Raw genomic sequence first — 72,089 nt, forward strand, 5'->3', positions numbered from 1 at the left:
TGTCAATTGTCTATATGAAACATATTTCAATTAATCAAGTCTTAACAAGTTTGATTTCTTAACATGTTGGAAACATTTAATCATGTAAATATCAATCTCAATTAATATATATAAACATGGAAAAGTTCGGGTCACTACATATAATATATCAATACCTTTTCTTTTTAAACAAACGTCACATATATATACTTATAATACTTTTAATACTTTTAATAATTCCTTAGTCCGTAGTTAGCAGTCCGATGTTAGTAATTCAATTTTAATGGTTCATTTTTAGGTGTTTAATAAACCCCCAATGAAATAAATAAAACCCCCCATCGTATACGTATTGGTCGAGATTAATCTTGACCCACGGTACCGGTGTTGTCAAATGACGTGTTGCGTACATAAAGTACCGGTGTTGTCAAATGACGTGTTGCGTACAATCATGGGATCTTATGATTAATCTTCTCGTATTGTTTACGGGTGATCCTGAACCATATAAAATTAAATTATGAGTACATATATATAAAATATCATGTTATTTTAAAAAGATGTGATTTATTTAATTTTCTCCAATTATTTTCGTAGCTAAACTAGTCTTAGATATCCGATCTCGTTTTGGTCATAGTTTCTTCGTTACAACTCCGTTTTCGTTGATTCAACTTGCCACTTCCTTGGATCGAGTCCCTCTTTAAGACTATGAACTGTAAATACCTTAGTTTGTATTCGAAATCACAGGTCATAGGTCAAACTTTAGTGAAACTTATGAAGTTAATCATTTTCCATCATGTAAACAACCTTAAATGATTATTTTTCTAAAAATACTTATACTTTGAGTTAAATCATGAAATTTTTATGTGTTATCATATTCATAGTAAAAATCATTTTTCCAGAAAATAAACCTCCAATTCAAAGTTTAAGATGGTTTTTAATTATCCAACCCAAAACAGCCCCCGGTTGCACTCCGACGTCGTAAATTCAGTTTTTAAGGTGTTCTTTGAAAAACCAAGTTATACCTTGTTAAATTAGCATATATTTATGATATATTACAGGTCTTGAAGTATTTTAAAAGTTAAGTGAGAAGGATCTATTTAGTTTGCAAACAAGTTTGAAAACATTCAAACTATGTTCTTGTTGTTAAAATTTTATACCACAAAATAAGATAGCTATATATATATATGAATCGAATAAGGTTATGAACAAAGTTACTACCTCAAGTTACTTGGACAAGATTGCTGTAAAAGAGAAGTAAAAATCTAGAACCAAAAGAGTGATGGAGTTGGATGAAAGATTGGAAGTAAACTTGTGTTCTTGAAAGGATTCTTGAAGTGTTTTTGTAAGGTTTTTCTTATGGTGTTTAAGTGATGTTTTTTATGGCTAGATCTTCATGGATACTAGCTGAATGGTTATGGAGTTTCTTAAGAGTGTGTTTTTGGTTAAAGAAATGAGGTAATAAAATTTGAAAATGGAAGATGTATTTAAGGCCATAAAAACATGATTAATGGAAAAACATGGACAAAATTTCATGTTGTATTTTTATGTAATTAGTCATACTAAACATCAAAAGTAGTTACCTTATACATAAGGCATGAACAAGAGAGTTACCTTATACATAAGGCATGAACAAGGGCTGGTTGGTGGTGATTTGATGTGTATATACCAATAGTAAATACGTATAGAAGCTAGGTATGATACGAGTACATATACTCTAGATATACGTATAGAAAATCTTGTGAAAAATGGAATGAGAATTCAAATATAGCTATCTTTTGTGAATATACTTATATTGTTTTATGTATTTAAGTCTTTAAAAGTGATTAAATACATTACATATACGATATATGTATAAACATTATATGTTATAAGTATTTATGTCAAATAACGTTACGTATGGTTATCGTTTTGAAAACTTAAGTTAGTAGTTTCAAAATATACTTATAACTTATTGTGATTAATACAAAATGAGATATTAAAACATCCTTAGATCATGTTAAATATGTATATATACATATATATACACAAACGTATAATTATCATATGTTATATAGTTCGTGATATCATCGGTCAAACTAGACGGTCAAACGTTGTGTAAAACTCATTTCAAAAACATAAGTCTCAACAATTTGGATTGCTTATCATGTTGGTAAGGTTTAATTTATGTAAATATTAATCTTATAAGTATAGAACGATCGAAAAAGTGCGGGTCATTACATTTCTTGTTCGTCCGGAATATCTTGTTGAGTTGATTGAGTTTACCTCGAACTTTGTGGTTCATCTTGTGCTGATTTTTTCATGTGTTGGTTCCTTTTGTGATGAAGTTGCTTGGTCTGTTTCTATTGATGACTTGATATTATGATTCACTTCTTCTGACGAAGGAATATCTTCCAACCAACTCACAGTGTCATTAAAATCGATACTCCCATCACTTTTGTGTTGGGGGCTATAATAATAATCAGTTTCAAGAAAGGTACAATTCATTGTAGTGAACATGTGACGTCTTTTCGGGCTGTAGCATCGTTACCCTTTTTGGTTAACCCCATATCCAACAAAACACATTTTTCAGCACATTGATCTAATTTGGTTCGTTCTTGTTTAGGTATGCGAACAAAGGCAGTACATCCAAATATCTTAGGTTTGAGGGTAAGATTAGACGGGAGTTCATGAAATTGAGAAAGTATTTGAAGCGGGTTTTGAAGATCAAGAACTCGGGTTGAAAGTCGGTTTATAAGATAAGTTGCTGTGGCAATGCTTCCGGCCAAAAACTCCTCGGGACATTTGATTCTATTAGTAAAGACCGAGTTATTTCTAAAAGGATACGATTTTTTCGCTCAGCTACCCCATTTTGTTCAAGGGTATGAGCACACGAAGTTTGGTGAATTATCCATTTCTCTTGACAAAATTGTTTCATGGATGAGTTAACAAATTCTCCTCCGTTATCGAATCGTAAAATTTGAATATGTTTGTTAAATTGAGTTTGAATCATATTATAAAATAATGTAAATTTATCAAAAACTTAAGATTTGTTTGTCAAAAAATAGGTCCATGTCATAATAATAAAAAATATTGAAAGTTTTATCCCCCATTAATTGGAGCAGATCCCCACACATCTGAGTGAATTAAAGAAAATGGAGCATTTTTCTTGGTATTATTAGGTTTAAAAGTGTTTTTGTGGCCAATGCGGGTATTGGGGTGAACCACTCTTCCGCGAATGCGAGTTCGAGGATCGAGATAACTATATGTGAAGGGAATCAATAAAACTCTTTGGTGAGTTCTCTAGACTTGTTGAGTCTGTTAGCATGGTGAATATTATTAGACATATTAGGTTCGTTTATTGTGGGCTTAGGTCAATGGTTAAATTAGGGTTTTGGAGTTCTTTGTAATTTACAAATAGTTGATCAATAATACCGCCTTTTTTAAGAGATTTCATTCTTTGGCAAATATGTAGCAATTTTCAGATTCTCTCTTCTACATGTCCTGCATCCCTCACCCTTCACCCGGGCCCCTGGCTCTATATTTGACATGTTACTGTATTTGGTTATGTTCTCACTTTCTTCTAGAATATTAATAAATAAACAGATTTTAAGTGAAATATGATATTGCTCTCGTCATGCATGAATCATATTCAAATACGGAGTATACTACAGCCTATATATAAACTATAAATTAACTACAACTACTATATTAACTTTTTTTTTTTTTAATAAAAACTTACACATCCATCTAATACTAACACAAATATGTACATCACGAAATTTTCTAAGCAGGACTTGAACCCTTACAACCTTGATCTCGATATCGCCAAGCCATTGACTCTTTGATACTATATTAAAATAATTAATTGATTACTTAAACAAGTTGATAATTACGGAGTATATTTTAAGTCGGCAAAGAATGCAAAATATATATTTTATATTATCGCTAATTTAAAATGATTAATATTGTTTGAATATTTATAAATTGGTCTACACACGTTAATAAATTACGGAGCAAGTGTTAGTCCAAATAAACAGAACAAAGATCAGCGTATGAACGTTAAAAACGTCACCATCGCAACCACCGTCTATGCTGCTACATACGTCACCAATTCACCGCCATTGTCACCTACATTATCACCGCCTTCTTTATTGTTATATTTCAAACCACTCCATTTTAATATAATACTCGTAAAATTCACAACAAGTTTCACAAGGAAGATTTGTTAATATTATTATACGGAGCACAAGTTTTTACTAACTTTTTATAACTATAGATTCAACTTTTTGTAGCCGTTAAAAAAAAAAAAAAAAAAAAAAAGTTTCAACTTTTTGTAGGGTCGTTTAAACAGAATTAGACGATCTATCTTCAATATCGAGTGCGAAATAACTCGATATTAGATTTTATATCAAAACGATTAAACAAAACAACGATCTTAGCAAGATATTAGACTTTAGGATGATTAAGATCAACCCACATCAGTGCTAGACGATTACGTAAGTGGATACAAGGCTTAGAAGGGTTTAGAGTTCGTAACCCTAACAATCAACCAAAATAGAAAATTAAATACTACCAGCACATGCAACCGTGCGGTTACCCTTTGAATCCGTACGGATGCATTCTGCATCCGTGCAAAATGCATTATGCAGCCGTGCAGTTACACAACCAGTGTGTAAATTAAACATTAAACGTAGGTCAACTCGTACAAGTACACACCGCATATAAACCATGATATAACTCCTACAATGAACTTGGGACCAACGTTATGCACCTAACACTTTTTAATTCAAAATTTTATATTATCAACCTTTTTAGTCATATTCCGACAAACTTTTTTTTTTCGTCTAAAAAAGAATCATCGATAAATATGTAAACATAAACAATATTTACAATAAATAACAAAGATCGTCAAAGACTAACAGACTAGTCAAAAGTAAACACCACCATCAAATTTGCACAACAAACCACATACAAGCAACCCAACTAGATTAAATTAACAACTTAGGGGATCTTGTAACACCGACCTTTTTTTCTTACAAACATAACGAAAGCCATTAATATTTAGATCACAACAATAGTCACATTATTACATAAATCCACGTCATATCATTATGGTTTACAAACAATTTTACGTTATTACAAAATACATGTCACAAATGTCACATTAGAGTCCGTTCGTCAAACATGTCTTCATATATACACCAATACCCAACTCAACTAGCAGTACTACTGATGTGTTCTAGGGGTATATAAAAGTGATTATTATTTTTTGAGTTTTTCTATCATTAGCCTTAAGGGCTATCCTTAAGAAATTAGAACATGAATTAAATTGTTGTACATTTTGGTAACTATCAATTGACTTTTCAAAACCACCTCATTCAGTAACTTGATGTACAAATATTTATGCATTGAAAAATTCTTAAGTATAGCCCTAAGGGTTATGATAAGACAAATAATTTTTTTTTTATTATATACGGATAAGAAATACCTAATTATTACAACACAAATAGGCAAACATTCCTAATTGTATAGTAATATAGTTAGAGTAAATCCGAGATATCGTTCCAACATTATATTTAATTATAAGTTAATAATTAGTTTTTGGGAGTTTTATTAAAAAAATTTTTTACCATTTAATGACCGGTTCATAAATTTGATTTTCGAATATGAAACTAGCAAATAAACACAAAAATAAAATAGTAGGTAACAGTTACAGATAGTGAAAAGTAAATAACAATTGACTAAACGGATAGAAATATATTAAACGGGACTATGTGTTGGTGCATAAAAAGGTCCAAGTTCTAATCAACTAACATAAAAAGCCCGATTAGTATATATAGAGGCTATGATGCACATTTGTACCTAATGCTCATTCCTCTCAACCCTAATCGCCTCACTAGTTTTTCAGACATTTTCTCTCAACCCTAGAATATCTCAAAACCCACAAGTCGAATAAACAACTCTAGGCATCGATCTAATTCGATTTTTACAATCCGTTCGTCAAAAATGTCTTCATACACCAATCCGAAAAGCTCCAACAATTTTTGCTATTAAAATTGAAATTGTGAGAAATATTAGACTAGCAAAAATGTATAAATGATAATTCGAAATGTGCGTATTTAACAAATAATAATTGTAGTTGATCCACTTACTTGTCGGCTTTTTGTAAATTTGATGTCTCTAAGTATACCAGTATATTCCTAGAACTAGGAGGCCAAGAAATGCCTGGCAAACGCAAAACGACGAATATTGAGAACTAAAAAAATTGCGAAGTTTATAATCGCCCCCTATAGTAATGATACTTTACCATATGTCTCTTGATTTTTCATTTTTGTTTAAAGAATGAATCACTCTTCCATATGTATTAAATTATTCATTTCTAAATTTAAAAATCTCAATTTTAACCAATCAAAACTCATCTCTATCCACTTAAACCTATTATGTTTGGTTTATTGGTTAACGAAAGTGAATACTTGTTATAATGAGACAACATAAAATGACATTTCAACATTCATACTTAATTACCTTACTGAATGATCACATCTCATTAATAATTTGAACAAAATAATATTTTCGACCAACATAATCTTCAATGCTAATATATATGCATTCAATTTTTACTACTCCTTTAACAAGTTTACAGATGAAAATATCATTTATTTTTCAAGTTTTACATTGTTGTTCCCTTTTACAGAAAAAAAAAAAATCGAAGAAATTGAACAATTGAAAATTCAAAATGATAAATTCTTTGAGTAATTTGCAACTGCTCGTCAGTCGTCACCTTACAATAACATAAGGCTGGTTTCAACCCAGCGTTACTTTTTCTCCGTCATCCCACATGGCAACTTGTTTGACGCACTTGACGCCCCTAACGCGACGTCAAAATTTGACGCCCAGGGCGTCTGTCGAAAATGTGACGGATCCAAAAGTTGTGTCAAATTTTTTTCATCCAATCAGATTTTGCCACAAATTTTTATACATTATTAACTAATACTACCTTCGTCCCACTACAAGTGTCCACATTTCTATTTTGGGATGTCTCATTTCAAGTGTCCACTTTGTGTTTCAACTAATGAGAAGAGGTTATTCTGGAGAGAGAAGATTTCTGATTGGTGGAGAATGAAGTTAGTGGAATTTCCTAAAACTGTGTGCAAAAAGTAAGTGGACACTTGTAATGAGACCGAGAGAGTAGTAAATTTTATACCCAACTACTAATAATATTTTACCACATCACCCACCACAAATTTAACCCTCAAATTTGACCTTCTCCTTTAAACAACTTCACTAATTGACCTTTTCACATCATCAAAAAGTACATCGCTTGCCTTTGACGTCACCATCAGGGTTAGGAATAGTCTAATGCATTTCTTTTAACATAGAACAATATTTCAAAATGAATTGATAATTGATATTGAAATAGAAATAACAAGAATAAACTTTCTTTAACTTCCATGAAGTTTCAGGGGCTAATGTTGATACCATAAATTTACAAAGGATCAAAATGAAAATTCTGGAAATAGCAATAACGCTACAATTATGGCGGGCAATTCTTCAAGGCGTTGACCAATCAGCATATCAGACAATGTTGGTAGGCGCGTACAGTAACGCTAAATTCAAACACAAACTCACTCTCAAAACCCTAATTCATCTCCACCATATTTGTTCATATTAAAATAATTCGGAATAATAAATAAACCGTTTCAATTATTTTTCAATAATTCCATTCATTACTCCATCTTCTTCGCTAATTCCCGTAATTGGCTTCTTTGATCCGCTAATTAATCAGATTATCACCTTATATCTATCAATTACCATGTGCTGAGTACAGATCAAGCTGATTAACATCAGAATTAGAAGCAGAATCCTTCTCATCTAAGTTTCGTTTTCAATTGATTCCATCTCCTTTTCCTTGCGAATTCATAAATTGAGGTAATTCACTTGATGAATTGTGTAATTATGTTATGAACTATATCTTATACTTTTGTTTAATTTTGATTTTGTAGATGGAAAATAGCCAAATGAATTCGAGTGTTTTTGGCAAGTTAATGGGTTTTGATGAGACGCCACGTGGCAAACAGACTGTTTTGGGGCAGCAAAAGGTATTATCTGAAAATTATATACAGAAATCAGATTCTATTGGGAAGAGATTGAGAAGAGATTCACAAAATAATCAGCTAAGATCAAAGAAAAGAGCAAGTATTAGAACAAATGATTTGATTAAAGATACTAAATCGAGTGATTTCGATGAAAAAAGTATGCGGTTTGATGGTATACAGAGTATGACGTCACCTGTTGTTAACAATTTTATAAAAAATGGAAATGAATATGCATCTAGGCCTTCATTTTTGTTTGATTCTCAGACGGTTTTCGGTTGGGAAGTTAAGAAACAGTTATTGGAGATAATCAAAATGAACGACGGTTCTCCAGAACTTGTACCGGATTATGGAAGTTCGTTTGGTTATAAAAGTAACAGAGGTCGAAAATATGAATCTGCTACAAAGTTACCAATTTTGGAAGTTTTGAACTTTTTTTCTAAGTTGAACACAAGACCTGTGAAAATGACTAGAAGTAAGATGAAGCCGAGTGTTCGGAAGCTGGTGAATGGTGTGTCTATGAATGTTAAGAAGGATAATGCGGGACCCGAGGAAGGGGAATTGGTTCATGGTGGCACAGAAGATGATAACTTGTTGGATATTTCATCTGAAAAGGTAATATTCGGTATGTTTATAGCTTGAAATTATTCGTTTGCGGTGGTATTTAGAGATTGATGGTTGTTCCTTATACTTGCAGAATTTACTGACTAGATCATATGAAGATGGCTCAATATCTGCACATTCTACACAAACTGATGAGCATGTTGATGTTAAAGTTGAAATGTGTCAGCGTAGTCCAAGTTCTGTTTTGGAACTGCAACCCTGGGAAAACAATCTATCGGGCTTTGAATATTGTGAAAGTGCTAAAACTGATCTTGATGGTTAGTTTATGTAAATGAAATATATTCTGTATCATAACTTGTGGTGGCAATTTGTGCAGACTGGGTTACGGGTCAAAACGAGTGGGTTGAGCTGACCTGCAAATAGTTTTGTTTTGTCTTATATTTACAGTTTTTATGAATAATCAGTTTGTTAATATTCGATCATTAATTGATACTAATATATTATTCACTGAAGTTGTAAAACCTTTCTAATATAACAACTTAGAAATGTACCCATTTGATGATTTATGTCTGCAGCCAAATCTTTTATTTTTACCCATTTGACAAGTTACTACTTACAAATCACAACTTTGACAAATGAACCGTGTTGTATAAAAAAAGTTCTATATTGACACCTTTGGTTATATATAAAATAAGACCTTCTATAATATAATATAGATTTATAGTCTCATGAATGCTCGTTCGTTATTTGATAGGTCTGTGGATGCAACTTCAGCTACTCAAGTCAGAATTGGAAGAAAACGACTGCGACCCAGAAATGGTTACATCAAGTGACGACGAAAGATCTTGTTCTGGTCAAAGCATAAAGTCAATTCTACCCTTCGACCCTAACGAAAGCAGAGATTATTCATACCTGGTCGATGTACTAGACGAATCAGGCTTCAAAGATGGTGACTTGGAGATACACTTAGAAAGATGGCATTCTTCAGATATCATGGCGGGCCCCTCGGTTTTTGAAACTTTAGAAAAGAAATACGGGAAGCTCGATTTATGGCATAGGTCTGAAAGGAGGCTCCTGTTTGATCGTATAAATGCAGGGATGATTGAAATTCTACGACCACAAGTAGACATTCGTGTTTGCTCCAAGACTTTAAGGAAAAAGATGATAAATATGCTGAGGAGAGATGCAATTGAGGAAGAACTTTTGACTTTTTTACTTGGTCAAGAAAAAGGAGTCGGTGACGGGGTATCAGAGAAGGCCGTTGGAAGAGGACTGTGGTTTGACCCGGTTGAAGAACTAGATTCTCTTGTGAGAGAGATTGAAATATTTTTATTGGATCAGCTAGCAGCAGAGTTAGTTTCTGCTTGATAATTGCTGTGTTTCATATAAAGGTGGCCAAATGGACGGGTTGAGTATGGGTCAATCGGCTTTGGGTCGAAACATGTGTTTTTAAGTATTGGTCAAAATGGGTCTGTCCGAGTTGGCCGGACCCATTAAAATTTTATTATCTATTTGTTGAATTTTTTTAAACAGCAGAAACAAAATTATAAAAATTATATTGTAAAATAGTGAGCAAATTTTTTATTGTTTATAGGTGAGAGTTTGAAGCATTTGAAAACACTTTTGGTTTTTTGTCGACCTTGTCGACCCATTTTACCCGTTTCCATTTTACGTAAGTTTCATAAGTTTGCTGGTTTGAGTGGTTGAAAATATAAGGCCACCATATTGACCCGTTTAAAGGAAAAGTGGGTCAAGTTTATGGCCTCTACCGTGTTTGTATGTTCTATTTTTGTAGACAATGATTGATTGTTGATTTGTTGTATATAAAAAGAGAGATTTAATATTACAGATCCTTTATAGGTACTACTTTTGCATATGAAATCACTCCAATTCAACTAATAATCTTAAAATTACAAAAAACAGAAACCAAGTTGAGTACATAAAAAGTGTCACTTATGTTTTCAACACCATCAGTAGTAGTGTTTCATTTACCTGAGTCACACTTTCAATTGTTGCATACCCTTTTGCATCTTCATACTTTCCGGTCCCACCGTTACATCGGTATGAGAGACTTCTGAAGCAGTCATGTGAACCCAAATGGTGAGGATGACAGGATGTGTTTGTTGGTAGTCGTTTGTTCAATATGTATTGTAAAGCTGAGTTGGCTTAGGATCCACGTAAAGTGTTTGATGAAATGCGAGAAATTCGATCTCGTGGGCGACGATGATTTTTGGTTACTCTGAGTATGTTGACTCTTGTTTGCATATTCTACATTACTTGTGTTCATTGGAGTAATTATTTAATATTGCTCTTAGTATATAGTATCAGTATTTGAAATTCATTCTCAATAAAATCATATAATCCTAACATACTCGTAGTATAATCATAATAAACTGTATATGAAAACACAATATATGTTATAGATAACTGTTTGCTGATACAATTATAATGAGGTGACTTAAGCTCTGATCATCACGAATTAGACCCCGATCTTCATTCGAACTTGAAGAAAAACGGGGTTCGTACGAGATACTTACCGCATTCCCATGTCATATGTCCTTGGCCAAATTGGCCCTTCTCTTCATCATTCACATCTCGAATAAATGTTACATTATACGTTATCTTTTCGTACATTTCTTTAACTTCCAGCTCTTTAGTACCCGTCTCGATTTCTATACTTACACCGTGCGGTAAAGATTTATCCCTGATAGTGTAAATCGAATCCGGCTTACCAACATTGGTGACCGTCCTCGAGTAGGTTTTCCGCTCACCTTTTTTCAATGATACCGTGAACGAAGGTATATTAAGCTCTCCTTCTTGTATCGTTTTTGAACAACTAACCGGTTTTCTCACAATGGCTTCAACTTGTTTCGGGGTATACCCTAATCCACAAAGGTACGGAATGTAGTCATCGGGTTGGATGTCGAAAATTAGCCCCGGATCAGTAGCTTTCGGCGGGTTCACGTGACCTGAGCCAATGGCTAACACGTCTGCAGGGTGGTCTCTTTCGTCTACAATAGCTACTCCGTTTCGGTCTACTTGACTAGCCGTTGTCATGATCGCAGACTTTATAGCCGCCGGTGACCAATCGGGGTGGTCACTTTTGAGTAACGCTGAAACCCCCGCCAAATGAGGACACGACATCGATGTCCCACGTATCACCTCAAACATGCCTTTACCACCACTCGGCCCACTCGTATCGTTCGAATCAGCCCATGCTGCAATTATGTTAACACCGGGGCCCGTTACGTCCGGTTTTAGGATCCCGGGTGTAATTATGCTTGGCCCTCTTGAAGAGAACGATGCCATTTGTGGGTTCGTTTTTAAACCATCTACAGTTCCGAAGAACAGTAGAGTTGCGAATGGTGACGATGTCGAATTTAAGTACTTTTTAATCTCGACGCCTTCTTTGTACCCAACGTTCGAAGCCGGAATAACGTGTTTATACGCTGCTGTACTCTGACCTTGTATTTCGTCGTTCGCAATTATCACACCCGCTCCACCCGCTTCTTTCACAATTTGACCCTTTTTGATGTCCGAAATCTGACCCCAATCACAAAACACAATCTTGTCATTAACATCGATGTTTTTGAACGATCCCGGAACGCAATATTTCACTTTTTCGTCATCACTATGTTGTCCCGGATAGACCAACGGTCTAGGCTTCTGTTCAAAATCTTTCGGTTGGTACAACGATTCACCATTTACCAACACTTTGTTTCCAAGCCAAACCGACGTCCTTATTCTACGATCTTGTGTGCTAGCCCCCACGGTAAGGAGCCACGGGGCGTCGTTTGTTACCGACGATGGTATAGGACCTGAATTACCCGCTGAACAACTTATAAACACGCCTTTTTGAACGGCACTAAACCCAGCGATCGCGATGGGGTCTTTATAAAACGGAAAGGCAATAAACGAACCAAGCGAAACCGAAATCACATCAACACCGTCTTCAATGGCCGCATCCAAACCCGCAAGAATAGCACTACCCGCACAACCGAGCGGCATGCATACTTTATACATGGCTAAGTGTGCCAATGGTGCCATCCCACTTGCAGTACCGTTGGCCTGTTCGTAAACATTCGCATTGTCTACTGAACTCCCGGCCGCAGTACTCGAAGTGTGGGTCCCATGGCCTTCCACGTCTTTTGGACTACTTCCATTAACAAAGCTTCTCATTCCTATGAGTTTGTTGTTACACCCTTCAATTTCACATTTGCCTTTCCATTTTTGGGGAGGTGGCGGCATGCCGTCGTCATTAAACGACGGGTGTCCGGGTGTGATGCCAGTGTCAATAAGGCCGATTATGACGCCCTTACCTTTGTTGGAATGTGTCCATAAACCGTTTGGACTCGTGCGAAGACCCAAAAACTCGGGTGAGCGAGTTGTGTGCAAGTGATATATACTTTCCGGCCATACATTCAACACGCCACTTAAATTCGCCATAGCCGTCGCTTGAGCTTGCGACATTTTTGCAGCGAAACCGGTAACTGCGTGACGGTACGAAAAAACCATCGTCGGTTTATCGCTTGACGGAAACTTCAACGCGATTTTTAACAAGAACGAATCGTACCATTCGTTTAGCTTGGCATCAGAAACCAAGTATTGTTGGCCTTGAGGATGAGAATCTAAGTGAACAATGTAGGTTTTGAGTTCATCATTGGCGCCATTGGTTGTTAAAACATTGAAACTTGCATAAGTGATCATCATAAGCATAAAAAAACTAATAGTTTTCATCATTTTTTGATTAATTTTTTGTGTGTGTATCTTTAGTACTTAAGGATGAGTTTGTTTTGTGAGGATATATTTCAAGATTATGCATATTTATAGAGGAGCCAGAGCATGCATAATTAGGCCCCACACTCGAATATTACATTTTTACTAGCTAGAATAACAACTTAACATAAGTGATAAACGTATGGAATGAAGTTTATAGCTTAATTTACTCAACTACCAATAAATAGAATATAATTGTCTTCGTTGGTATGTTTATTACAGTAATTCCTTTCTACAAGTTTTCCCACATTTAACCTTAACATGGTTTTGCAAGTTTCACAATATCTTAATAAAGCAGAGATTATTGTCTGTATATTATTTTAAATCCTTGCTTCAAGGCTTAAAATCAGATTAATTAATCACTATAACCGTAAATCTTCTCTAACACATTTCGATCTTATTCTTTTTAGGATTTTCGATTGCTAGCAAGTGAGTTGTCATATACTCTCCATTTTGCTTATGGACAGAAAATGGTAACAATGTGCAATTACGTGCCCGATAAACACACACGAAAAGGGACAGTTTCGAGTATATTATATGCAGAATGTTAGCTGGACTGGCCAATACGACACGCGTGATGCTTATTGTTCATTGCCATTACTGAAGGTTTTCAAAAACTACAAGATAATTAATTAAGCACAAGACGAAATGGCCAAAAACATGCTATAGTTTGTTAAGTAATAGATGGAATGTGCTTGATTTAATTAAGAAAAGATTACTTTATATGCACAGCTACTTTTAACTTTTCTTCATTCTTAGATTCAAGTTAACAGAGGAGTTTACTGAAGTGTTTTGTATTGGGCCGAAAATGGTGTGCCAAAATGGGTTTGGCCAGAATAAGAGGCTTTTTAAGGGGCCCAATATGTATAATTAATTTAATTCGTTATTTTCTACTCCGTCCTAGATTTTATGAAATTATTATAATTTTTAAAATTAAAAATATTACTTTTTTTTTTGAAAGGCAAACAAACATTTTATTAATAAAAGGAGGTAGCGCTCATAGATAGCAAAACTACCAAAGTTCTCAACAAACATACATCACAACGGGTGCCAAGATGGCTATGACCATGTTTCCTTGAAAACACTACTTATATCACTAGTTACGCTATGTACAATCCTTTTTTTTTTCTTTCTGTATTTAAACTTAAATCAATTTTGTTTGGCAATATGATAATTTATTAGCTAGATATAGCTCATAAGGGTAGGGGGGGTAAACTAACCGTATCTAAATTAAAATTTATATTTATAAATAGAAACTACTAAGAATTAAAAAAAAAAGAGGTTTCAAGTTGATGTGAAGTGGAAATAATTTCCAATTAAGCTTAGTTGCCTTAGTTTCTAAATACTTAAAGTTTAAAACTCTATTATCCATATCTACTAAATATCACTAAAAATTTGACCGTATTACATAGTGATGGTTGTCGTATTTACTAGAGAAAATTAGTGTAAATGAGACTTACTTAGAAGGTAAAATTTGTAAGTATTTAGTTTAAACTAAGAACCATGAAAATACAAATAAGGTTCAATACATACAAACTTATGTTGTGTTGGTCTCTAATGTGTAAAATCTGAATTAGTTGCCATTAGTTACGAAACTAGTTTTCGAACCCATATCTACTAAATATCACTAAAAATTTGACCGTATTACATAGTGATAGTTGTCGTATTTGCTAGGGAAAATTAGTGTAAATGAGACTTACTTAAAAGGTAAAATTTGTAAGTATTTAGTTTAAACTAAGAACCATGAAAATACAAATAAGGTTCAATACATACAAACTTATGTTGTGTTGGTCTCTAATGTGTAAAATCTGAATTAGTTGCCATTAGTTACGAAACTAGTTTTCGAACCCTTGCTTCGCGCCGGGGGTTCGGTTTTCAATGTATTTTATTGCGTTTAGTTTGTAAAATTATTTCGTGGCTAACGATGATGTATTTGAAGCGCAACTCGAGTCGAACTAAAAGGTATAACCCGTCAAAGATTTAAATGTTATTTTAAATTAACAATATATGTGCATCTCCGCGTTTCGCTATGGAATTATTGACTTTTTAAAATTTAACGCAATTAAGTCGTTATCTTATATTAACACTTTGTATGATTTAAGAGTAAAAGATTTACTGAGATATATCCAAAAAATCACTAAATAATAATAAGACCAATATGTCTTTGTTGTTAATAGATGAAAATAGTTACGGAGCCTGCGAGTGAAAAATCGACATGTATGAAGAGTTCCACAAATATTTAGCGTTTTTTAAAAAACGTCCGTTTTGGGTATAATTAGTGACATTGTGTTCGTAAAGTTATTTCGAGCTTAACGATGGTGTCGGAAAAATTTAACTCGTTGAATATTTAGGTGGAGTTTATTTAAGATTTTTTATAAAAATGTTGATTTGACACTTTACCCTCATGTTTTGGGGGTCGATTTTGATTTCTGAACAAAGTTTGGGTTTTTTTATTTGGTGAAATGGAATTTAGTTAGAATTTAAAAAAAAGACAAAAACGCCCTCGGTACTATTCATAACTTTTTGCTAATAGATAATATAGTAATAGTAATAATAGTAATAGTAATAATAAGTTTCAATAGTTATATTGTGTTGATCTTTATGGGCCGGTTGATTAGTATAGAACTATAGACTTATAACTACAATAGTCGATAAACCATGATGGTGGTGGTGGCATGATAAGACCCTAGCCTTCCAATGTGGAGGTCAAGGGTTCGATTCCTGCCATTCACAAAGTTATTCTCCCTCATGGCTACGGAGGTTCGCCTGCAATGACTCCGGCTGCTCGCAAAGCGGGTAGTCGCCCTGAGATTAGTCAGTTCAAAAAAATGGTTGGATACTCAGGTTAATAATAAAAAAAAAACTACAATAGTCGATAAATGTTGGGCCAAGTTGACTGGGCCCTAGAACTCCGAGCAAACTATTAATCATTAATTTGGTGCTATTGAACAAAAACGCCTATTTCGGTAAGTTACTATAAAGATTCGCTCTAAAAAAACAAAATTTTCAAAATACCGTCGCAAGTCATATATGGCACCTTTCTACTCAGGTGTTCTCGGTCATTACTTTAGTCGCGAAATGGCATTTCCTGGTCATGTCCAATACTACACGAGTAGCAACGTCGCATGGTCGGCCTGTGACTTGCGACCGACCATGTTTGATCGTTAGTAGTGAGGCGCAAAGTTCACAGGGTCAAAGTCCCAAGGCTCGTAAGGTTACCTTGCGACTTGCGTGTAACTTATCCGAAAAAGATTTCTAGATAATATTTTCTGACACTTTTTGGAATTTCTAGAGAGTTAGAAAAATGAGCGTCTTGGTCAGTAGTCGTTAATATTTCTGAATTAGGTGAAGCTTTCCATCTCATTTCAAGATTGATGTGTTGTTTCTTGGTTCTTTATCTTATTCATATCATATTAGGCATTCTATCAATATCACAAATCATTGAGTGACTTATTAACATTACCTAATCTCTACTCAATCATAATGAGGTATATAGAACCCATTAGCTTGCATACTTTATCCAGTTCCAAAAAAAACAGAGGAATTATGATTTTTAATGAAATGGAACACAAAAACACAAAGCACTTGATACGCATTTTTACACAACTTGAAACCCTAGTTAATGTTTATTTTACTTTTTACGAAGCTCGTCGTTCACGTTCTTTTTTTCACTCTCCAATCTCGAGTTTCCTTGTGCAATTCGATCGTTGATCCAACTAACAATATCAGCAAACACAATATCAGTGTTCTTAGTAAACTCTCCATAAGTGAGTGCATGCCACATTTTCGGATACAGCTTCAAAGTCTTGTCAGTACTTGAAGCAATCTCGTACAAGAGTTTACTCGTAAATGGATCCGTTACTTTGTCATCCTCTCCATGCACAACTAAAAACGGCATCGTCACCTCTTTCAGCTTCTTTTCAAGGTCTACGGTGACATTAAACAATTCCAAAGCAGTTTGCAGGCGCAAACGACCTTTATAGCATAACGGGTTGTTACGAATCTGTCACAAGGAGGAAATTTGGATGCTTTATATAATAATTTATTTAAACCAAATATGATGACATAAGAAAAATTGCTAAGATGTTTATATTGTTTACTTCCTCTCTAATTTTAGGATCTCTAAAGGCAAGATCAATGATATCTTGACCAGGGACAATTCTCCATGTTGGTATGAATCTTGTAAGTTGTAATAAAACATTGAACACAAGTTGTGGCGGCTTCATATCATCTGCAATCTATGGATTGTAGCATAATTTGTTAGAAAATCCTAATAATTAACAGAAAAGTACGGTAATACAATGATCATCATATTCAATTATTATAGGTATAGTTATCTAAAAATCTAATATGCTAATTAGAAATTTATATAGTTAAAATTCTAAGTAGCAAGTAGACTACTAAATCGTTCGTAGATAGCCTAGTTGATAACAGGATAGAGGTCTCAGGTTCAGCTACTAACAACATATCTTAGGTGGCCAGGGAAAAATGTCTGAAATGATAACGTAACTCGATTAAACAGCGTACATCTAAGTAATAAATACTCTCATTATGATATTTTGAACAAAAAAACCTCATCTAAAAGATGGACTACTAGAAGTTAGATATGGAGGCAAGAGGGTGCACACAAACCTTGCACATGGGTGCAACCAAGACTCCACCATCCCAAAACTCCGGTTTCTTTCTATGTAACCGGAGAACCATTGCTCCTCCCATGGACTCACCGAGCAATATCCTCAATTTATTTTTATTTTCTTTCCTCTCTGAAAAGAAAAACGAAAAAGAAAATATATAAAAGTTATAAAACATGATTTCCTACTCAAGTTTAGCATGTCTATCATCTTATCGTATCCAATTATTTTAACTTGGAGATAATTAGGAAAAACTAGGATGATATCATTGCTCTTTTTGAAAATTTCCGAACAGTTGTTCAAAGTTTGAATTGAATTGGTCAGAACATAAATAGTAAATCTATTTTAGTTGAAGTTCTTCACTAAAAATAGAAAGGATAAGGTCAAGAGCAAACAAAGTTTTATAAATAAAAAATAATATACAAAGCTTACCACAAATGCTTGTAAAATGTTGAAAACAATCATCAACAAGATCATCAAAAGAAGCAATGAAACCTTGAATTCCATCTGATTTTCCATGACCTTGATTATCTATCCCATAAACTCCAAATCCTGCCTTTACCAGCCTCATTGCAGCTCCTGTTTATTTCAAATCAAATTTATTTATTCTATTATACTAAAACTTTTTTATGTTATTATCAACAAATAATTATAGAAAATGATTGCTATTTAGTTACATAATCACCTTTCATTGATACACTACACTCCATGGCATAACCATGATTAAGAAAAACTAAAGCTTTCGGTTCGACATCAACTGGCATCCATCGACACGTAAAAAGCTTAATTCCCTTTGAATTTGTAATGAAATCCTGAAAATGTTAACACAGTTCATGCATGTTTATTTGCTTTTTAAAGTGATGAAACAGTTGGTAAATGCTTAATTGTACCTCTTCATATATGACATTCGAAGATTCTGTCGCCTGAAGATTGTGAGATACAATAAAACATAATTTTGATCAATAAATAGCACATGTGAAAATTTGTAGAAAAAAATGATAGAAGAACATAATAAGCATACCATGAAAACAGAGTATATTTATGAAAATACAAGTTTATTAATTATGATGGATCCTGAAATATTGGAAGAGATGAATATATGAGAGTGGTGTATATGTTTGTTAAGAGAGGTATTTTAGAATCTGGGATTATGAAGTGCTTAGACTATGGAAGTTCATCCCTACATAGATGGAGGAAGAATAGACTTACATTTTATTTTATTAATTATTTATTCTTTATATTTATATTTTTATATTTTTTTTTAAATTATAAATGATAGTAAATGATATATTAGTTTATTATTTTCGCCAATAAGAATATCTTGTTATTGGCTTCTGTTAGGAATTCAGTTGTGGACCCTAACAAGAACATGTGATTTACAACAATCACATAATCCACATACAACAAACGAATAAGCGATACGATAAATAAAAACATAAACGACACGCATATTTAACGTGGTTATATCCCAACTCCAATACACAATGAGAATGGTTTAGTCCACGGGTGCAAACCAGAGATTTTTCACTATTAATTTTGTGCACACATGTTACGGTTACAATAGAGTGTTTATATAGGCAAATCTAAACAAGGAAACAACTTAAAGAGCAAGAAAACACGTTTTTCCTCGTCAGGCTCCCGGATAGGCTTAAGCCGCGCGGCGGCTGGAGGAGCCGTGCTGCGGCTTAAAGCATGATTTCGAAACTGACAGCATTGCAACCTTCAAACCTCAATCCAAGTGTTGAGCCATGGCGCGCCTTAATGAGCCACGGTGCGCCTTAACACTAAAACACACTTTTTCTTGTTGTTTTGATATCCTTCACACATACAACAATCTCCCACTTGAAGGATGATCTAAACACGACCCATTTTATCAATCCATGGTCTTGACTTCATTGAACCTACCCATCTATACCTCCAAGAAAGCTTCTTTGGCCACGCACATTCCTACTACTCGAGCTGGCAGCTTTCGATAAAGAGCACTTCAACTACACTCGCCAAAACGTAATCAACTTCACCCGTAAATTGTGTTAAACACCCATAACAACTCTAGATTACCCGATTATGGAACTCCATTTGAACACCACCGAATAAACACCCGGGACACGCCACACTTCCACGCCATGGGAAGGAAGACCTTCGACACTCAAACACCTGAGTAATAATCTAATCTTCGTTGCTAGTTTGGGTCATCTCTCGATTTCTGCGCCACCATTAAAGTGTGTGAGACTTCAAACACAGGATTTAAAAATAGGAGACAAAACCACCTCAACTCATCACTCTAGACACGCCCAACCCTGTCCTTGACATGTCAATGATCGCCCTCATACAGAATTTCCGTCTATCATTGATTTTCCTTCCCATCAATCAGAAAATCTAACAGACGCCCTTGTAGACTATTCATCAAGGCTTCAGTCACTTGAAATCTACACTTTCAACTTTTCGCTTTCACGCTGGTACACTGATCTTTCCTCATAGCGCTATCAATTTCACGAACTCATCTTCTCAACCTCAAGCACGCTCCCACTGTATGAGTAAGATAATAAACCGCGGCTACCCGAGAAGAATCTGTTTCGTATCACCCGATCAGTTGCAAATTACTTTGCCATTTTAGAGTAAAATAAGTACCCGAATATCTAGCCGGAATCGACACACTAACAATGTGAAAAAAAATCAGAGAAACATGTCACAAAACCATCTCTACAACTCCCACTAATCGTCCAACTCCCACTTACCCGATACTTCCGTCAGTTCCCAAACTCACTCCGAGTTCCCGAAACTCTCAAAAATATCGTGAAAGCTCAAGTTCCGGAACTTACAAGATTATCCACTTCATCAATCACCTAAGAACTCCTAATTGGTCACCTAAAGAAACCGCTCGTTTGTTGAGCATTACCAAAAACCCTGAGTACTGGTCGAACGCGTTCTATACGACACTCTTCGTCAACCAATTCTACTTAGTGAGAGAAGCTCTAACACGCTCTTATATTTCACATAACTTGGAATATCCAACCAATCACTTTGATTGACCCGTTTCAAAACCCGCAAGTGTCAAACTTCCCCAATAACTCCCACTGTCGATAATAACCCGGATGTAATCCATTCGTTACCCAAACATGCCCAAACCTGAGAGAATCGCCCTCGTGAGCTTCTGTAACAAACCAACATTCTATAATACCCAGCTCGTATCGCCCAAAGTTTCTGAGAAAAAACCATCTCGCACTCGCGTCATCAAACCCGAAAAACTTCATCCTAAAAAACTTCCTAGATTCGAAAAATAATATCTCAAGATCCAATGGTCAGATCCGCCTCAAATTTTTACCACGTGTAGATCAGTAAGTCTATTATCCACACACAAAACATCAAGTAGATCCAATGGTTAACGAACCCGCTACGAACTTTCTACTGCAGCAGCTCCTGGAATTCCATATTTGAAAGTTCAATCATTCTTTCGCACGGGATCACGAAGAACGAGAACTCAGATCCAACACCCGGATCTTCCGAAGATCGCGAAGAACGAGAACTCTTCTTGTGTTTTCTGCAAACAAACTCTATCAAACTGACCCCCTTGATTCTGTAACCTTCACGAATAAATCACCATTATAATACAACCATGAGCCCGATTACATTATAAGCTGCCAGAATCAGACAAACTCCGGTGTGATCAACGTATTGGGTACATAGACATACCCTATATTCACCGCGATCAACTAAATCTCTGGATCTTGATATATGTTGCAAAACACAAAACCCTAATCATCGTTTCTTCTCTTGATGATACCCGAATCATCAACCAATCGTATATCTGCTTTCAATCGCCATTGTGTTCGATCTTCAAACCTTTAGCTCTTGATACCACTTGTTAGGAATTCGATAGTGGACCCTAACAAGAACATGTGATTTAAAGCAATCACATAATGTTGAGTCCTAAAAATAATTAAGGATTTAATTATGACAAAACTGTAACTTATTTGCACTAAAATGTTATGTACAACCAGCACAAGTTTGTTTATTGACAGCAAATATTGCTGTGTCAAGTGTTCAGTATGCTGCCTAGTCTACCAGCACAAGGTAGAGTGTATTTCTTCGAATCAACACATGATGAGTAATCAGCAATTCAAGAATATCAAGTGACTCAGCATAAGAAGAACCAGTAAACCTGGTAAACAGCATACAACACAAGACAGCCATGCTCCATTACAAGCATGGTGGTTTCCTGAGTGGTCTACATCAATTGTACTATTCAACAGAAGTCAAAGACAAAGTTGAACAGGAAAGGATACGCGTCGGCGGCTGACAAGTGACCTTACAAGACCACGTGGGAATGCAGAAGTTTAACGCATGTGCAGACATGTGCTATACTTTGTCAATGCCTAGGGAACACAACATTCTATTTGTTTAAATAAATAATGGTGCCAAACCGAATTGGGGTGTTCCTACAAATAGCTACCAAAGAGGAAAGAGGAGAGCACGCTCTCTGATGCAGTTGTCCCCACAAGTACAGATATCCTATGTACCAGTGGATAATAGAACCATTACACGGTCAATAGGACTACTATAAATTGTTGTATCCACTATTGTAACAACTAGTGGTGTGAGTTTATTTATTTAGAGTCCAAAACGTGTAATAGCTTTAAGTTTATCCTCATAGCTATACTTACGTAAATCTGTATCAACCAACTATCATTCCGCCAAGGATAGTTGTAATTCTTTGTGATTTAATCAATAAAGAATAACAGTTGAAAAATTACCTTTGACTCTATTTAAATTACATGCTTGAATACTAAACTGTGTTTAATTGGTTTGTAAGTTAAAAGAAATTGTATTCACCTCCCTCTACAATACTCCTGTTGTTAATCAAGGGACCAACAACTGGTATCAGAGCTTCAGTCTTGATAATTTAATATCTTGGATCTGAATTGTCTCATGGCTACATAATCAAACATAGCTTACCTTGAAAATGACTCATCCAATAGACCACCCAAATTCGATGAAGATGAGTATGAAACTTGGAAGGAAAGGTTCATGCTTCACCTGGAGTCTATTGACCCACTTATGCCTGGTATTACCACAGATGGTCCATTTATCCCAACTAAAACTATTGATAGCATTCCAGCCACTGCTGACACTCCTGCCATTCCTGGCAGAGAGGTTGTTCTCACTCCAGCCAAATGGGATGCTGAGGACAAACGTCGTGTTGGACTTGACCCTAAGATTAGAACTCTGTTAGCTATAACTTTACCTAACCACCTGTTCAAACTGATTAAGGGAAAGCTGAATGCTAAGCTTATGTTAGACTATCTAGATGTTACTTATGAAGGCATGGATGAGGTTAGGCAGAACAAGATTATTGCTTTGAAAAGAGAGTATGAAATGTTCTTTGCCTATAAGAATGAGACCCTTAAGCAAACCTTCATTAGGTTTAATTCCTTAGTTGCTAACCTGCTTACTTTAAAAATCACATATACTGATTTTGAACAAGTAAACAAATTCATTGACTCCTGCCTACTAAATGGAAACCTGTCACTGACCCCTTAAGAACTACCCAGACCTTAAAGAAATTTAACATGTCCTCTCTTTATGGTACTCTTTGGAACCATGAGAAGGCAGAAGCTAAACTTGAACTGAATTTAAAAGAAAACTTTAAGTCTACCCCCACCACCTCAAAATCCTTAAAAACTGATGATACAACTCTTATTGCTGCTGCTAAAAAGAAAGCTCAAAAAGCTTTACTGGTTCAAAAGTTGATGGCAGAAGATGAGTCAGCTGAAGATGAGGTGGATAGTGGTACTGGGTCTGAAGAAAGCAGTGATGATGAAGATGATGTGGAAGGGTTTGCTAAAGGTATGGTTTTACTGGCTAGGCAGTTCAAAAGGTTCAATCGTAATAGAACCAGTAAGCCATACAAAGGGAGTAAGAAATCAAGTGCTAGGTATATCAGCAAATCAGTGAAAGGTCCTAAATCTGAGTGTTACAATTGTGGGAATGTTGGAAATTTTGATGCTGAATGCATGTCCAGGAAACCTTCAACATCACATGCTAACTCCTTCTCAAAAGCTGATAAGTACAAGAACAAGTACAAAGCTATAAAGGCTTATATGAAGGAAAGTGCAAAGGCTGATAAGAAGGAAAAGAAGCCAAAAAAGGTTCTAGTTGCTGAGCATCATAATTGGGATGAAACCAGCTCTTCTTCATCTTCTGACAGTGATATTGATGATGATGATGTTGGTTATGCTTCTGGTAAAAAGCTGTGTTTGATGGCCAAGGAAGTCGAGGAGTCTGATAAGGATGATAATGGTAGTATGTTTTTGGCTGATATGAGGGAAGCTGATCGGAAAAAGGATTCACCTCAATGGAAATCTGAAATGCTGTATAAGGATGATAATTTTTGAACTTATATTGATGATGAAAAAGCTGAAATGTTTGACTACCTAAGAGTTGATTTATGTAGAGGCAGTAAACGTGAAGAAGTTTTGAAAAATGATAACAAATCTTTAAATGATAAACTTAAAAGCAAAACTGATGAAATTAAGATATTGAAGGATGAAATTTCAAAACTTGAAAAATAAAATTTTGCTTTAAAGTCTCTTCATGTTGAGGCAGCAGATGTTAAGAACCAGCTTAACGACCTCAAGAAGGTTGTTGCTTCATGGTGTACATCTGCTCAATGCACAACTAAGGGTGTAAATGAGCAGGTGCCTGCCCAAGTTGAAGCTTTCTTTGCTGGTGACTATGCTGCTGCTGCTCTCGCATAAGTTACTTACATGGACTCTATTCTTGAAACAGATCCTGAAGCTGTCTTGCCAAATACCTTTGCCAAGATAGTTAAGGGTAAAAAGGTGTTAACAAATAAGTTTGTCAGACCTACTGAGACCCCACCACCGTCCATGAAAGAAATTTTGGAGGATGAAGTAAAAGCCAAGGAAACCAGTACTTTAATTGATGAACCTACTGATCCCTCAAGCATTTACTATATGACTCTAAAGGAAAGACGCATTAAAAGGGAAATCACTGAAAACAATCAAAGAAAGTTAAAATCAATTGATTCCCCTTCGTGTTCAAATTTCACCAATGCTGAGCCAACTGATGAAAATTGTACTGGTAAACCAGTAGCTGCTGACAAGCCAGCAAAATGCAATACTGGTAAGTCAAAGGCAGCAATCAAGATTCACAAGAATCGACCAGCATCAGCTAACGGGTCAGTAACTTCCCACACTGACTCGTCGAACAAAGGCAAAGCAGTATACCATGATTATGGTACTGGTTCTAAAAGGAAAGCTGCCCTTAAGGGAAAAGCTAAAGTGAACCAAATTGTGGAATCAAGTGTTGGGTCATCTATCATTGAGATAATGACTGTCAAACTTGACCAGCTCATAGCTGCCATATCTGAAAGTAGACCCGATCTTACTGCACCCATTTACTCAGTGTATGACCAGTCACCGATACCAAATGTGAGAAAATGCTACAAGTGTGGCAGCAAGTTTCACTTAGCCAACCGGTGTACTCTAACCCTAACCCCATCTGCTGTTGCCTCTTCAAGCAAACCAGCAGACAGGAAGAGATCATCAAAGATGACCCTTCCAGAACCCATCCTTGGATGGGTTCCCAAAAAGAACTAATCTCTTAGCTACTGTGCAGGGCATTTAAAACAAGAAAATCTGGTATCTCGATAGTGGTTGTTCGAGACATATGACCGGATGTAAGTCCCTGCTGATGGACTATCAAGAAAAGGATGGTCCAGTTGTATCATATGAAGATAATTCATTGGGTTAAACAAAGGGTTTTGGTACTTTAACAAATGGGAATGTTACATTTTCAAATGTAGCATATGTCATTGGGCTTAAACATAATCTACTTAGCATAAGCCAACTGACAAGCAAAAGTAAGATAGTGCAGTTCAGAAGAAAGATTAGCACTATTTTTTATAAGACATGGAAGCCACTGCTGATAGCAAAAAGACATGAGAACATGTATCAAATTGACATGAACACAGCCGTCACAACAACTGATACTTGTTTTTATTCAAAGGCAGCAGACAACCTCAAGTGGTTATGGCACAAGAGACTCTCACATCTCAACTTCAAAGATATTCATAAGTTATCTAGTAAAAATTTGGTGTCTGGACTACCCACAATGTCTTATGTGAAGGACAGATTATGTCCTGGATGTGAAAAAGGGAAGCATCATCATGCCTCATTCAAATCAAAGCAGATTTCATCTGTTGAGAAACCATTTCACCTTCTTCATATGGATCTTTTTGGTCCTGTTAATTTAGCCAGCTGTAGTGGGAAGAAGTATACACTGGTGATTGTTGATGAATATTCCAGATACACTTGGGTGTTCTTTTTGAAGCAAAAGAGTGAAGCTACTGATGAAATTATCAATTTTATCAAAAGAATGGAACTACTGAATGGGCAACTGGTGAAGCAGCTTAGAAGTGATCATGGTACATAATTCAAAAATGCAACATTGAAAGAATTTTGTGCTGACAAAGGTATTTCACAGAACTTTTCTGCTGTGAGAACAGCTCAACAGAATGGTATTGCAGAAAGAAGAAACAGAACTCTCATTGAAGCAGCAAGATCTATGTTGGCTGAGTCTGGGCTGAAAAATTCATATTAGGCAGAAGCTGTGAACACTGCATGTTTTACCCAGAATAGATCTTTAATTGTGAAGAGACATCAGAAAACTGCTTATGAAGTTCTCAAAGGTAGAAGACCCTCAATTTCATTTCTTCATGTATTTGACACTCCCTGTTTCATTCTAAACTATAGGGATCAGCTAGGCAAGTTTGATGCTAAGGCTGATGAAGGTATATTATTGGGATATTCCAATATGTTAAAGGCATATAGGGTTTTTGAAATGTCCCGTTCTTATTGATTAAAAACGTTCCATATTAATTGATTTCGTTGCGAGGTTTTGACCTCTATATGAGACATTTTTCAAAGACTGCATTCATTTTTAAAACAAACCATAACCTTTATTTCATAAATAAAGGTTTAAAAAGCTTTACGTAGATTATCAAATAATGATAATCTAAAATATCCTGTTTACACACGACCATTACATAATGGTTTACAATACAAATATGTTACATCGAAATCAGTTTCTTGAATGCAGTTTTTACACAATATCATACAAACATGGACTCCAAATCTTGTCCTTATTTTAGTATGCAACAGCGGAAGCTCTTAGTATTCACCTGAGAATAAACATGCTTTAAACGTCAACAAAAATGTTGGTGAGTTATAGGTTTAACCTATATATATCAAATCGTAACAATAGACCACAAGATTTCATATTTCAATACACATCCCATACATAGAGATAAAAATCATTCATATGGTGAACACCTGGTAACCGACATTAACAAGATGCATATATAAGAATATCCCCATCATTCCGGGACACCCTTCGGATATGATATAAATTTCGAAGTACTAAAGCATCAGTACTTTGGATGGGGCTTGTTGGGCCCAATAGATCTATCTTTAGGATTCGCGTCAATTAGGGTGTCTGTTCCCTAATTCTTAGATTACCAGACTTAATAAAAAAGGGCATATTTGATTTCGATAATTCAACCATAGAATGTAGTTTCACGTACTTGTGTCTATTTTGTAAATCATTTATAAAACCTGCAGTTATTCTCATCCTAAAAATATTAGATTTTAAAAGTGGGACTATAACTCACTTTCACAGATTTTTACTTCGTCGGGAAGTAAGACTTGGCCACTGTTGATTCACGAACCTATAACAATATATACATATATATCAAAGTATGTTCAAAATATATTTACAACACTTTTAATATATTTTGATGTTTTAAGTTTATTAAGTCAGCTGTCCTCGTTAGTAACCTACAACTAGTTGTCCACAGTTAGATGTACAGAAATAAATCGATAAATATTATCTTGAATCAATCCACGACCCAGTGTATACGTATCTCAGTATTGATCACAACTCAAACTATATATATTTTGGAATCAACCTCAACCCTGTATAGCTAACTCCAACATTCACATATAGAGTGTCTATGGTTGTTCCGAAATATATATAGATGTGTCGACATGATAGGTCGAAACATTGTATACGTGTCTATGGTATCTCAAGATTACATAATATACAATACAAGTTGATTAAGTTATGGTTGGAATAGATTTGTTACCAATTTTCACGTAGCTAAAATGAGAAAAATTATCCAATCTTGTTTTACCCATAACTTCTTCATTTTAAATCCGTTTTGAGTGAATCAAATTGCTATGGTTTCATATTGAACTCTATTTTATGAATCTAAACAGAAAAAGTATAGGTTTATTGTTGGAAAAATAAGTTACAAGTCGTTTTTGTAAAGGTAGTCATTTCAGTCGAAAGAACGACGTCTAGATGACCATTTTAGAAAACATACTTCCACTTTGAGTTTAACCATAATTTTTGGATATAGTTTCATGTTCATAATAAAAATCATTTTCTCAGAATAACAACTTTTAAATCAAAGTTTATCATAGTTTTTAATTAACTAACCCAAAACAGCCCGCGGTGTTACTACGACGGCGTAAATCCGGTTTTACGGTGTTTTTCGTGTTTCCAGGTTTTAAATCATTAAGTTAGCATATCATATAGATATAGAACATGTGTTTAGTTGATTTTAAAAGTCAAGTTAGAAGGATTAACTTTTGTTTGCGAACAAGTTTAGAATTAACTAAACTATGTTTTAGTGATTACAAGTTTAAACCTTCGAATAAGATAGCTTTATATGTATGAATTGAATGATGTTATGAACATCATTACTACCATAAGTTCCTTGGATAAACCTACTGGAAAATAGAAAAATGGATCTAGCTTCAACGGATCCTTGGATGGCTCGAAGTTCTTGAAGCAGAATCATGACACGAAAACCAGTTCAAGTAAGATCATCACTTGAAATAAGATTGTTATAGTTATAGAAATTGAACCAAAGTTTGAATATGATTATTACCTTGTATTAGAATGATAACCTACTATAAGAAACAAAGATTTCTTGAGGTTGGATGATCACCTTACAAGATTGGAAGTGAGCTAGCAAACTTGAAAGTATTCTTGATTTTATGTAACTAGAACTTGTAGAATTTATGAAGAACACTTAGAACTTGAAGATAGAACTTGAGAGAGATAAATTAGATAAATAAAATTGAAGAATGAAAGTGTTTGTAGGTGTTTTTGGTCGTTGGTGTATGGATTAGATATAAAGGATATGTAATTTTGTTTTCATGTAAATAAGTCATGAATGATTACTCATATTTTTGTAATTTTATGAGATATTTCATGCTAGTTGCCAAATGATGGTTCCCACATGTGTTAGGTGACTCACATGGGCTGCTAAGAGCTGATCATTGGAGTGTATATACCAATAGTACATACATCTAAAAGCTGTGTATTGTACGAGTACGAATACGGGTGCATACATGTAGAATTGTTGATGAAACTGAACGAGGATGTAATTGTAAGCATTTTTGTTAAGTAGAAGTATTTTGATAAGTGTATTGAAGTCTTTCAAAAGTGTATAAATACATATTAAAACACTACATGTATATACATTTTAACTGAGTCGTTAAGTCATCGTTAGTCGTTACATGTAAGTGTTGTTTTGAAACCTTTAGGTTAACGATCTTGTTAAATGTTGTTAACCCAATGTTTATAATATCAAATGAGATTTTAAATTATTATATTATCATGATATTATCATGTATGAATATCTCTTAATATGATATATATACATTAAATGTCTTTACAACGATAATCGTTACATATATGTCTCGTTTAAAAATCATTAAGTTAGTAGTCTTGTTTTTACATATGTAGTTCATTGTTAATATACTTAATGATATGTTTACTTATCATAGTATCATGTTAACTATATATATATATATCCATATATATGTCATCATATAGTTTTTACAAGTTTTAACGTTCGTGAATCACCGGTCAACTTGGGTGGTCAATTGTCTATATGAAACATATTTCAATTAATCAAGTCTTAACAAGTTTGATTGCTTAACATGTTGGAAACATTTAATCATGTAAATATCAATATCAATTAATATATATAAACATGGAAAAGTTCGGGTCACTACAGTACCTACCCGTTAAATAAATTCCGTCCTGAAATTTTAAGCTGTTGAAGGTGTTGACGAATCTTCTGGAAATAGATGCGGGTATTTCTTCTTCATCTGATCTTCACGCTCCCAGGTAAACTCGGGTCCTCTACGAGCATTCCATCGAACCTTAACAATTGGTATCTTGTTTTGCTTAAGTCTTTTAACCTCACGATCCATTATTTCGATGGGTTCTTCGATGAATTGGAGTTTTTTGTTGATTTGGATTTCATCTAACGGAATAGTGAGATCTTCTTTAGCAAAACATTTCTTCAAATTCGAGACGTGGAAAGTGTTATGTACAGCCGCGAGTTGTTGAGGTAACTCAAGTCGGTAAGCTACTGGTCCGACACGATCAATAATCTTGAATGGTCCAATATACCTTGGATTTAATTTCCCTCGTTTACCAAATCGAACAACGCCTTTCCAAGGTGCAACTTTAAGCATGACCATCTCTCCAATTTCAAATTCTATATCTTTTCTTTTAATGTCAGCGTAGCTCTTTTGTCGACTTTGGGCGGTTTTCAACCGTTGTTGAATTTGGATGATCTTCTCGGTAGTTTCTTGTATAATCTCTGAACCCGTAATCTGTCTATCCCCCACTTCACTCCAACAAATCGGAGACCTGCACTTTCTACCATAAAGTGCTTCAAACGGCGCCATCTCAATGCTTGAATGGTAGCTGTTATTGTAGGAAAATTCTGCTAACGGTAGATGTCGATCCCAACTGTTTCCGAAATCAATAACACATGCTCGTAGCTTGTCTTCAAGCGTTTGTATCGTCCTTTCGCTCTGCCCATCAGTTTGTGGATGATAGGCAGTACTCATGTCTAGACGAGTTCCTAATGCTTGCTGTAATGTCTGCCAGAATCTTGAAATAAATCTGCCATCCCTATCAGAGATAATAGAGATTGGTATTCCATGTCTGGAGACGACTTCCTTCAAATACAGTCGTGCTAACTTCTCCATCTTGTCAGCTTCTCTTATTGGCAGGAAGTGTGCTGATTTTTTGAGACGATCAACTATTACCCAAATAGTATCAAAACCACTTGCAGTCCTTGGCAATTTAGTGATGAAATCCATGGTAATGTTTTCCCATTTCCATTCCGGGATTTCGGGTTGTTGAAGTAGACCTGATGGTTTGTGATGCTCAGCTTTGACCTTAGAACACGTCAAACATTCTCCTACGTATTTAGCAACATCAGCTTTCATACCCGGCCACCAAAAATGTTTCTTGAGATCCTTGTACATCTTCCCCGTTCCAGGATGTATTGAGTATCTGGTTTTATGAGCTTCTCTAAGTACCATTTCTCTCATATCTCCAAATTTTGGTACCCAAATCCTTTCAGCCCTATACCGGATTCCGTCTTCTCGAATATTAAGATGCTTCTCCGATCCTTTGGGTATTTCATCCTTTAAATTTCTCTCTTTTAAAACTCCTTGTTGCGCCTCCTTTATTTGAGTAGTAAGGTTATTATGAATCATTATATTCATAGATTTTACTCGAATGGGTTCTCTGTCCTTCCTGCTCAAGGCATCGGCTACCACATTTACCTTCCCCGGGTGGTAACGAATCTCAAAGTCTTTATCATTCAACAATTCAATCCACCTACGCTGCCTCATATTCAGTTGTTTCTGATTAAATATGTGTTGAAGACTTTTGTGGTAGGTATATATAATACTTTTGACCCCATATAAGTAGTGCCTCCAAGTCTTTAATGCAAAAACAACCGCGCCTAATTCCAAATCATGCGTCGTATAATTTTGCTCGTGAATCTTCAATTGTCTAGACGCATAAGCAATCACCTTCGTTCGTTGCATTAATACACAACTGAGACCTTGCTTTGATGCGTCACAATAAATCACAAAATCATCATTCCCTTCAGGCAATGACAATATAGGTGCCGTAGTTAGCTTTTTCTTCAATAACTGAAACGCTTTCTCTTGTTCATCTTTCCATTCAAATTTCTTCCCTTTATGCGTTAATGCAGTCAAGGGTTTTGCTATTCTGGAAAAGTCTTGGATGAACCTTCTGTAGTAACCAGCTAGTCCTAAAAACTGGCATATGTGTTTCGGAGTTTTCGGGGTTTCCCACTTTTCAACAGTTTCTATCTTTGCCGGATCCACCTTAATACCTTTTTTGTTCACTATGTGACCGAGGAATTGAACTTCTTCCAACCAAAATGTACACTTTGAAAATTTAGCGTACAATTCTTCCTTCCTCAATACTTCTAACGCCTTTCTCAAATTTTCACCGTGTTCTTGGTCATTCTTTGAGTAAATAAGTATGTCATCAATGAAAACAATGACAAACTTGTCAAGGTATGGTCCACACACTCGGTTCATAAGGTCCATGAACACATCTGGTGCATTAGTTAAACCAAACGGCATGACCATAAACTCGTAATGACTGTAACATGTTCTGAAAGCAGTCTTTGGAATGTCATATTCTTTCACCCGCATTTGATGATACCCGGAACGTAAGTCAATCTTTGAATAAACAGACGAGCCTTGTAGTTGATCAAATAAGTCATCGATTCTCGGTAGTGGGTAGCGGTTCTTGATGGTAAGTTTGTTCAACTCTCGGTAGTCGATACACAACCTGAATGTACCATCTTTCTTCTTGACAAACAAAACAGGAGCTCCCCACGGTGATGTGCTTGGTCGAATGAAACCACGCTCTAAAAGTTCTTGTAATTGGCTTTGCAGTTCTTTCATCTCGCTGGGTGCGAGTCTGTAAGGAGCACGAGCTATTGGTGCAGCTCCTGGTACAAGATCTATTTGAAATTCAACGGATCGATGTGGGGGTAATCCCGGTAATTCTTTCGGAAATACATCGGGAAATTCTTTTGCGACGGGAACATCATTGATGCTCTTTTCTTCAGTTTGTACTTTCTCGACGTGTGCTAGAACAGCATAGCAACCTTTTCTTATTAGTTTTTGTGCCTTCAAATTACTAATAAGATGTAGCTTCGTGTTGCCCTTTTCTCCGTACACCATTAAGGGTTTTCCTTTTTCTCGTATAATGCGAATTGCATTTTTGTAACAAACGATCTCTGCTTTCACTTCTTTCAACCAGTCCATACCGATTATCACATCAAAACTCCCTAAATCTACTGCTATCAAGTCAATCTTAAATGTTTCGCTAACCAGTTTAATTTCTCGATTCCGACATATATTATCTGCTGAAATTAATTTACCATTTGCTAATTCGAGTAAAAATTTACTATCCAAAGGCGTCAATTGTAGTGACCCGAACTTTTCCATGTTTATATATATTAATTGAGATTGATATTTACATGATTAAATGTTTCCAACATGTTAAGCAATCAAACTTGTTAAGACTTGATTAATTGAAATATGTTTCATATAGACAATTGACCACCCAAGTTGATCGGTGATTCACGAACGTTAAAACTTGTAAAAACTATATGATGACATATATATGGATATATATATATATAGTTAACATGATACTATGATAAGAAAACATATCATAAAGTATATTAACAATGAACTACATATGTAAAAACAAGACTACTAACTTAATGATTTTTAAACGAGACATATATGTAACGATTATCGTTGTAAAGACATTTAATGTATATATATCATATTAAGAGATATTCATACATGATAATATCATGATAATATAATAATTTAAAATCTCATTTGATATTATAAACATTGGGTTAACAACATTTAACAAGATCGTTAACCTAAAGGTTTCAAAACAACACTTACATGTAACGACTAACGATGACTTAACGACTCAGTTAAAATGTATATACATGTAGTGTTTTAATATGTATTTATACACTTTTGAAAGACTTCAATACACTTATCAAAATACTTCTACTTAACAAAAATGCTTACAATTACATCCTCGTTCAGTTTCATCAACAATTCTACTCGTATGCACCCGTATTCGTACTCGTACAATACACAGCTTTTAGATGTATGTACTATTGGTATATACACTCCAATGATCAGCTCTTAGCAGCCCATGTGAGTTACCTAACACATGTGGGAACCATCATTTGGCAACTAGCATGAAATATCTCATAAAATTACAAAAATATGAGTAATCATTCATGACTTATTTACATGAAAACAAAATTACATATCCTTTATATCTAATCCATACACCAACGACCAAAAACACCTACAAACACTTTCATTCTTCAATTTTCTTCATCTAATTGATCTCTCTCAAGTTCTATCTTCAAGTTCTAAGTGTTCTTCATAAATTCCAAAAGTTCTAGTTTCATAAAATCAAGAATACTTTCAAGTTTGCTAGCTCACTTCCAATCTTGTAAGGTGATCATCCAACCTCAAGAAATCTTTGTTTCTTACAGAGGTTATCATTCTAATACAAGGTAATAATCATATTCAAACTTTGGTTCAATTTCTATAACTATAACAATCTTATTTCAAGTGATGATCTTACTTGAACTTGTTTTCGTGTCATGATTCTGCTTCAAGAACTTCGAGCCATCCAAGGATCCATTGAAGCTAGATCCATTTTTCTCTTTTCCAGTAGGTTTATCCAAGGAAATTAAGGTAGTAATGATGTTCATAACATCATTCGATTCATACATATAAAGCTATCTTATTCGAAGGTTTAAACTTGTAATCACTAGAACATAGTTTAGTTAATTCTAAACTTGTTCGCAAACAAAAGTTAATCCTTCTAACTTGACTTTTAAAATCAACTAAACACATGTTCTATATCTATATGATATGCTAACTTAATGATTTAAAACCTGGAAACACGAAAAACACCGTAAAACCGGATTTACGCCGTCGTAGTAACACCGCGGGCTGTTTTGGGTTAGTTAATTAAAAACTATGATAAACTTTGATTTAAAAGTTGTTATTCTGAGAAAATGATTTTTATTATGAATATGAAACTATATCCAAAAATTATGGTTAAACTCAAAGTGGAAGTATGTTTTCTAAAATGGTCATCTAGACGTCGTTCTTTCGACTGAAATGACTACCTTTACAAAAACGACTTGTAACTTATTTTTCCGACTATAAACCTATACTTTTCTGTTTAGATTCATAAAATAGAGTTCAATATGAAACCATAGCAATTTGATTCACTCAAAACGGATTTAAAATGAAGAAGTTATGGGTAAAACAAGATTGGATAATTTTTCTCATTTTAGCTACGTGAAAATTGGTAACAAATCTATTCCAACCATAACTTAATCAACTTGTGTTGTATATTATGTAATCTTGAGATACCATAGACACGTATACAATGTTTCGACCTATCATGTCGACACATCTATATATATTTCGGAACAACCATAGACACTCTATATGTGAATGTTGGAGTTAGCTATACAGGGTTGAGGTTGATTCCAAAATATATATAGTTTGAGTTGTGATCAATACTGAGATACGTATACACTGGGTCGTGGATTGATTCAAGATAATATTTATCAATTTATTTCTGTACATCTAACTGTGGACAACTAGTTGTAGGTTACTAACGAGGACAGCTGACTTAATAAACTTAAAACATCAAAATATATTAAAAGTGTTGTAAATATATTTTGAACATACTTTGATATATATGTATATATTGTTATAGGTTCGTGAATCAACCAGTGGCCAAGTCTTACTTCCCGACGAAGTAAAAATCTGTAAAAGTGAGTTATAGTCCCATTTTTAAAATCTAATATTTTTGGGATGAGAATACATGCAGGTTTTATAAATGATTTACAAAATAGACACAAGTACGTGAAACTACATTCTATGGTTGAATTATCGAAATCGAATATGCCCTTTTTTATTAAGTCTGGTAATCTAAGAATTAGGGAACAGACACCCTAATTGACGCGAATCCTAAAGATAGATCTATTGGGCCTAACAAACCCCATCCAAAGTACCGGATGCTTTAGTACTTCGAAATTTATATCATATCCGAAGGGTGTCCCGGAATGATGGGGATATTCTTATATATGCATCTTGTTATTGTCGGTTACCAGGTGTTCACCATATGAATGATTTTTATCTCTATGTATGGGATGTGTATTGAAATATGAAATCTTGTGGTCTATTGTTACGATTTGATATATATAGGTTAAACCTATAACTCACCAACATTTTTGTTGACGTTTTAAGCATGTTTATTCTCAGGTGATTATTAAGAGCTTCCGCTGTCGCATACTTAAATAAGGACGAGATTTGGAGTCCATGCTTGTATGATATTGTGTAAAAACTGCATTCAAGAAACTTATTTTGTTGTAACATATTTGTATTGTAAACCATTATGTAATGGTCGTGTGTAAACAGGATATTTTAGATTATCATTATTTGATAATCTACGTAAAGCTTTTTAAACCTTTATTGATGAAATAAAGGTTATGATTTGTTTTAAAATGAATGCAGTCTTTGAAAAACGTCTCATATAGAGGTCAAAACCTCGCAACAAAATCAATTAATATGGAACGTTTTTAATCAATAAGAACGGGACATTTCAGTTGGTATCCGAGCGTTGGTCTTAGAGAACCAGAAAATTTGCATTAGTGTGTCTTATCGAGTTTGTTAGGATGCATTATTGAGTCTGGACTTCGACCGTATTTTCTTTAAAAATGATTGCTTAACATTTTTGTTGGAAACTATATATTATTAACATGTATATATTATGTGATATATTAATCTCTTAACATGTTTGATATTGTGTGATAGATGTCTACCTCTAGCAAAAATTCCATTGACTCACCTAATAATAACGAAGAGTCAAATATATATTGGACTGATTCACAAGTTCCCGAAGAGGAACCGGAAGAAGAATCAGAACCGGAAGAAGAATCAGAACCGGAAGAGGAGGAACCGGAGGAGGAAATAGAACCGGTGGGGGAAATAATAAAACGGTTAAGTAAAAGAAAATCCTCAACCAACCGACCAAGGTTAATTATGGTCAATGGTGTTTCCGCCAAGGAAGCAAAATATTGGGAGGATTACCAATTCTCCGATGAATCGGATTCCGACGAGAATTCCGATGATGTTATAGAAATTACCCCAACTGAATTTAAAAAGGCAAAAGAAAATAATAAGGGAAAAAGCATAAAAATAGAGAAATCTAATTCCAACCCCGATGAACTTTATATGTATCGTCAACCCCCGAAGCCCTTAAATTGTAACAATGACCCGGGAACCTCTAAACCACCAGGTTTTTCTAAACCGTTGTGGAAAATGACAGCTCGTATTAGGGGAACATCATATATCCCTAGAAACTTGGCAAAACGAACCAAAACCGAAGAAGAAGAAGAAACGAGCGAGTCGGAATAAGATAGTTGTATTCGTGTGGTGTAATATATGTAATATAGTGTGCTTATGCTTTATGATATATGTAAAAATTGCTTGTATTAATAAGTATTTTTTTTTATGAATCTAACTCTTGTCTATTTTACAGTATAAAAACACAAAATGGATAGACAACCCAATATTTTAAGAGACCTACTCGGAGACATGATTGATGAAATTTTGTCTAGAGTCGGTTAGAATTCTTCGGCACAACTATTTACGGCGAAATCAGTTTGTAAGACATTCGAAGAACGTTCCAAGAATGTCTTGGTTTATAAGAGACTTTCGTTTGAAAGATGGGGGATATCACATTGGGAAACCCATAAGTTACGATGTGTTTACTTTGACGCATATATTGCGGGGAACCCAAATGCTATTTTACGCAACGGGTTAAGAAATTATTTTGACTCAATGTATCCGAATATAGGACTTCATGATTTAGAAAAAGCAGCTAACATGCAACATAAAGAAGCATGCTATGCTTACGGGTTAGTAATGTTCGCTTCTCACCAAAGTGAGAAAAAGAACATCGGGCTACAACTATTAAACAAAACGTTCCCACAAGTGACGGAGTCGGTAATTGGGGTAAGAAATGAGGTTTTTAGGTTATTACGAGACTGTTGGTCATTACGTAACCTTCGTCCCTTTGACGACGTTACAACACGCTGTCTTATCAACGGCCATAACGGTTATGTTCTACAAGACCAAGGATGGGAAGTAGTCATAGTAAAACCAGAATGCATGACTTGTTTCTGGACGAATGAATTACGTGTCTTTATTGCCTTTGCTGAACGACTTGTGTACTAGCTAGAATTATCTTCACAAATATCTTGTATCAAAGTTATTGTGTGCTATATTTCATGCTTTATGTAAAATAAGCGGTATTGTAAGTTTGTAAAATATTGTATAAAAGTTTGAACGCGAAATATTATTATAATCAGTTTTTCATATAGAATTGTAGTAGTTGAATTGTATATTAGCTACTAAGTATGAACTTAACGGGTAGGTACTACCCGAATTTAAACTTATAAAACGCTAATATGAAGAAAAAGCTTTTATAAATGAGTTCATATTATGCTACGAAATACTATTAACTACTCTTAATATTCTGTATGATTAACTTGTTCCATTTGACTATTTTGAAGGAAATGGCACCGACTACTCGACACACCATGAATATGAATGAAGAAGAATTCCGTACTTTTCTAGCTTCAAACATAGCCGCGGTACAGGCTGTGCTACATACCAACAATAACCTTGGATCTAGCAATACAGGAAATCGTGTAGGATGCACCTACAAAGAATTCACGGCCTGCAAACCTTTGGAATTTGATGGAACTGAAGGACCGATCGGATTGAAACGGTGGACCGAGAAGGTCGAATCGGTGTTTGCCATAAGTAAGTGTACTGAAGAGGACAAAGTGAAGTATGCTACGCATACCTTCACAGGTTCTGCGTTAACATGGTGGAATACCTATCTAGAACAAGTGGGACAAGATGATGCTTACGCACTACCGTGGTCAGCATTCAAGCACTTGATGAACGAGAAGTACCGTCCCAGAACCGAGGTCAATAAGCTCAAGACAGAACTTAGAGGGTTACGAACCCAAGGATTTGATATTACCACGTACGAAAGACGATTCACAGAATTGTGCCTATTGTGTCCGGGAGCATTCGAAGATGAGGAAGAGAAGATCGACGTGTTTGTGAAAGGATTACCGGAAAGAATCCAAGAAAATATAAGTTCACACGAGCCCGCCTCCATACAACAGGCATGTAGAATGGCTCACAAACTAGTGAACCAGATTGAAGAAAGAATTAAAGAACAGACTGCTGAAGAGGCCAATGTGAAGCAAGTCAAAAGAAAGTGGGAGGAAAACGGTGATAAGAATCACCAATACAACAACAACAGCAATTACAACAATAATCGCAACAATTATCCCAACAATCGCAACATCAATCGCAACTACAACAAACGGCCCAACAACAACAACAACAACAACAACAGCAACTACAACAATCATCCCAACAACAATAATAACCGCAACAACAACAACAATCAGAAGCAGCTATGCCAAAGGTGTGAAAAGAATCACTCGGGGTTCTGCACCAAATTTTGCAACAAGTGTAAAAGAAATGGTCATAGCGCGGCGAAGTGTGAGGTCTACGGACCAGGGGTTAATAGAACGAAAGGAACAAATGGTGTCGGAACGAGTAATGGCGGAGCAAGTAGTGTCGGAGCAAGTTATGCCAATGTAGTTTGTTATAAATGTGGAAAACCAGGCCACATTATTAGAAATTGCCCGAACCAGGAGAACACGAATGGACAAGGCCGTGGAAGAGTTTTCAATATTAATGCGGTAGAGGCACAAGAAGACCCGAAGCTTGTTACGGGTACGTTTCTTATTGACAATAAATCTGCTTACGTTTTATTTGATTCGGGTGTGGATAGAAGCTATATGAGTAGAGATTTTTGTGCTAAATTAAGTTGTCCATTGACGCCTTTGGATAGTAAATTTTTACTCGAATTAGCAAATGGTAAATTAATTTCAGCAGATAATATATGTCGGAATCGAGAAATTAAACTGGTTAGCGAAACATTTAAGATTGATTTGATACCAGTAGAGTTAGGGAGTTTTGATGTGATAATCGGTATGGACTGGTTGAAAGAAGTGAAAGCGGAGATCGTTTGTTACAAAAATGCAATTCGCATTATACGAGAAAAAGGAAAACCCTTAATGGTGTACGGAGAAAAGGGCAACACGAAGCTACATCTTATTAGTAATTTGAAGGCACAAAAACTAATAAGAAAAGGTTGCTATGCTGTTCTAGCACACGTCGAGAAAGTACAAACTGAAGAAAAGAGCATCAATGATGTTCCCATTGCAAAAGAATTTCCCGATGTATTTCCGAAAGAATTACCGGGATTACCCCCACATCGATCCGTTGAATTTCAAATAGATCTTGTACCAGGAGCTGCACCAATAGCTCGTGCTCCTTACAGACTCGCACCCAGCGAGATGAAAGAACTGCAAAGCCAATTACAAGAACTTTTAGAGCGTGATTTCATTCGACCAAGCACATCACCGTGGGGAGCTCCTGTTTTGCTTGTCAAGAAGAAGGATGGTACATTTAGGTTGTGTATTGACTACAGAGAGTTGAACAAACTTACCATCAAAAACCGTTATCCACTGCCGAGAATTGACGACTTATTTGATCAACTACAAGGCTCGTCGGTTTATTCGAAGATCGATTTACTTTCTGGATATCATCAAATGCGAGTAAAGGAGGATGATATTCCAAAAACTGCTTTTAGGACGCGTTATGGTCATTACTAAGTTTATGGTTATGCCGTTTAGATTGACTAACGCACCAGCTGTGTTCATGGACCTTATGAACCGAGTGTGTGGGCCATATCTTAAAAAGTTTGTCATTGTTTTCATCGATGACATACTTATTTACTCAAAGAATGATCAAGAGCACGAAAAACATTTGAGAAAAGTGCTAGAAGTATTGAGGAAAGAAAAAATGTACGCTAAGTTTTCAAAGTGTGCATTTTGGTTGGAAGAGGTTCAATTCCTCGGTCACATAGTGAACAAAGAAGGTATCCAGGTGGACCCGGCAAAGATCGAAACCGTTGAAAAGTGGGAAACCCCAAAAACTCCGAAGCATATACGTCAATTTTTAGGACTAGCTGGTTACTACAGAAGGTTCATCCAAGACTTTTCCAGAAGAGCAAAACCGTTGACTGCATTAACGCATAAAGGGAAGAAATTTGAATAGAAGGATGAACAAGAGAAAGCGTTTCAGTTATTGAAGAAAAAGCTAACTACGGCACCTATATTGTCATTGCCTGAAGGGAATGATGATTTTGTGATTTATTGTGACGCATCAAAGCAAGGTCTCAGTTGTGTATTAATGCAACGAACGAAGGTGATTGCTTATGCGTCTAGACAATTGAAGATTCACGAACAAAATTATACGACGCATGATTTGGAATTAGGCGCGGTTGTTTTTGCATTAAAGACTTGGAGGCACTACTTATATGGGGTAAAAAGTATTATATATACTGACCACAAAAGTCTTCAACACATATTTAATCAGAAACAACTGAATATGAGGCAGCGTAGGTGGATTGAATTATTGAATGATTACGACTTTGAGATTCGTTACCACCCGGGGAAGGCAAATGTGGTAGCCGATGCCTTAAGCAGGAAGGACAGAGAACCCATTCGAGTAAAATCTTTGAATATAATGATTCATAATAACATTACTACTCAAATAAAGGAGGCGCAACAAGGAGTTTTAAAAGAGGGAAATTTAAAGGATGAAATACCCAAAGGATCGGAGAAGCATCTTAATATTCGGGAAGACGGAACCCGGTATAGGGCTGAAAGGATTTGGGTACCAAAATTTGGAGATATGAGAGTAATGGTACTTAGAGAAGCTCATAAAACCAGATACTCAATACATCCTGGAACGGGGAAGATGTACAAGGATCTCAAGAAACATTTTTGGTGGCCGGGTATGAAAGCCGATGTTGCTAAATACGTAGGAGAATGTTTGACGTGTTCTAAGGTCAAAGCTGAGCATCAGAAACCATCAGGTCTACTTCAACAACCCGAAATCCCGGAATGGAAATGGGAAAACATTACCATGGATTTCATCACTAAATTGCCAAGGACTGCAAGTGGTTTTGATACTATTTGGGTAATAGTTGATCGTCGCACCAAATCAGCACACTTCCTACCAATAAGAGAAGATGACAAGATGGAGAAGTTAGCACGACTGTATTTGAAGGAAGTCGTCTCTAGACATGGAATACCAATCTCTATTATCTCTGATAGGGATGGCAGATTTATTTCAAGATTCTGGCAGACATTACAGCAAGCATTAGGAACTCGTCTAGACATGAGTACTGCCTATCATCCACAAACTGATGGGCAGAGCGAAAGGACGATACAAACGCTTGAAGACATGCTACGAGCATGTGTTATTGATTTCGGAAACAGTTGGGATCGACATCTACCATTAGCAGAATTTTCCTACAACAACAGCTACCATTCAAGCATTGAGATGGCGCCGTTTGAAGCACTTTATGGTAGAAAGTGCAGGTCTCCGATTTGTTGGAGTGAAGTGGGGGATAGACAGATTACGGGTCCGGAGATTATACAAGAAACTACCGAGAAGATCATCCAAATTCAACAACGGTTGAAAACCGCCCAAAGTCGACAAAAGAGCTACGCTGACATTAAAAGAAAAGATATAGAATTTGAAATTGGAGAGATGGTCATGCTTAAAGTTGCACCTTGGAAAGGCGTTGTTTGATTTGGTAAACGAGGGAAATTAAATCCAAGGTATATTGGACCATTCAAGATTATTGATCGTGTCGGACCAGTAGCTTACCGACTAGAGTTACCTCAACAACTCGCGGCTGTACATAACACTTTCCACGTCTCGAATTTAAAGAAATGTTTTGCTAAAGAATATCTCACTATTCCGTTAGATGAAATCCAAATCAACGAAAAACTTCAATTCATCGAAGAACCCGTCGAAATAATGGATCGTGAGGTTAAAAGACTTAAGCAAAACAAGATACCAATTGTTAAGGTTCGATGGAATGCTCGTAGAGGATCCGAGTTCACCTGGGAGCGTGAAGATCAGATGAAGAAGAAATACCCGCATCTATTTCCAGAAGATTCGTCAACACCTTCAACAGCTTAAAATTTCGGGACGAAATTTATTTAACGGGTAGGTAATGTAGTGACCCGAACTTTTCCATGTTTATATATATTAATTGAGATTGATATTTACATGATTAAATGTTTCCAACATGTTAAGCAATCAAACTTGTTAAGACTTGATTAATTGAAATATGTTTCATATAGACAATTGACCACCCAAGTTGATCGGTGATTCACGAACGTTAAAACTTGTAAAAACTATATGATGACATATATATGGATATATATATATAGTTAACATGATACTATGATAAGAAAACATATCATAAAGTATATTAACAATGAACTACATATGTAAAAACAAGACTACTAACTTAATGATTTTTAAACGAGACATATATGTAACGATTATCGTTGTAAAGACATTTAATGTATATATATCATATTAAGAGATATTCATACATGATAATATCATGATAATATAATAATTTAAAATCTCATTTGATATTATAAACATTGGGTTAACAACATTTAACAAGATCGTTAACCTAAAGGTTTCAAAACAACACTTACATGTAACGACTAACGATGACTTAACGACTCAGTTAAAATGTATATACATGTAGTGTTTTAATATGTATTTATACACTTTTGAAAGACTTCAATACACTTATCAAAATACTTCTACTTAACAAAAATGCTTACAATTACATCCTCGTTCAGTTTCATCAACAATTCTACTCGTATGCACCCGTATTCGTACTCGTACAATACACAGCTTTTAGATGTATGTACTATTGGTATATACACTCCAATGATCAGCTCTTAGCAGCCCATGTGAGTCACCTAACACATGTGGGAACCATCATTTGGCAACTAGCATGAAATATCTCATAAAATTACAAAAATATGAGTAATCATTCATGACTTATTTACATGAAAACAAAATTACATATCCTTTATATCTAATCCATACACCAACGACCAAAAACACCTACAAACACTTTCATTCTTTAATTTTCTTCATCTAATTGATCTCTCTCAAGTTCTATCTTCAAGTTCTAAGTGTTCTTCATAAATTCCAAAAGTTCTAGTTTCATAAAATCAAGAATACTTTCAAGTTTGCTAGCTCACTTCCAATCTTGTAAGGTGATCATCCAACCTCAAGAAATCTTTGTTTCTTACAGTAGGTTATCATTCTAATACAAGGTAATAATCATATTCAAACTTTGGTTCAATTTCTATAACTATAACAATCTTATTTCAAGTGATGATCTTACTTGAACTTGTTTTCGTGTCATGATTCTGCTTCAAGAACTTCGAGCCATCCAAGGATCCATTGAAGCTAGATCCATTTTTCTCTTTTCCAGTAGGTTTATCCAAGGAAATTAAGGTAGTAATGATGTTCATAACATCATTCGATTCATACATATAAAGCTATCTTATTCGAAGGTTTAAACTTGTAATCACTAGAACATAGTTTAGTTAATTCTAAACTTGTTCGCAAACAAAAATTAATCCTTCTAACTTGACTTTTAAAATCAACTAAACACATGTTCTATATCTATATGATATGCTAACTTAATGATTTAAAACCTGGAAACACGAAAAACACCGTAAAACCGGATTTACGCCGTCGTAGTAACACCGCGGGCTGTTTTGGGTTAGTTAATTAAAAACTATGATAAACTTTGATTTAAAAGTTGTTATTCTGAGAAAATGATTTTTATTATGAACATGAAACTATATCCAAAAATTATGGTTAAACTCAAAGTGGAAGTATGTTTTCTAAAATGGTCATCTAGACGTCGTTCTTTCGACTGAAATGACTACCTTTACAAAAACGACTTGTAACTTATTTTTCCGACTATAAACCTATACTTTTCTGTTTATATTCATAAAATAGAGTTCAATATGAAACCATAGCAATTTGATTCACTCAAAACGGATTTAAAATGAAGAAGTTATGGGTAAAACAAGATTGGATAATTTTTCTCATTTTAGCTACGTGAAAATTGGTAACAAATCTATTCCAACCATAACTTAATCAACTTGTATTGTATATTATGTAATCTTGAGATACCATAGACACGTATACAATGTTTCGACCTATCATGTCGACACATCTATATATATTTCGGAACAACCATAGACACTCTATATGTGAATGTTGGAGTTAGCTATACAGGGTTGAGGTTGATTCCAAAATATATATAGTTTGAGTTGTGATCAATACTGAGATACGTATACACTGGGTCGTGGATTGATTCAAGATAATATTTATCGATTTATTTCTGTACATCTAACTGTGGACAACTAGTTGTAGGTTACTAACGAGGACAGCTGACTTAATAAACTTAAAACATCAAAATATATTAAAAGCGTTGTAAATATATTTTGAACATACTTTGATATATATGTATATATTGTTATAGGTTCGTGAATCAACCAGTGGCCAAGTCTTACTTCCTGACGAAGTAAAAATCTGTGAAAGTGAGTTATAGTCCCATTTTTAAAATCTAATATTTTTGGGATGAGAATACATGCAGGTTTTATAAATGATTTACAAAATAGACACAAGTACGTGAAACTACATTCTATGGTTGAATTATCGAAATCGAATATGCCCTTTTTTATTAAGTCTGGTAATCTAAGAATTAGGGAACAGACACCCTAATTGACGCGAATCCTAAAGATAGATCTATTGGGCCTAACAAACCCCATCCAAAGTACCGGATGCTTTAGTACTTCAAAATTTATATCATATCCGAAGGGTGTCCCGGAATGATGGGGATATTCTTATATATGCATCTTGTTATTGTCGGTTACCAGGTGTTCACCATATGAATGATTTTTATCTCTATGTATGGGATGTGTATTGAAATATGAAATCTTGTGGTCTATTGTTACGATTTGATATATATAGGTTAAACCTATAACTCACCAACATTTTTGTTGACGTTTTAAGCATGTTTATTCTCAGGTGATTATTAAGAGCTTCCGCTGTCGCATACTTAAATAAGGACGAGATTTGGAGTCCATGCTTGTATGATATTGTGTAAAAACTGCATTCAAGAAACTTATTTTGTTGTAACATATTTGTATTGTAAACCATTATGTAATGGTCGTGTGTAAACAGGATATTTTAGATTATCATTATTTGATAATCTACGTAAAGCTTTTTAAACCTTTATTGATGAAATAAAGGTTATGGTTTGTTTTAAAATGAATGCAGTCTTTGAAAAACGTCTCATATAGAGGTCAAAACCTCGCAACGAAATCAATTAATATGGAACGTTTTTAATCAATAAGAACGGGACATTTCATCAATGGACAACTTAATTTAGCACAAAAATCTCTACTCATATAGCTTCTATCCGCACCCGAATCAAATAAAACGTAAGCAGATTTATTGTCAATAAGAAACGTACCCGTAACAAGCTCCGGGTCTTCCTGTGCCTCTGCCGCATTAATATTGAAAACTCTTCCGCGGCCTTGTCCATTCGTGTTCTCCTGGTTCGGGCAATTTCTAATAATGTGGCCCGGTTTTCCACATTTATAACAAACTACATTGGCATAACTTGCTCCGACACTACTTGCTCCACCATTACTCGTTCCGACACCATTTGTTCCTTTAGTTCTATTAACCCCTAGTCCGTAGACCTCACACTTCGCCGCGCTATGACCATTTCTTTTACACTTGTTGCAAAATTTGGTGCAGAACCCCGAGTGATACTTTTCACACCTTTGGCATAGCTGCTTCTGATTGTTGGGTTGTCTATCCATTTTGTGTTTTTATACTGTAAAATAGACAAGAGTTAGATTCATAAAAAAAAAATACTTATTAATACAAGCAATTTTTACATATATCATAAAGCATAAGCACACTATATTACATATATTACACCACACGAATACAACTATCTTATTCCGACTCGCTTGTTTCTTCTTCTTCGGTTTTGGTTCGTTTTGCCAAGTTTCTAGGGATATATGATGTTCTCCTAATACGAGCCATCGTTTTCCACATTGGTTTAGAAAAACCTGGTGGTTTAGAGGTTCTCGGGTCATTGTTACAACTTAAGGACTTCGGGGGTTGACGATACATATAAAGTTCATCGGGGTTGGAATTAGATTTCTCTATTTTTATGTCCTTTCCCTTATTATTTTCTTTTGCCTTTTTAAATTCAGTTGGGGTAATTTCTATAACATCATCAGAATTCTAGTCGGAATCCGATTCATCGGAGAATTGGTAATCCTCCCAATATTTTGCTTCCTTGGCGGAAACACCATTGACCATAATTAACCTTGGTCGGTTGGTTGAGGATTTTCTTTTACTTAACCGTTTTATTATTTCCCCCACCGGTTCTATTTCTTCATCCGGTTCCGATTCTTCTTCCGGTTTCGATTCTTCTTCCGGTTCCGACTCTTCTTCCGGTTCCTCTTCGTGAACTTGTGAATCAGTCCACGAATCATTCCAATTTACATTTGACTCTTCATTATTATTAGGTGAGTCAATGGGACTTGTTCTAGAGGTAGACATCTATCACATAATATCAAACGCGTTAAGAGATTAATATATCACACAATATTCACATGTTAAAAATATATAGTTTCCAACAAAATTTGTTAAGCAATCATTTTTCAAGTAAACACGGTTGAAGTCCAGACTCACTAATGCATCCTAACAAACTCGATAAGACACACTAATGAAAAATTCTGGTTCTCTAAGACCAACGCTCGGATACCAACTGAAATGTCCCGTTCTTATTGATTAAAAACGTTCCATATTAATTAATTCCGTTGCGAGGTTTTGACCTCTATATGAGACATTTTTCAAAGACTGCATTCATTTTTAAAACAAACCATAACCTTTATTTCATCAATAAAGGTTTAAAAAGCTTTACGTAGATTATCAAATAATGATAATCTAAAATATCCTGTTTACACACGACCATTACATAATGGTTTACAATACAAATATGTTACATCGAAATCAGTTTCTTGAATGCAGTTTTTACACAATATCATACAAACATGGACTCCAAATCTTGTCCTTATTTTAGTATGCAACAGCGGAAGCTCTTAGTATTCACCTGAGAATAAACATGCTTTAAACGTCAACAAAAATGTTGGTGAGTTATAGGTTTAACCTATATATATCAAATCGTAACAATAGACCACAAGATTTCATATTTCAATACACATCCCATACATAGAGATAAAAATCATTCATATGGTGAACACCTGGTAACCGACATTAACAAGATGCATATATAAGAATATCCCCATCATTCCGGGACACCCTTCGGATATGATATAAATTTCGAAGTACTAAAGCATCTGGTACTTTGGATGGGGCTTGTTGGGCCCAATAGATCTATCTTTAGGATTCGCGTCAATTAGGGTGTCTGTTCCCTAATTCTTAGATTACCAGACTTAATAAAAAGGGGCATATTCGATTTCGATAATTCAACCATAGAATGTAGTTTCACGTACTTGTGTCTATTTTGTAAATCATTTATAAAACCTGCATGTATTCTCATCCCAAAAATATTAGATTTTAAAAGTGGGACTATAACTCACTTTCACAGATTTTTACTTCGTCGGGAAGTAAGACTTGGCCACTGTTGATTCACGAACCTATAACAATATATACATATATATCAAAGTATGTTCAAAATATATTTACAACACTTTTAATATATTTTGATGTTTTAAGTTTATTAAGTCAGCTGTCCTCGTTAGTAACCTACAACTAGTTGTCCACAGTTAGATGTACAGAAATAAATCGATAAATATTATCTTGAATCAATCCACGACCCAGTGTATACGTATCTCAGTATTGATCACAACTCAAACTATATATATTTTGGAATCAACCTCAACCCTGTATAGCTAACTCCAACATTCACATATAGAGTGTCTATGGTTGTTCCGAAATATATATAGATGTGTCGACATGATAGGTCGAAACATTGTATACGTGTCTATGGTATCTCAAGATTACATAATATACAATACAAGTTGATTAAGTTATGGTTGGAATAGATTTGTTACCAATTTTCACGTAGCTAAAATGAGAAAAATTATCCAATCTTGTTTTACCCATAACTTCTTCATTTTAAATCCGTTTTGAGTGAATCAAATTGCTATGGTTTCATATTGAACTCTATTTTATGAATCTAAACAGAAAAAGTATAAGTTTATAGTCGGAAAAATAAGTTACAAGTCGTTTTTGTAAAGGTAGTCATTTCAGTCGAAAGAACGACGTCTAGATGACCATTTCAGAAAACATACTTCCACTTTGAGTTTAACCATAATTTTTGGATATAGTTTCATGTTCATAATAAAAATCATTTTCTCAGAATAACAACTTTTAAATCAAAGTTTATCATAGTTTTTAATTAACTATCCCAAAACAGCCCGCGGTGTTACTACGATGGCGTAAATCCGGTTTTACGGTGTTTTTCGTGTTTCCAGGTTTTAAATCATTAAGTTAGCATATCATATAGATATAGAACATGTGTTTAGTTGATTTTAAAAGTCAAGTTAGAAGGATTAACTTTTGTTTGCGAACAAGTTTAGAATTAACTAAACTATGTTCTAGTGATTACAAGTTTAAACCTTCGAATAAGATAGCTTTATATGTATGAATCGAATGATGTTATGAACATCATTACTACCATAAGTTCCTTGGATAAACCTACTGGAAAATAGAAAAATGGATCTAGCTTCAACGGATCCTTGGATGGCTCGAAGTTCTTGAAGCAGAATCATGACACGAAAACCAGTTCAAGTAAGATCATCACTTGAAATAAGATTGTTATAGTTATAGAAATTGAACCAAAGTTTGAATATGATTATTACCTTATATTAGAATGCTAACCTACTATAAGAAACAAAGATTTCTTGAGGTTGGATGATCACCTTACAAGATTGGAAGTGAGCTAGCAAACTTGAAAGTATTCTTGATTTTATGTAACTAGAACTTGTAGAATTTATGAAGAACACTTAGAACTTGAAGATAGAACTTGAGAGAGATCAATTAGATGAAGAAAATTGAATAATGAAAGTGTTTGTAGGTGTTTTTGGTCGTTGGTGTATGGATTAGATATAAAGGATATGTAATTTTGTTTTCATGTAAATAAGTCATGAATGATTACTCATATTTTTGTAATTTTATGAGATATTTCATGCTAGTTGCCAAATGATGGTTCCCACATGTGTTAGGTGACTCACATGGGCTGCTAAGGTCTGATCATTGGAGTGTATATATCAATAGTACATACATCTAAAAGCTGTGTATTGTACGAGTACGAATACGGGTGCATACGAGTAGAATTGTTGATGAAACTGAACGAGGATGTAATTGTAAGCATTTTTGTTAAATAGAAGTATTTTGATAAGTGTATTGAAGTCTTTCAAAAGTGTATAAATACATATTAAAACACTACATGTATATACATTTTAACTGAGTCGTTAAGTCATCGTTAGTCGTTACATGTAAGTGTTGTTTTGAAACCTTTAGGTTAACGATCTTGTTAAATGTTGTTAACCCAATGTTTATAATATCAAATGAGATTTTAAATTATTATATTATCATGATATTATCATGATATTATCATGATATTATCATGTATGAATATCTCTTAATATGATATATATACATTAAATGTCTTTACAACGATAATCATTACATATATGTCTCGTTTAAAAATCATTAAGTTAGTAGTCTTGTTTTTACATATGTAGTTCATTGTTAATATACTTAATGATATGTTTACTTATCATAGTATCATGTTAACTATATATATATCCATATATATGTCATCATATAGTTTTTACAAGTTTTAACGTTCGTGAATCACCGGTCAACTTGGGTGGTCAATTGTCTATATGAAACATATTTCAATTAATCAAGTCTTAACAAGTTTGATTGCTTAACATGTTGGAAACATTTAATCATGTAAATATCAATATCAATTAATATATATAAACATGGAAAAGTTCGGGTCACTACAGTATTCAATAAAAGAAGGGGTTGTTTTGAAGAATCCATTAATGTTACATTTGATGAATCTACCCCTACTTCATCTTTTGGTCAAGAAGATGAGGAGTTACTGTTTGAAGAGCCAACTCAGCAAGCTCTTGATGATGAAGAAGAACCAGCTGCAAATCCCTCACCAATCCATGTTGCTGGGTTCTCTGATGATGAGATGGAACACTCTGTTCCATCTGTGTCTAAACCATGTGGACCTACTGGCTCTACTGAAGTTTTACAACTATAGCACAGGTCTACTGGTTATGAAGGATCGCAAGCTGGTACTGGTTACACTCATAATTAACAGCTGTCTCCCACTGCTGTTCATTCCTCTGAGCCAGCTGATGATCAAGATGTTGTGTGTTCCACAACAAGCTCACCTGTTCATAACACTAGATGGACAAAGAAGCATCCAATTGAACAAGTTATTGGCAATTTGGCAAGTGGTGTTAAAACAAGAAGACATGCAACCAACAACTTTTGTATGCATGTAAACTTTGTGTCTACCATTAAACCTACATGTCCTGATGAAGCAATCAAAGATCCAAGCTGGGCAGGAGCTATCCAAGAAGAGATCTCCCAGTTTGATAGGAATAAGGTTTGGACATTGGTACCTAAACCTGATGATGAAACTAAGAAGATCACTAGTACCAAGTGGGTTTTCAAGAAAAAGATGGATGAAGATGGGATTGTAATCAGAAACAAAGCTAAATTGGTAGCTCAGGGTTTCAAACAGGAAGAAGGATTGGATTATGGAGAGACATATGCTCTAGTGGCTAGGATGGAAGCTATCGGATTGTTCTTGGCATATGCTGCTAAGATGAACTTTAGGGTATTCCAGATGGATGTTAAATCTGCATTTCTAAATAGGAAGCTGCAAGAAGAAGTTTATGTTAAACAGCCTTCTGGTTTTGTAAGCAGTAAATATCCAGACCATGTCTACAAGCTAGACAAAGCTGTAACAACCCTGATTTTTCCGTTACTTCCGTTAACCTTCCGTTAGTTTATTTAACGGCGATTATTTAACTTTTATGCGTTTACGTGTATTAAATGCGTACTTGATCTTTGGAGGGTTTTAATAATTAATATGGGTTGATATTAATTCAAATAAATATTTGGGATAATGAAATACGATAAAAACGATACGATTTTGATCATAGCTTTTTGAGCAACGAAACGCTCGGGTTTATTTTAATAATTAATTTTATTAATTATTAACTTTTTAAAATATTTAATTTATTGGGTTTTTAATAAATAAAACAATTGGTTGCGTTTAACGATCGGGTTAGCGTTTCGGGCCTTCGGTACGACTAAATGGCACTTAAAACGGACCACGATTACACGGAATTGCAAAACGAGAGCCCGGGAACCCCATGAGGGCCCCATTCAGCCGAACCCCCTCCCCACCCCCTTTATGTTTAATTTTTGATAACTTTAGAGACTTATGTGCTAATTGTTTAAACTAGGGTTAGTATAAATACAAGTATTGACACAAATTAGGTATAAACCCTCACTAGAAAAAAAGGCAGTCGACTTCTCCCTGGCTCCCTCCCATCGTCGACCAACACCATCACCACCATACCTTCATCTTTCAAAATTGGCAAAAGTATTATACACGAATTGCGTTCATCTCCTCGTTCTCTATCCATTGGTATAAACAATTTTGTGATCTAAGGTATAATTGCATAAACCCTAATTCTTAAAATTTGATTTTCATGTGAGTTTCATAGTTATGTTGTCAATTGCTCAAGTCTATACGCGTACGTGTTAATTGTAATCGTTAATTTGATTGTTTGATGCGCTAGGGTTTAAAAACGAATTTGTATTTGTTTGATCAGAAAAATTAAGTTTTTCAAATGTTAATTATTATGTTATAATCAGATTCCTTGCGAAAAACTATTGAGTTTAGGCTTTGGATTCGCTTGATTTCTTTTCCGTATGAATAAGTTATGTCGATTTGAATTATCGGTGTGTTTTTGTTGCTTGATCAGAAATCTGGTATTGATAGAAAACGAATTGGCATTTGAAACTTATACCACTGGAAAGATAATTTAAAAACACTCAAGTTAGACTAGGATATCATGTCGTTTGCTTATGTATAGCCCGAGATATGTTAGAATTAGTGTAAATGAAGTTTTATACAGCACTTGCATGAAAATAACTTTGTACGATAAAATGTGTTAACTTCTGTGATTAAAGCTTTGCATATTTGAAAAGTAGACAAAAATCACTTCATCTTTCATGTGGATATCATAGGCTAATTGTATCTAGATCTTCGGATAATCTCTTACGAATGTGACTAACTAAATGAGAATCGAATCTGTAAATTGCACACGGTTTTGTACTCTGTGGATTGTGTGAGTTTTTTGAGCATGTATGCTTCTGGAAAATGAAACTTAACATGATATGTGACTTATTATTAGTTTATTTCAATCTCTGAAACCTTATGCATTGGGCAAAATAGAGCCATACTTTATGTGAATTCTGATTTGAGCTGAAAACTGAATGTTCAACTTGCGCGAATAAACTGTACAAATTGGCTAAATAAAAGTTGACATATTTTTGATATGTGTTACTTTGATTTGTCCTTGAACTATGACCACTGGTCTTGTATCAATTTCATGTTCCTTACTCCGGTTATATCCAAAATGAAATCAGTGCGCGGTCAGAAACTGACTTGGCAAACCCCAAATGTATCCCTTCTGATTCCTGACTTTTAATTTTCGTATGAGTCCCTGGCTGGACTTTTTGGAATTTATTTTAAGTATATTTATGTTCTGGAGTTTTCCATCTTTACGTGAATTTTGTACTATGAGATAATGTGTTAAGTATGCTACGTGTTCATAAACTTTGTGCATAACGATAAACTGAAATTATGAAAATGATCATTCATGACCTAAAATGTATTGTTTGACTTAAGTTTGACATTTTGACCAATATTTGACATGAACCTACTGATGTTGACCACATTGACCAAGTTTGACTTTTAGTTTGACTTCGGTTGACTTTGTTTGACTTGCATGATATAGTTGACTTTTACTTTGAAACGCGTCGAGTCGAGCAATAAGACAACGTACACTATGAAATCACACTTATTTAAGATACATATATTGACCAACCTAAATACGTATACTTAGGTTGCAATACTCGGCTATAAACCGTACAAGTTAATTGTTCACATTTCAATCCGAGCTTATTCAAAGGTGAGTCTACAGTCCCGCTTTTTACATGTTTTCAGGGATGAGAATACACGCTGTTATATTTACATTTTTAAATATTTTTGTATTGACATGAGTACTACACATATGCATAATGAGTTTGTTCAAAAAGCCTCTAGCTTGAATACTTTTAATACCATCGGTGTAAGCACAATTTAGATGGACGGATCCGTTAGGTTGACAACCTCACCCGCTATAAAAACAGTGGTGTATTTACTTTGAACATTAAATACATTTGAACAAGTGTATAACATTTTATGAGGTAAGGTCGAGTATAGTGACTTCTATACTCGAGTCATTGCCAGTATTCAGGTGCTCAGTTTATGCAAACGATAGAATCTCGTGGTCAAGGAAATCAAACTATTTTTCTGATAACTGTTTTTCAGATACTGTTACATTACTTTAAACCTGTAGATTCACCAACATTATTTGTTGACCTGTTTTTGCGTGTTGTTAATCTCAGGTATTAATTGCTTCCGCTGTAAATTGTTGCCGTTACGTAGAAGTCAAGCCAAGCACTGAGACCAGAGTTAACGTTCCGTCAAAGGGATTTTGACGGGGTGTTACATTTGGTATCAGAGCTGTGGCTATAGGGAATTATGATACATTAGTGTGTCTAACCGTATGGCGAATTAGTGAAGTCTAGTCTATAGCCGCGTGTCTTGGACGACTTTTATACACCATACCTTCACTATTTGTTTCACAATGTTACATGTAGGGATACCCATTACACCACGTACATATACGCCTTATACCATGCAACATGGACTAGGACTAAATATACTATATCCCGAAATGCATACGTACACCCGAAGCCATATTTAACTAAATTAAGTTGACTACGCCATCTTGAACTTATGGAGTGATGTCGAATGGAAATGTGAGATAGCGTAATGTAATGACCGGGATTACATTACGGTAACTCATATAGAAGTTCCGACATCGCGAAATAAGGAATTGGGGCCGAGTCAAGTAGGTTACCTGGATAGACAACGTTTAGAACACAAACCGTATAACCCCGAATGTGAGAAGAAACATATCATGTGCAAATTAATTGTTAGTATAGCTTGTAAGTAACTTGTGATCTTGACCCAACTCATCACTGCTCGACACTGTCTGTCACCACCAATCACTACTTGTCACTAATAAGACACTACTTGAACACACTCGTCATCTCATACCACTACTCAGTACTGTTTATCACTGATAACTACTACTCAATGCTGCCTCTCACTGCTAGTCACGACTGATCACTACTTCTTACTGCTTGTCATTACTAAATACTACTTACTACTACCCCTTGCTACTTGCTACTACACAATACTACTCATTACTGCTTACCACTACTAAGTACTACTCGACACTACCAACACCTTCGCGTTTTACTACTCGCTAATGTGCATCACAACTCATTTCTGATACGTCTTTAGAGGAGGAATTCCTGATAACCGCCCGCACAATGCGTAGTGATATTGTCCACTCGATTACCAACTTACCTATCATTCAACCATCCACCGTCCATGATTTTGTTTTCCAACACGAGCCTACCGACTGAAGACCATTATGCCTTATTGGGTGCATTAGAGTACATGTGCATATACTTATGATGTGAGCATGCTATACGTCACTACTATCATCACTGCTTATCACAGCCCATTGCTACTTATCGCTAATGCCACCACTCATTGCTACTAGTAATACTACCCGTTACCATATCCCTCATCATTTTGTTCCAACATACTATTCTTAAGCAACAATCATTTTCATTATATCTTCAAACATTACCAACCAACTTTGAACACATTGATGCGAACTACACTTCATTTGTCCCTGCGAGACACACCCGTCTGGGAGTTTGTACCAACCCTTTTTGATTAAATATCAGATTTTATTTGAGTTGCCATTACACCTTGTTCATTTTCGTTTTCCATGAAAATCATCATGTTCTCGCTCATCAACCATAATGTTTATATATTCTTTCAACACCGGTGCTGAGAGAAGCCTTACGCTAGGGAAGTTTGGTCGCAATATTTATAACCCTGTACCTTCCTTAGACAACGTGTACTCTATCTAACTATTAAACTGGGAAGTTTTAACCTCGTGGTTGAAACAAACTGGTTATCTGACGATACAACCGAGGCAGCTATGACCAGAAGGCTATTCGAATTCCTTTCACTGACGGTAACGGTGTACGGAGAGGAGATCAGTACTGTAACGACCCGTAATTTTCCGATCGTTCTATACTTATGAGATTAATATTTATATAAATTAAACCTTACCAACATGATAAGCAATCCAAACTGTTGAGACTTATATTTTTGAAAAGAGTTTTACACAACGTTTGACCGTCCAATTTGATCGATGATATCACGAACTATATAACACACGATAATTATACGATTATGTATATGTACATATCTATACATATTTAACATGATTTAAGGATGGTTTAACATTTTATTGTGAACTAACAACAATGAGTTATAAGTATACTTTGAGACCACTAACTTAAGTTTTCAAAACGATAACTATATGTAACGTTCTTTGACATATATACTTACAATCTTTAATGTGTTGTGATTTATGTCACCAATATGATTTAAGTGTAATGGGATTAATTTGTAACCAAAATAATCTTGATAAATATTAAACAAGTTTGGGGAAGTGTGGAGTGCACACTTGTTTGAACTTATCTTGATTATGACGGGGGTTCGGGGGCAGCGCCCCCGATAAGCGGGGTCCAAGGGGTGGCAAAACCTGACGGGGTCCAAGGGGCAGAGCCCCTGGCTGGGGTCGAGCTGCCAGGTCAGCTTGGAAATTTTTTTTTGGGCTAACATTGCTTTATTAAAAATATCTTAAAATTTTATTTTTGGCCCGGTTGGACCCAAAATAAAAGCCCGATTTTGAGCTTCTTTTACCGTATCATACCCATCATCCATACGTATTTACTATTGGTAAATACACATCAAATCAATATCCTTATCAGCTTTAGATCTGCCCTAGATAAGAGGGAATCTTATTTGTAAGCTAGCATACATTATTACTCAAAAATTCAACACAATAATTTGTCCTTGTTCCCTCAACAACCAGACTGTCCTATAAGTATCACCATTACCTTGATTTTTCATTTCATTCTTACAACCATCTTTCTCTAAAAAAAAAAAACACACTCTTAGGAACTCTAAGTGTTCTTCACAATCTCAGCAAATACTCATGAAGAACTAGCTTCATGAACAACCTATAATCATCATAAGAAAGTTTGATCAAGATTATTTTCTATCTTTTCCAGTAGCTTTATCCAAGTAACTTGAGGTAGTAACCTTATTCATAATCTTATTCGATTCATATTTATATAGCTATCTTATTTTGTGTTATAAAATTTTTAACAACAAGAACATAGTTTGAATGATTTCAAACATGTTCGCAAACTAAATAGGTCCTTCTAATTTGATTTTTAAAACACTTCAAAACCTGTAATATATCATATTATGACAAAATCGGATTAATCATATCTTGGCTAATTAACATAATATTTAATATATATTTACTTATGATTTGATTTTATATATTCCAGGACCACCCGTAAACAACACGAGAAGATTAATCATAAGACCTCATGATTGTACGCAACACGTCATCTGACAACACGGTACTTTATGTACGCAACACGTCATTTGACAACATGGTACCATGGGTCGAGATTAATTCTGATCAATACGAATACGATGGGGTCTTTATTTATTTTATTGAGCAACTAATTATGGACCATTAACAACAGACTGCTAACTACGGACTAAGAAAATATTATAAGTATTATAAGTATATATATATATATATATATATATATATATATATATATATATATATATATATATATATATATATATGTAACGATTACTTGAAAAGAAAATATGTTGATATATTATATATATGGTTAGGTTCGTGATATCTATCGGAGACCAAGTCGAGTTAAATACCTTCAAGGAAAAGGTGAGTATATAGTCCTACTTTTAAACTCTAAATATTTCGGGATGAGAATACATGCATTTTATGATTTACGTTATGGACACAAGTGATTAAAAATATATATTCTACGTTGAGTTGTACCACTGGCATACTTCCCTGTAACTTGGTAACTAATATTTACATGATGTATTGTAAACGCGAATCCTGTTGATAGATCTATCGGGCCTGACAACCCCAACCGGACTGGACGACCAGTATTCAACGGTTGCACAGTACTTCGTTTCGGTAACTACACTTGGTACGGTGTAGTAAGATTTCATAATAAAGGGAATATGCGACGTTGATTAAATGTTAAGTATGGTTATCAAGTGCTCAACAACTTAGAATATTTTTTATTAAAACGTTTATATATGAAATCTTGTGGTCTATATTTATAACGCTGTCGGCATTAAACCTATATCTCACCAACTTTATGTTGACGTTTTAAGCATGTTTATTCTCAGGTGATAACTAAAAGCTTCCGCTGCAACATGTTGAATTTAAGCAAGATCTTGAGTATGCATATTTGTGTCAAAAATAAAACTGCATATCGGAGGATTTGTAATGTAAAATATGTTGGAGGTCGTATTGTTATTATCACATGTAAAGTTTGTAAGTCTAAGATTATCGCTAAACGATAATCATTATTAAGTTGTTTAAACCTTGTATTTGTAATAAAAGCTATGGTTTGTATTGTAAAAACGAATGCAGTTTTTGAAAAATGTCGCATATAGAGGTCAATACCTCGCGATGAAATCATATGTTATTGTATTCGTCCTTATAGTTAAGGTCGGGTTATGACATGTGGTATCAGAGCCAGGTTTTAGAGAACCAGAGAATTTGCATTAGTGTGTCTTATCGAGTTTGTTAGGATGCATTATGAAATGTCCCGTTCTTATTGATTAAAAACGTTCCATATTAATTGATTTCGTTGCGAGGTTTTGACCTCTATATGAGACGTTTTTTCAAAGACTGCATTCATTTTTAAAACAAACCATAACCTTTATTTCATAGATAAAGGTTTTAAAAAAAAACTTTACGTAGATTATCAAATAATGATAATCTAAAATATCCTGTTTACACACGACCATTACATAATGGTTTACAATACAAATATGTTACAACAAAATAAGTTTCTTGAATGCAGTTTTTACACAATATCATACAAGCATGGACTCCAAATCTCGTCCTTATTTAAGTATGCGATAGCGTAAGCTCTTAATAATCACCTGAGAATAAACATGCTTAAAACGTCAACAAAAATGTTGGTGAGTTATAGGTTTAACCTATATATATCAAATCATAATAATAGACCACAAGATTTCATATTTCAATACACATCCCATACATAGAGATAAAAATCATTCATATGGTGAACACCTGGTAACCGACATTAACAAGATGCATATATAAGAATATCCCCATCATTCCGGGACACCCTTCGGATATGATATAAATTTCGAAGTACTAAAGCATCTGGTACTTTGGATGGGGCTTGTTAGGCCCAATAGATCTATCTTTAGGATTCGCGTCAATTAGGATGTCTGTTCCCTAATTCTTAGATTACCAGACTTAATAAAAAGGGGCATATTCGATTTCGATAATTCAACCATAGAATGTAGTTTCACGTACTTGTGTCTATTTTGTAAATCATTTATAAAACCTGCATGTATTCTCATCCCAAAAATATTAGATTTTAAAAGTGGGACTATAACTCACTTTCACAGATTTTTACTTCGTCGGGAAGTAAGACTTGGCCACTGGTTGATTCACGAACCTATAACAATATATACATATATATCAAAGTATGTTCAAAATATATTTACAACACTTTTAATATATTTTGATGTTTTAAGTTTATTAAATCAGCTGTCCTCGTTAGTAACCTACAACTAGTTGTCCACAGTTAGATGTACAGAAATAAATCGATAAATATTATCTTGAATCAATCCACGACCCAGTGTATACGTATCTCAGTATTGATCACAACTCAAACTATATATATTTTGGAATCAACCTCAACCCTGTATAGCTAACTCCAACATTCACATATAGAGTGTCTATGGTTGTTCCGAAATATATATAGATGTGTCGACATGATAGGTCGAAACATTGTATACGTGTCTATGGTATCTCAAGATTACATAATATACAATACAAGTTGATTAAGTTATGGTTGGAATAGATTTGTTACCAATTTTCACGTAGCTAAAATGAGAAAAATTATCCAATCTTGTTTTACCCATAACTTCTTCATTTTAAATCCGTTTTGAGTGAATCAAATTGCTATGGTTTCATATTGAACTCTATTTTATGAATCTAAACAGAAAAAGTATAGGTTTATAGTCGGAAAAATAAGTTACAAGTCGTTTTTGTAAAGGTAGTCATTTCAGTCGAAAGAACGACGTCTAGATGACCATTTTAGAAAACATACTTCCACTTTGAGTTTAACCATAATTTTTGGATATAGTTTCATGTTCATAATAAAAATTATTTTCTCAGAATAACAACTTTTAAATCAAAGTTTATCATAGTTTTTAATTAACTAACCCAAAACAGCCCGCGGTGTTACTACGACGGCGTAAATCCGGTTTTACGGTGTTTTTCGTGTTTCCAGGTTTTAAATCATTAAGTTAGCATATCATATAGATATAGAACATGTGTTTAGTTGATTTTAAAAGTCAGGTTAGAAGGATTAACTTTTGTTTGCGAACAAGTTTAGAATTAACTAAACTATGTTCTAGTGATTACAAGTTTAAACCTTCGAATAAGATAGCTTTATATGTATGAATCGAATGATGTTATGAACATCATTACTACCTTAAGTTCCTTGGATAAACCTACTGGAAAAGAGAAAAATGGATCTAGCTTCAACGGATCCTTGGATGGCTCGAAGTTCTTGAAGCAGAATCATGACACGAAAACAAGTTCAAGTAAGATCATCACTTGAAATAAGATTGTTATAGTTATAGAAATTGAACCAAAGTTTGAATATGATTATTACCTTGTATTAGAATGATAACCTACTGTAATAAACAAAGATTTCTTGAGGTTGGATGATCACCTTACAAGATTGGAAGTGAGCTAGCAAACTTGAAAGTATTCTTGATTTTTTGTAACTAGAACTTGTAGAATTTATGAAGAACACTTAGAACTTGAAGATAGAACTTGAGAGAGATCAATTAGATGAAGAAAATTGAAGAATGAAAGTGTTTGTAGGTGTTTTTGGTCGTTGGTGTATGGATTAGATATAAAGGATATGTAATTTTGTTTTCATGTAAATAAGTCATGAATGATTACTCATATTTTTGTTATTTTATGAGATATTTCATTCTAGTTGCCAAATGATGGTTCCCACATGTGTTAGGTGACTCACATGGGCTGCTAAGAGCTGATCATTGGAGTGTATATACCAATAGTACATACATCTAAAAGCTGTGTATTGTACGAGTACGAATACGGGTGCATACGAGTAGAATTGTTGATGAAACTGAACGAGGATGTAATTGTAAGCATTTTTGTTAAGTAGAAGTATTTTGATAAGTGTATTGAAGTCTTTCAAAAGTGTATAAATACATATTAAAACACTACATGTATATACATTTTAACTGAGTCGTTAAGTCATCGTTAGTCGTTACATGTAAGTGTTGTTTTGAAACCTTTATGTTAACGATCTTGTTAAATGTAGTTAACCCAATGTTTATAATATCAAATGAGATTTTAAATTATTATATTATCATGATATTATCATGTATGAATATCTCTTAATATGATATATATACATTAAATGTCTTTACAACGATAATCGTTACATATATGTCTCGTTTAAAAATCATTAAGTTAGTAGTCTTGTTTTTACATATGTAGTTCATTGTTAATATACTTAATGATATGTTTACTTATCATAGTATCATGTTAACTATATATATATACATATATATGTCATCATATAGTTTTTACAAGTTTTAACGTTCGTGAATCACCGGTCAACTTGGGTGGTCAATTGTCTATATGAAACATATTTCAATTAATCAAGTCTTAACAAGTTTGATTGCTTAACATGTTGGAAACATTTAATCATGTAAATATCAATCTCAATTAATATATATATACATGAAAAAGTTCGGGTCACTACAGTACCTACCCGTTAAATAAATTTCGTCCCGAAATTTTTAGCTGTTGAAGGTGTTGACGAATCTTCTGGAAATAGATGCGGGTATTTCTTCTTCATCTAATCTTCATGCTCCCAGGTGAACTCGGGTCCTCTACGAGCATTCCATCGAACCTTAACAATTGTTATCTTGTTTTGCTTAAGTCTTTTAACCTCACGATCCATTATTTCGACGGGTTCTTCGATGAATTGAAGTTTTTCGTTGATTTGGATTTCATCTAACGGAATAGTGAGATCTTCTTTAGCAAAACATTTCTTCAAATTCGAGACGTGGAAAGTGTTATGTACAGCCGCGAGTTGTTGAGGTAACTCAAGTCGGTAAGCTACTGGTCCGACACGATCAATAATCTTGAATGGTCCAATATACCTTGGATTTAATTTCCCTCGTTTACCAAATCGAACAACGCCTTTCCAAGGTGCAACTTTAAGCATGACCATCTCTCCAATTTCAAATTATATATCTTTTCTTTTAATGTCAGCGTAGCTCTTTTGTCGACTTTGGGCGGTTTTCAACCGTTGTTGAATTTGGATGATCTTCTCGGTAGTTTCTTGTATAATTTTCGGACCCGTAATCTGTCTATCCCCCACTTCACTCCAACAAATCGGAGACCTGCACTTTATACCATAAAGTGCTTCAAACGGCGCCATCTCAATGCTTGAATGGTAGCTGTTGTTGTAGGAAAATTCTGCTAACGGTAGATGTCGATCCCAACTGTTTCCGAAATCAATAACACATGCTCGTAGCATGTCTTCAAGCGTTTGTATCGTCCTTTCGCTCTGCCCATCAGTTTGTGGATGATAGGCAGTACTCATGTCTAGAAGAGTTCCTAATGCTTGCTGTAATGTCTGCCAGAATCTTGAAATAAATCTGCCATCCCTATCAGAGATAATAGAGATTGGTATTCCATGTCTGGAGACGACTTCCTTCAAATACAGTCGTGCTAACTTCTCCATCTTGTCATCTTCTCTTATTGGCAGGAAGTGTGCTGATTTGGTGAGACGATCAACTATTACCCAAATAGTATCAAAACCACTTGCAGTCCTTGGCAATTTAGTGATGAAATCCATGGTAATGTTTTCCCATTTCCATTCTGGGATTTCGGGTTGTTGAAGTAGACCTGATAGTTTCTGATGCTCAGCTTTGACCTTAGAACACGTCAAACATTCTCCTACATATTTAGCAACATCGGCTTTCATACCCGGCCACCAAAAATGTTTCTTGAGATCCTTGTACATCTTCCCCGTTCCAGGATGTATTGAGTATCTGGTTTTATGAGCTTCTCTAAGTACCATTTCTCTCATATCTCCAAATTTTGGTACCCAAATCCTTTCAGCCCTATACCGGGTTCCGTCTTCCCGAATATTAAGATGCTTCTCCGATCCTTTGGGTATTTCATCCTTTAAATTTCCCTCTTTTAAAACTCCTTGTTGCGCCTCCTTTATTTGAGTAGTAAGGTTATTATGAATCATTATATTCATAGATTTTACTCGAATGGGTTCTCTATCCTTCCTGCTCAAGGCATCGGCTACCACATTTGCCTTCCCCGGGTGGTAACGAATCTCAAAGTCGTAATCATTCAACAATTCAATCCACCTACGTTGCCTCATATTCAGTTGTTTCTGATTAAATATGTGTTGAATACTTTTGTGGTCGGTATATATAATACTTTTGACCCCATACAAGTAGTGCCTCCAAGTCTTTAATGCAAAAACAACCGCGCCTAATTCCAAATCATGCGTCGTATAATTTTGTTCGTGAATCTTCAATTGTCTAGACGCATAAGCAATCACCTTCGTTCGTTGCATTAATACACAACCGAGACCTTGCTTTGATGCATCACAATAAATCACAAAATCATCATTCCCTTCAGGCAATGACAATATAGGTGCCGTAGTTAGATTTTTCTTCAATAACTGAAACGCTTTCTCTTGTTCATCATTCCATTCAAATTTCTTCCCTTTATGCGTTAATGCAGTCAAGGGTTTTGCTATTCTGGAAAAGTCTTGGATGAACCTTCTGTAGTAACCAGCTAGTCCTAAAAACTGGCGTATGTGTTTCGGAGTTTTCGGGGTTTCCCACTTTTCAACAGTTTCTATCTTTGCCGGATCCACCTTAATACCTTCTTTGTTCACTATGTGACCGAGGAATTGAACTTCTTCCAACCAAAATGCACACTTTGAAAACTTAGCGTACAATTCTTCCTTCCTCAATACTTCTAACACCTTTCTCAAATGTTCACCGTGTTCTTGGTCATTCTTTGAGTAAATAAGTATGTCATCAATGAAAACAATGACAAATTTGTCAAGGTATGATCCACACACTCGGTTCATAAGGTCCATGAACACAGCTGGTGCATTAGTTAAACCAAACGGCATGACCATAAACTCGTAATGACCGTAACGTGTTCTGAAAGTAGTCTTTGGAATATCATCTTCTTTCACCCGCATTTGATGATACCCGGAACGTAAGTCAATCTTTGAATAAACAGACGAGCCTTGTAGTTGATCAAATACGTCGTCGATTCTCGATAGTGGGTAGCGGTTCTTGATGGTAAGTTTGTTCAACTCTCGGTAGTCGATACACAACCTGAATGTACCATCTTTCTTCTTGACAAACAAAACAGGAGCTCCCCACGGTGATGTGCTTGGTCGAATGAAACCACGCTCTAAAAGTTCTTGTAATTGGCTTTGCAGTTCTTTCATCTCGCTGGGTGCGAGTCTGTAAGGAGCACGAGCTATTGGTGCAGCTCCTGGTACAAGATCTATTTGAAATTCAACGGATCGATGTGGGGGTAATCCCGGTAATTCTTTCGGAAATACATCGGGAAATTCTTTTGCAATGGGAACATCATTGATGCTCTTTTCTTCAGTTTGTACTTTCTCGACGTGTGCTAGAATAGCATAGCAACCTTTTCTTATTAGTTTTTGTGGCTTCAAATTACTAATAAGATGTAGCTTCGTGTTGCCCTTTTCTCCGTACACCATTAAGGGTTTTCCTTTTTCTCGTATAATGCGAATTGCATTTTTCTAACAAACGATCTCTGCTTTCACTTCTTTCAACCAGTCCATACCGATTATCACATCAAAACTCCCTAACTCTACTGGTATCAAATCAATCTTAAATGTTTCGCTAACCAGTTTAATTTCTCGATTCCGACATATATTATCTGCTGAAATTAATTTACCATTTGCTATTTCGAGTAAAAATTTACTATCCAAAGGCGTCAATGGACAACTTAATTTAGCATAAAAATCTCTACTCATATAGCTTCTATCCGTACCCGAATCAAATAAAACGTAAGCAGATTTATTGTCAATAAGAAACGTACCCGTAACAAGCTCCGGGTCTTCCTATGCCTCTGTCGCATTAATATTGAAAACTCTTCCGCGGCCTTGTCCATTCGTGTTCTCCTGGTTCGGGCAATTTCTAATAATGTGGCCCGGTTTTCCACATTTATAACAAACTACATTGGCATAACTTGCTCCGACACTACTTGCTCCGCCATTACTCGTTCCGACACCATTTGTTCCTTTCGTTCTATTAACCCCTGGTCCGTAGAGCTCACACTTCACCGCGCTATGACCATTTCTTTTACACTTGTTGCAAAATTTGGTGCAGAACCCCGAGTGATACTTTTCACACCTTTGGCATAGCTGCTTCTGATTGTTGTTGTTGTTGTTATTGCGGTTATTATTGTTGTTGGGATGATTGTTGTAGTTGCTGTTGTTGTTGTTGTTGTTGTTGTTGTTGGGCCGTTTGTTGTAGTTGCGATTGATGTTGCGATTGTTGGGATAATTGTTGCGATTATTGTTGTAATTGCTGTTGTTGTTGTATTGGTGATTCTTATCACCGTTTTCCTCCCACTTTCTTTTGACTTGTTTCACATTGGCCTCTTCAGCAGTCTGTTCTTTAATTCTTTCTTCAATCTGGTTCACTAGTTTGTGAGCCATTCTACATGCCTGTTGTATGGAGGCGGGCTCGTGTGAAATTATATCTTCTTGGATTCTTTCCGGTAATCCTTTCACAAACACGTCTATCTTCTCTTCCTCATCTTCGAATGCTCCCGGACACAATAGGTACAATTCTGTGAATCGTCTTTCGTACGTGGTAATATCAAATCCTTGGGTTCGTAACCCTCTAAGTTCTGTCTTGAGCTTATTGACCTCGGTTCTGGGACGGTACTTCTCGTTCATCAAGTGCTTGAATGCTGATCACGGTAGTGCGTACGCATCGTCTTGTCCCACTTGCTCTAGATAGGTATTCCACCATGTTAACGCAGAACCTGTGAAGGTATGCGTAGCGTACTTTACTTTGTCCTCTTCAGTACACTTACTTATGGCAAACACCGATTCGACCTTCTCGGTCCACCGTTTCAATCCGATCGGTCCTTCGGTTCCATCAAATTCCAAAGGTTTGCAGGCAGTGAATTCTTTGTAGGTGCATCCTACACGATTTCCTGTACTACTAGATCCTAGGTTATTGTTGGTATGTAGCGCAGCCTTTACTGCGGCTATGTTTGAAGCTAGAAAAGTACGGAATTCCTCTTCATTCATATTCACGGTGTGTCGAGTAGTCGGTGCCATTTCCTTCAAAATAGTCAAATGGAACAAGTTAATCATACAGAATATTAAGATTAGTTAATAGTATTTCGTAGCATAATATGAACTCATTTATAAAAGCTTTTTCTTCATATTAGCGTTTTATAAATTTAAATTCGGGTAGTACCTACCCGTTAAGTTCATACTTAGTAGCTAATATACAATTCAACTACTACAATTCTATATGAAAAACTGATTATAATAATATTTCGCGTTCAAACTTTTACACAATATTTTACAAACTTACAATACCACTTATTTTACATATAGCATGAAATATAGCACACAATAAATTTGATACAAGATGGTTGTGAAGATAATTCTAGCTAGTACACAAGTCGTTCAGCAAAGGCAATAAAGACACGTAATTCATACGTCCAGAAACAAGTCATGCATTCTGGTTTTACTAGGATTACTTCCCATCCTTGGTCTTGTGGAACATAACCGTTATGGCCGTTGATAAGACAGCGTGTTGTAACGTCGTCAAAGGGACGAGGGTTACGTAATGTCCAACAGTCCCGTAACAATCTAAAAACCTCATTTCTTACCCCAATTACTGACTCCGTCACTTGTGGGAACGTTTTGTTTAATAGTTGTAGCCCGATGTTCTTGTTCTCACTTTGGTGAGAAGCGAACATTACTAATCCGTAAGCATAACATGCTTCTTTATGTTGCATGTTAGCCGCTTTTTCTAAATCACGAAGTCCAATATTCGGATATATTGAGTCAAAATAATTTCTTAACCCATTGCGTAAAATAGCATTTGGGTTCCCCGCAATATATGCGTCAAAGTAAACACATCGTAACTTATGGATTTCCCAATGTGATATCCCCCATCTTTCGAACGAAAGCCTTTTATAAACCAAGGCATTCTTGGAATGTTCTTCGAATGTCTTACAAACTGATCTCGCCTTAAATAGTTGTGCCGAAGAATTCTGACCGACTCTAGACAAGATTTCATCAATCATGTCTCCGGGTAGGTCTCTTAAAATATTGGGTTGTCTATCCATTTTGTGTTTTTATACTGTAAAATAGACAAGAGTTAGATTCATAAAAAAAAATACTTATTAATACAAGCAATTTTTACATATATCATAAAGCATAAGCACACTATATTACTTATATTACACCACACGAATACAACTATCTTATTCCGACTCGCTTGTTTCTTCTTCTTCGGTTTTGGTTCGTTTTGCCAAGTTTATAGGGATATATGATGTTCCCCTAATACGAGCCGTCGTTATCCACATTGGTTTAGAAAAACCTGGTGGTTTAGAGGTTCCCGGGTCATTGTTACAACTTAAGGACTTCGGGGGTTGACGATACATATAAAGTTCATCGGGGTTAGAATTAGATTTCTCTATTTTTATGCCATTTCCCTTATTATTTTCTTTTGCCTTTTTAAATTCAGTTGGGGTAATTTCTATAACATCATCGGAATTCTCGTCGGAATCCGATTCATCGGAGAATTGGTAATCCTCCCAATATTTTGCTTCCTTGTCGGAAACACCATTGACCATAATTAACCTTGGTCGGTTGGTTGAGGATTTTCTTTTACTTAACCGTTTTATTATTTCCCCCACCGGTTCTATTTCTTCATCCGGTTCCCATTCTTCTTCCGGTTCCGATTCTTCTTCCGGTTCCGACTCTTCTTTCGGTTCCTCTTCGGGAACTTGTGAATCAGTCCACGAATCATTCCAATTTACATTTGACTCTTCATTATTATTAGGTGAGTCAATGGGACTTGTTCTAGAGGTAGACATCTATCACATAATATCAAACGCGTTAAGAGATTAATATATCACATAATATTCACATGTTAAAAATATATAGTTTCCAACAAAATTTGTTAAGCAATCATTTTTCAAGTAAACACGGTCGAAGTCCAGACTCACTAATGCATCCTAACAAACTCGATAAGACACACTAATGCAAAATTCTGGTTCTCTAAGACCAACGCTCGGATACCAACTGAAATGTCCCGTTCTTATTGATTAAAAACGTTCCATATTAATTGATTTCGTTGCGAGGTTTTGACCTCTATATGAGACGTTTTTTCAAAGACTGCATTCATTTTTAAAACAAACCATAACCTTTATTTCATAGATAAAGGTTTTAAAAAAAAACTTTACGTAGATTATCAAATAATGATAATCTAAAATATCCTGTTTACACACGACCATTACATAATGGTTTACAATACAAATATGTTACATCGAAATCAGTTTCTTGAATGCAGTTTTTACACAATATCATACAAACATGGACTCCAAATCTTGTCCTTATTTTAGTATGCAACAGCGGAAGCTCTTAGTATTCACCTGAGAATAAACATGCTTTAAACGTCAACAAAAATGTTGGTGAGTTATAGGTTTAACCTATATATATCAAATCGTAACAATAGACCACAAGATTTCATATTTCAATACACATCCCATACATAGAGATAAAAATCATTCATATGGTGAATACCTGGTAACCGACATTAACAAGATGCATATATAAGAATATCCCCATCATTCCGGGACACCCTTCGGATATGATATAAATTTCGAAGTACTAAAGCATCCGGTACTTTGGATGGGGCTTGTTAGGCCCAATAGATCTATCTTTAGGATTCGCGTCAATTAAGGTGTCTGTTCCCTAATTCTTAGATTACCAGACTTAATAAAAAGGGGCATATTCGATTTCGATAATTCAACCATAGAATGTAGTTTCACGTACTTGTGTCTATTTTGTAAATCATTTATAAAACCTGCATGTATTCTCATCTCAAAAATATTAGATTTTAAAAGTGGGACTATAACTCACTTTCACAGATTTTTACTTCGTCAGGAAGTAAGACTTGGCCACTGGTTGATTCACGAACCTATAACAATATATACATATATATCAAAGTATGTTCAAAATATATTTACAACACTTTTAATATATTTTGATGTTTTAAGTTTATTAAATCAGCTGTCCTCGTTAGTAACCTACAACTAGTTGTCCACAGTTAGAAGGACAGAAATAAATCGATAAATATTATCTTGAATCAATCCACGACCCAGTGTATACGTATCTCAGTATTGATCACAACTCAAACTATATATATTTTGGAATCGACCTCAACCCTGTATAGCTAACTCCAACATTCACATATAGAGTGTCTATGGTTGTTCCGAAATATATATAGATGTGTCGACATGATAGGTCGAAACATTGTATACGTGTCTATGGTATCTCAAGATTACATAATATACAATACAAGTTGATTAAGTTATGGTTGGAATAGATTTGTTACCAATTTTCACGTAGCTAAAATGAGAAAAATTATCCAATCTTGTTTTACCCATAACTTCTTCATTTTAAATCCGTTTTGAGTGAATCAAATTGCTATGGTTTCATATTGAACTCTATTTTATGAATCTAAACAGAAAAAGTATAGGTTTATAGTGAGAAAAATAAGTTACAAGTCGTTTTTGTAAAGGTAGTCATTTCAGTCGAAAGAACGACGTCTAGATGACCATTTTAGAAAACATACTTCCACTTTGAGTTTAACCATAATTTTTGGATATAGTTTCATGTTCATAATAAAAATCATTTTCTCAGAATAACAACTTTTAAATCAAAGTTTATCATAGTTTTTAATTAACTAACCCAAAACAGCCCGCGGTGTTACTACGACGGCGTAAATCCGGTTTTACGGTGTTTTTCGTGTTTCCAGGTTTTAAATCATTAAGTTAGCATATCATATAGATATAGAACATGTTTTTAGTTGATTTTAAAAGTCAGGTTAGAAGGATTAACTTTTGTTTGCGAACAAGTTTAGAATTAACTAAACTATGTTCTAGTGATTACAAGTTTAAACCTTCGAATAAGATAGCTTTATATGTATGAATTGAATGATGTTATGAACATCATTACTACCTTAAGTTCCTTGGATAAACCTACTAGAAAAGAGAAAAATGGATCTAGCTTCAACGGATCCTTGGATGGCTCGAAGTTCTTGAAGCAGAATCATGACACGAAAACAAGTTCAAGTAAGATCATCACTTGAAATAAGATTGTTATAGTTATAGAAATTGAACCAAAGTTTGAATATGATTATTACCTTGTATTAGAATGATAACCTACTGTAAGAAACAAAGATTTCTTGAGGATGGATGATCACCTTACAAGATTGGAAGTGAGCTAGCAAACTTGAAAGTATTCTTGATTTTTTGTAACTAGAACTTGTAGAATTTATGAAGAACACTTAGAACTTGAAGATAGAACTTGAGAGAGATCAATTAGATGAATAAAATTGAATAATGAAAGTGTTTATAGGTGTTTTTGGTCGTTGGTGTATGGATTAGATATAAAGGATATGTAATTTTGTTTTCATGTAAATAAGTCATGAATGATTACTCATATTTTTGTTATTTTATGAGATATTTCATGCTAGTTGCCAAATGATGGTTCCCACATGCGTTAGGTGACTCACATGGGCTGCTAAGAGCTGATCATTGGAGTGTATATACCAATAGTACATACATCTAAAAGCTGTGTATTGTACGAGTACGAATACGGGTGCATACGAGTAGAATTGTTGATGAAACTGAACGAGGATGTAATTGTAAGCATTTTTGTTAAGTAGAAGTATTTTGATAAGTGTATTGAAGTATTTCGAAAGTGTATAAATACATATTAAAACACTACATGTATATACATTTTAACTGAGTCGTTAAGTCATCGTTAGTCGTTACATGTAAGTGTTGTTTTGAAACCTTTAGGTTAACGATCTTGTTAAATGTTGTTAACCCAATGTTTATAATATCAAATGAGATTTTAAATTATTATATTATCATGATATTATCATGTATGAATATCTCTTAATATGATATATATACATTAAATGTCTTTACAACGATAAT

The 72,089-nt window shown here is 34.9% G+C and overlaps 3 protein-coding genes across 3 annotated transcripts; 1 reads left to right on the top strand and 2 right to left on the bottom strand.

Moving 5' to 3' along the window:
• Nucleotides 1–7,593: 7,593 nt before the first annotated feature.
• On the top strand, nt 7,594–10,418 carry LOC139862701 (uncharacterized). Its single transcript, XM_071851324.1, has 4 exons — nt 7,594–7,884; nt 7,959–8,663; nt 8,746–8,929; nt 9,367–10,418. Exons 2-4 carry the CDS (start codon nt 7,959–7,961, stop codon nt 9,978–9,980), a joined length of 1,503 nt encoding a protein of 500 aa, XP_071707425.1. The 5' UTR covers nt 7,594–7,884; the 3' UTR covers nt 9,981–10,418.
• A 687-nt stretch (nt 10,419–11,105) lies between these two features.
• Nucleotides 11,106–13,352, bottom strand: LOC139863311 (subtilisin-like protease). The gene has a single exon (XM_071851944.1). It carries the CDS (start codon nt 13,350–13,352, stop codon nt 11,106–11,108), a length of 2,247 nt encoding a protein of 748 aa, XP_071708045.1.
• A 3,631-nt stretch (nt 13,353–16,983) lies between these two features.
• On the bottom strand, nt 16,984–19,964 carry LOC139863312 (caffeoylshikimate esterase-like). The gene is made up of 7 exons (XM_071851946.1): nt 19,935–19,964; nt 18,910–18,942; nt 18,705–18,831; nt 18,452–18,598; nt 18,021–18,151; nt 17,489–17,626; nt 16,984–17,391 (listed from the first exon to the last, which is right to left on the bottom strand). Exons 1-7 carry the CDS (start codon nt 19,962–19,964, stop codon nt 17,020–17,022), a joined length of 978 nt encoding a protein of 325 aa, XP_071708047.1. The 3' UTR covers nt 16,984–17,019.
• Between the last annotated feature and the right edge of the window lie 52,125 nt (nt 19,965–72,089).

The sequence above is a fragment of the Rutidosis leptorrhynchoides genome, chromosome 8 (genome assembly GCF_046630445.1).
Source record: "Rutidosis leptorrhynchoides isolate AG116_Rl617_1_P2 chromosome 8, CSIRO_AGI_Rlap_v1, whole genome shotgun sequence".
Taxonomy (NCBI): Eukaryota; Viridiplantae; Streptophyta; class Magnoliopsida; order Asterales; family Asteraceae; genus Rutidosis; species Rutidosis leptorrhynchoides.

Bases quoted from the DNA above. Each gene is read 5' to 3' on its own strand.
- LOC139862701 (XM_071851324.1), top strand. From the start codon at position 7,959: ATGGAAAATAGCCAAATGAATTCGAGTGTTTTTGGCAAGTTAATGGGT. The intron at 8,664-8,745 runs GTAATATTCGGT...TTATACTTGCAG, and splicing joins TGGATATTTCATCTGAAAAG to AATTTACTGACTAGATCATA. The intron at 8,930-9,366 runs GTTAGTTTATGT...GTTATTTGATAG, and splicing joins TGCTAAAACTGATCTTGATG to GTCTGTGGATGCAACTTCAG.
- LOC139863311 (XM_071851944.1), bottom strand. From the start codon at position 13,352: ATGATGAAAACTATTAGTTTTTTTATGCTTATGATGATCACTTATGCA.
- LOC139863312 (XM_071851946.1), bottom strand. From the start codon at position 19,964: ATGTGCGTGGCCAAAGAAGCTTTCTTGGAG. The intron at 18,943-19,934 runs GTATAGATGGGT...CACAATCTTCAG, and splicing joins CCAAAGAAGCTTTCTTGGAG to GCGACAGAATCTTCGAATGT. The intron at 18,599-18,704 runs GTGATTATGTAA...TGAAATAAACAG, and splicing joins GTGTAGTGTATCAATGAAAG to GAGCTGCAATGAGGCTGGTA.